Source organism: Sminthopsis crassicaudata, chromosome 2 (genome assembly GCF_048593235.1).
Source record: "Sminthopsis crassicaudata isolate SCR6 chromosome 2, ASM4859323v1, whole genome shotgun sequence".
NCBI lineage: Eukaryota > Metazoa > Chordata > Mammalia > Dasyuromorphia > Dasyuridae > Sminthopsis > Sminthopsis crassicaudata.
This window is the reverse complement of record NC_133618.1, coordinates 222,201,795-222,273,883: the sequence shown is the minus strand read 5'-3', so window position 1 is coordinate 222,273,883 and position 72,089 is coordinate 222,201,795. Positions and strand designations below refer to the sequence as shown.

At 38.9% G+C, this 72,089-nt stretch overlaps 1 protein-coding gene and 1 long non-coding RNA gene across 3 annotated transcripts; both read left to right on the top strand.

Annotated features, from left to right (window-relative positions):
- The first annotated feature begins 7,164 nt into the window (after window positions 1-7,164).
- LOC141555414 (uncharacterized) lies at window positions 7,165-12,726 on the top strand. Its single transcript, XR_012486184.1, has 3 exons — window positions 7,165-7,558; window positions 8,188-8,284; window positions 12,139-12,726. It is a non-coding gene; the product is annotated as an uncharacterized LOC141555414 (long non-coding RNA).
- Window positions 12,727-21,749: 9,023 nt separating this feature from the next.
- Window positions 21,750-53,716, top strand: LBH (LBH regulator of WNT signaling pathway). 2 transcript variants are annotated; one of them, XM_074288255.1, is made up of 3 exons: window positions 21,750-21,900; window positions 27,719-27,821; window positions 50,668-53,716. In XM_074288255.1, the coding sequence occupies exons 2-3, from the start codon at window positions 27,744-27,746 to the stop codon at window positions 50,854-50,856; spliced, it is 267 nt and encodes an 88-aa protein (XP_074144356.1). In that variant the 5' UTR covers window positions 21,750-21,900; window positions 27,719-27,743; the 3' UTR covers window positions 50,857-53,716. The 2 variants fall into 2 exon arrangements, with proteins under 2 accessions (XP_074144356.1, XP_074144355.1); XM_074288254.1 differs by lacking the exon at window positions 21,750-21,900 and adding an exon at window positions 23,446-23,742.
- The last annotated feature ends 18,373 nt before the right edge of the window (window positions 53,717-72,089 follow it).

Below are 72,089 nucleotides of genomic sequence, written 5' to 3'. Positions count from 1 at the left end.
TTGTGAGCATTTACATCTCAGAAATTTTCAAATGAGAAAAATCAGGGCTTTATTTATTGTTTTGTTGATTATCTAAACTTAAGAAAGTGATGGATAAAATATTAATAATGCTAGTTAAACTTTAAAATTTATAATGTGTACATTTTTCCCCCTGGAGTGGCACTATTAAACATTTACCATATATCCTATTCCTTAAACCTTTACTTGGCAAAAGAAAGGGGTGGGAAGGGGAAACCTTTCAGGTCATATAATTAATATGGAGGACTAGATAGTTTCCCCCCATCCTCATGAACTCTCAAACCTCTTTAAAATAGAAATTACGCTAAAGGTGAGACAAAGCAATTTCAGCAATCTTTGGGGTCTATAATACTAAGTACCCTAAAAAGGTAACAATATACCTAATTAACAGCAAAAAGACTAATCACTCATTCTATACCCCCTGACCCATTGACATAGGCTCTGGTAGAATGGCACAATTTGTGTGCCATAGACTTGTGTGGGTCATAGAACTCAATTCTGCTCCTTATACCCAATTCTGCTCCTTATACCCTGTGCCACAGAGATGAAAGGAGAGAAAATGGAAAATCTTGTTCTTCTTGGAACAAAAGCATGACAGTACACTATACTACAATGGTACTTAGCCAGAGATATAAGGAATAGAGGGAATTGGGCAGGACTCCAGTATTAAAAGGGGCTCTACCAGATCTGAAGGAAAGAGCACTGGCATCCAGTTGAGACCACTTCTGTTTACCTAGAAGCCATTTAAAGCAGAGAGATTGGTGAAAAATGAATTCCCCAGTGTGGGAGGAGAGTCATAAAACTTTAAAGTTCATTCCTTCCAGCGAAACCGCTTTAAAAGGGAAGGAGTAAGAAAGGAAACAATAGAGAAAATATAAGGAGAACAAGACTGAAATAACCAAAGATATTGAAAAAAAATCCAATTAAAGACCTTGAGCATAAGCAGATAAAGTAACAAGCTGAATATTAAAAAATAGAAAAATATACGCTCCAAATCAGCAAAATGCATCTAGATATTTATGAATAAATGTTTCAAGACAAAGGAAAATGAATCAATACTGATGAAGAAGAGGTGCCTCCCTGTGGATTCCCAAGAAAGGATGGACCCATAGGAAGGTGGCTCCAAATGGTTCAAGAGAGAAATAAGAATTATGAAAGCTGTTCTTAAGACCTGTATAGTAAGAATAATTAGCAAAATTGAAAAACTTGAATTCAAGATGGTGAATCTCACCAAAGAAACAAGAGAGAAGACAAATGATTGGGAATGAAAATACATAGAAATAAAAGACAATATAGAAGATGAGAAGCAAAAAAAGAAAACAAAAGAAAAAAGAGAAAAATTAATGATAAAAAAGCAACAACATATTATTTCTACAAGGCAAACTGAGACAACTAAAGGATTATTGTCTCCTAGAAAAACATAAGAATTTAAACCTGAACACCATAATTCAAGAAATAATACAAGAAAACTTCCTAGAACTTTTGAACACAGAAAACAAAATGTCAATTGATAGAATCTACAGATTATTTCTATTTAAAAAAGAGAGATCTTTATGTTGTAAACTTCCAGGCACCTAGTGATTGAATTTAGTAATTCCAGTGGTAAACAAACTCTGCAAGTGGCTAGGCAAAAGTCCTATAAAAGTTTATCTATAAGAAAATTCATTTGATTAACAGACTATTCTGTACCTATAAGAAAGTGCAGAGGAAATGGAGTAACATGTTCCAGAGAGCAAAAAGAAATCAAATTTAAACCAGTGTTATATTCCTCATAGACCTGTGCCTAATCATCCAAGAAAAAAGATGGATGTTCAATAAAAGAGAGGCATTTAAGCATTCCTCCAAAGAAAACCTGATGTTATCAGATTCTTTGCTTTGCAATCATCCCAAATAAGAAGAGCAGGAAAGTGATATTCTGTAGTCAAGTCAATGGTAGGGAAGGAAAGGAAGAAATATTTATTAAGCACCAGCCGTTGTACTAAGTACTGTATAAATATTCTCTCAATTGCTGGCAAACAACAAAGGAAAATAATTTGTAGTCTCTTGAAAGAATCTATAAGACAATGAAGCAGCAAAAGGAAATATTAAAACAAGGGGAAAAGAAAAAGAGAAATTACTATTCACTGATTTAAGGGACATTTCACTGAAGAATACTCCCATAGAAGCCAAAAAATATTCTATTACATGAAATGGGAACTTTACAATGGGTATAATCTGCAGGGATATTATGCTTTATAGACACCAATTCCATTGTTAGAATGTTGTGCCTCCATGGAGAGTGTACTCTCAGGAGAAAGAAAATCAGAGCTCATTGGGGGCAACTGAGGCCCAGAAAAGTGGACCCAGGGAGGTGATTTCATGCAAATGGGGGAAAAGAATCCTGGAGAGATTAGGGAGTAACCACGTGGAAAATTCCTACCATGGGGCAATAGTACTATCTTTTTTTTTCCTTCAGCAATTGCTTCTGTGAGGCCCAATAGAAACTTGGGGAGCAAGTTCTTTAGAATAACCATAAAAATCCATTTCTGTGTAGATAGCTTTTCTCCCCAGTCTCATTGATTCTGAGTTTTATCCTCTCAGACACTATTCTTACAACACTTTACTTCTGCTGTCCAGTGAAGTCTCTGTTTTGAGACGGGGCTTCCTTATTTTAGGATAATAGATCTTGAGCTAGAAAAGACTCTAGAGACCATCGAGTCCATCCCCCTTATTTTTTCAAGAAAGAAATTGAGGCTCAAAGAGGTTGTGATTCGTCAATTGTCTTATAATTAATAAACATTTAAAGCAAGATTTAACATCAGGTCTTTTTGACTCTGGATCTCATGTCTTGTCCACTGTTACCATCTATTTTCTTAATTCACTTTTCTTATTAACCTAAAATTTGAATATTTGTGTGTATAACTAAAGTCAGAGGTTACATTGCTAGCTTGGTTTTTATCTCCTATGAATCGCAGGACATCTGTACTACTATCTTTCCTACACTAAAATATATCTCTGCTGCTTCTAGGTTGGTAGATCTCTTTAGACACTTTCCTCCCTTTCTCATCCCATTTTCCTTTTCAATTTAAAACCCTTTTGATTAGATTTGTAAGCCTGATGTGTTTACCAACTCTTGTTAGGTGCATAACACATATACATTTTCATCATTCCTGGTCTTTAGGTCTCCCGAAGGCCCTGATTAAAAGATTCCAGGAAGCATAGTTGTAGGTGTCTCATTAGCATATTGGTAGCTTAATAGGGATCAGTTTATCAGTGATACAGCAATTAACCTGAGAGGACTACAGGTCATTTTCAGTTGAGGAAGCTCTGGAGGAAAGAACTAGACAGGAGTAAGAAATCAGCAAATATTCAGCCTCGAATAGTGCACAAAGCAGTCTGTAAGGAACTGAGGAGTTTGGATTCTAGACTCAATCACACCTGCCATTAAAGAGTTTGGCAAATCTCTGGGCTTAAATTTCTTCATCTATCTAGAAAAACTTGATAAATTTCTAACTAGATAAATTAGTTAATTAGATAAACTAGTTAACTAAGTAAACTAGAACTAGATAAACTCTTCTAACAAGAATATTTTGTGATTAAATAGGCATTGGGCACTAGGGTAAGGAGATCAGATTTGTGATGGTCCCACAAGGAAATGAAGGGAGTAGAGCTAGATCCTTCCACTCTTTGACCAAGGGTCAGCCCGATCCCTAGGATCTGCTATATGACTTTGAATGAGCTGTTTTACCTCCCGGGTCTTGTTTCCAAGGGGAATGCTCTGCTTCCCATAGCAACAGCTGTGAGGCATAAATGACCAGCGCCTGTAACTGAGCTGTCTAGTGCTGGATAGCAACACTTAGGCACTACTATCTGAGCCAGAAACTTTCAAAGGTAGTTTCTGTAGAAGGCATGTTTGCAGAATGATAAAATGGAGATAAGGCCCTTACATTTCATAGATCTAAAATCATGCATCTTTACAGTTAGCAAGGACTTTAGTTGTTATCTTCCTTCCTTCCTTCCTTCCTTCCTTCCTTCCTTCCTTCCTTCCTTCCTTCCTTCCTTCCTTCCTTCCTTCCTTCCTTCCTTCCTTCCTTCTTTCTTTCTTTCTTTCTTTCTTTCTTTCTTTCTTTCTTTCTTTCTTTCTTTCTTTCTTTCTTTCTTTCTTTCTTTCTTTCTTTCTTTCTTTCTTTCTTTCTTTCTTTTCTTTCTTTCTTTCTTTCTTTCTTTCTTTCTTTCTTTCTTTCTTTCTTTCTTTCTTTCTTTCTTTCTTTCTTTCTTTCTTTCTTTCTTTCTTTCTTTCTTTCTTTCTTTCTTTCTTTCTTTCTTTCTTTCTTTCTTTCTTTCTTTCTTTCTTTCTTTCTTTCTTTCTTTCTTTCTTTCTTTCTTTCTTTCTTGTGTTAAGTATCTGAGATCAAATTTGAACTCAGGTCCTCCTGACTTTAGGGCTGGTGCTTCATTCTCTTCGCCATCTAGCTACCCCTAGTTGTTATCTATTCATGAGACAATAAATCTAGAGCTGGAAAGAGGTTCCATTTTATAGATGAAGAAACTAAGGTCTACCGAGGTAAAGTGACTTGCTTAGGTTTACAAGGTAAAAGGCATGAGAAATAAGATATGAACCCAGATCCTCTGGCTCACTGGCTTTCCCCTCCATATCATATGGCCATACTCTTATTTTACAATTTAGCAAAATGACTTGAAATCAGAAACAGATATTAGAGTCCCAAGTCTGCAGCTAACTGGCTGTGTTACTTTAGGAAAGTCTGTTAACTTCTCCAATCTCATTTCCTTTTAGATAAGTAGGATAGTAAAAAAATCCTTGGTCTTAGTGGCAGGGGAGGAATGGATTCAAATTCTGCCTCTAACACTTTACTGGCTATGTGACTGTGAGCTAGTCAGTTGTCTTTTCTGTTATCTCATCTGCAAAACCAGAATAATACTTATAGCACTTACTTCTTAGGGTTCTTATATGAATCAAATGAAAACGTTAATCTCTTTGCAAACCTCAAAGTGCTATAAAAATAGCAGTTACAACTATTATAACCTGAGGATAGGAATACCTGCCTACTAGATTTGTTATTAATTAGTGCAGTGTTTGGCATGTGGTAGTGATTTAAATAGCTTTTTCCATTCATTTATTTCCATTCAATTAAATTTTCAGGAAGACCTGGGTTCAAGTATCCCATCTGTGCCACATACTGGCTATGTGACTCTGGGCAAATCACCCAACATCTTAATGTCCACAGGCAATTCTAAAACTTAAGTTGTAAAGTAAGTTTCAATCTGCATTGGTAGAGGGTATTTCCTCAGTTGAAGTTTGTAAGACAATGGAAGTTTTTAAAAAATAGCTTATTTTTTTTATTACTTTGAGACATAATAACTATTCAGGCAGTTCTCATGATGTAAATTCACATTATGTACACTCAATTTTATAGAAAGAATTCTGAGAGAAATTCATATTAAAAAAAAATAACCAGACTCCACTTATGTAATTTTACTATAAATACTATGCTCCCTCCCTTCTTCTTCTTCTTCTTCCTTCTTTTTTCCTCTTCTTCCTTCTCCTCTTTTCTTCTTTCTTCTTCTTCCTTCTGGTTCTTGCTCTTTTTCTTCTTCTTCTTTCTTCTTTTTCTTCTTCTTCCTTCTTTCTTCCTCTTCTTCTTTCTTCTCCTTTCTTTTTCTTCTTCTTCTTTCTTCCTCTTCTTCTTTCTTCTCCTTTCTTCTTCTTCTTCTTCTTCTTTTTCTTCTTCTTCTTCTTCTTCTTCTTCTTCTTCTTCTTCTTCTTCTTCTTCTTCTTCTCCTCTTTTCTTCTTTCTTCTTCTTCCTTCTGGTTCTTTTTCTTTTTCCTTCTTCTTCTTTTTCTTCCTCTTCTTCTTTCTTCTCCTTTCTTCTTCTTCTTCCTTCTTCTTCCTTATTTCCTTCTCCTCCTTCATCTCTTCCTCCTTGTTCTTCTTTCTCTCTCTTTGTCTCTGTCTTTTTCTCTCACTGTCTCTCTTTTTCTGTGTCTCTCTGTTTCTGTCTCTGAATCTGTCTTCTGCCTCCCTCACCTCTATTTCTCTATCTCGCTGTCTCTCTTTTTGTCTCTGTCTCTGTGGCTCTCTGTCTCTGTCTGTCTGTCTGTCTTTCTGTTTCTCTCTCCACATCTGTGTCTCAATTAGGTGCTCTTTGGTGTCTCCCCTCCACCCCCAAACAGTGTCTGTTCTGGAGCCCCACATGTTCTTCCTCCTGTGTCCCTGACTCCCATGTGTCCTTGAATTGCATGCCTCCCCCCTCCTTCTACAAGTGCCTGGACCTCTTCCTGCTTCTTTTTTTCCCTTCCCCGTGTCTATAGGCAAATATTCATATTGCTTTAAATAGAGGTCTGTGATCCACTTACAAAAAATGAGAACTCTGTAATAACAACTGATATTTGCAAAGTATTCTAAGATTTACAAAGAGCTTGACATGTATTACCTCCTTTGAGGTTCACAGCAATGTGAAGTAGACGTTATTGTTATTCCCATTTCACATATTAGTGGACTGAGGCTAAGAGAAATTAAATATCGTGGCTGATGTTACACAGCCAGTAAGCTTCTGAAATGAATTCTGAAATGAGTTCTTCTTAGCTACAAAACAAGACATAGATATAACCTATTATTATGCATCTAGGTGGCACAGTGGATAAGAGTGTTGGCGCTGGAGTCAGGATATGGATTTAGATGTGGTCTCAGATACTTACTAACTCTGTGGTCCTGCCCAAGTTGCTTACCTTGTTTGCCTCAGTTTCCTTATTTGTAAAATGAACTGGAGAAGGAAAAGGCAAACTATTCCAGTATCTTTGCCAAGAAAACCCCAATGAGGCCATGGAGAATTTGACACAACTAAGAAACAACAATTATTATTATTATGCAGTATGCCATCAAAGCACCTTGGGTTTCAGAGATTTGATTAGTTGATATTTTAGCTCATATAACTAATCAGAAAACTCTGTAAATGCATTGTCAATGCTACTCTACTATGCTTTGGGAAATGAGTGGTTGATAATCTGTATTCAAGACAAAACAGAAGTTCTTATGGGAGTGAGAGTCAAGTCCTTTCAATCTCGGATGAGAATTTCTGGAAGGATTCAGAAAGTGGGAGGTATCAAGTCCATGTCTGCAGCTTCTTTGGTTTAACATCCTTTATCCCTCAAATGCCTCAGTGTTTTCTGCATTCTGATTTCAGGCATCTCCCAGCTCAGCAAACAAGACATCCCTAGGGAACCACAACACAGAACACAGACAAAGAGGTAAAGCCACCCAGGAGCTCCAAACTCCTGGTACTTTGCTTCTAAAGAGATCTCACTGGTTCACCTGCTTCTTCGGCTGTGAAATGGCTATAATGCCACCTGTTCCTGTGGGGCAGCTGCCTATGCTGCATATTCTGAAAGCTCTAAGTCCTTGGACTGGCACATACCCTGGCTGGAGCAGGTGACCTGAGGATAAAGGACAAATACATTTTCATTAGTTCCTCAACTGTCCCCATCTGCAAAAGATTATGGGAATTTGAATATACAGAAGCATCAGCATAAATAAACAAGGAGGTACATAGTCCATATATCTTACCTTGGCATAAAAGAATGCTTTTTCAGAGGAGATATTACACGATCATTCACTGTATCAAAAAGATTGCAAACTAGTCTTTGCTGCTTATGGCCTAGGAACATGACCTGGAGCACTCCCACTCTGCACCTTCACTCCTCACTCCTTGGCTAAACTGTCCCTCTGCCGCTAAATCTGTTAATTGTTATTCTGCTGCCCCCGGGGCAGGAAGAGCAACTCATTTTTTACCAAATTCAGATAATTCAAAGGGACATCCCCACATGAAAGTGAAGAATCTCATTTCTGGCTCTCAAATCCTGAAAGGAGACTTTTCTCGATGCGGCCTAGGGCAGTGAAAGGCTGGCAAAATGGAGCCAGAAATTCTGGAGCAAGGGCAAGAAGTGGGGATTTGAAGAATTTGTCAAATAGCTAAAGTTTGTTTCTCATTCTTCTATGTGCTACATTTGGCATCTTCCCTCTTTCCTTTCTAGACATCTAACCTTACCCCCTTACTTGATTATTATTACTGTTTCACTGAGCAGGAAACTAAAGCACAAACAAGTCAAGTGATTTATCCAGAATCACATTGCTAGTAAGCATTTAAGGTAGGATTTGAACTTTTGTCTTCCAGGCTTCTTGTTCATGGCTTTATGCATTTTTCACCATCTAGCTGCCTCTGGATTCTGGTCTCCCAGTACAGTGTTGGACTCTTAAGTCACTTCTTTCTGGTGCGTAGTTTCTTTCACTGTAAAATAAAAGAATTTTATTAAATGATCTCTATGTAGTAGTGAGTGTAGAAAATTTATAGTTAGAAGGCCTGGGTTCAAGTTCTAATTCTAGCAAATAGTATTTTCCCTTGGACTTGCACTTTCCTCTCGGTCTCTATTTCCTCATCTCATAATAGAGATAATATTTATGAACATACAATCTATCTTTAACAGTATTATAAACATCAAATAGTGTGACATAGGCAGTAATAATAATCGATATATGTATATCATTTTAGTTCCATAAATATTACCTCATTTTTAATCTACTAACAATCCTATGACCTTGGTGCCACGGATGTTATTATCCCTATTTTATAGATAAGGAAACAGCTTTTGAGACAGTAAGTGACCTCACCCCAATTACTATGCATTTATTTTGCTTATATATTCTTATTGTCTTTCTCAAAAAAAAAAAAAAAAAAAGTAAACTCCTTGAGGGCAGGGACTGTTTTAGTTTTGTCTGTCTCTTTAGTGTCTAGCATAGTGCCTGACACACAGTAGGTGCTTAATCAATGCTTATTTATTAACTGCCTTTCTCAGTCACATAGTAAATAAGTGTCTGAGACAGAATTTAAATGCGTTTTCCTTATTCTAAGTCAGAGCTCTATCCCTAATACCATTTTTCTTCTCTTAAAGTGTAAACATATTGCATAAATGTGACTTCTCCCTTTCATTTGGCTCTAATATTCTATTACCCTATATTTCTGTAATGGGACCTTGTGGTCTTCTCTGTTCCTCCTCTTCTGATCAGAACTTCCAGGTCCAAAGTCCTCTTCCCTCAAAATCTGCCCCCTGCTAGGGGGTTGAAACTAATGCCATAAAATGAATTAATCTGTAGACCCAGAGGACTGATAATGACTTCCTAAGTGACTCAGTCCCAGATAACACATTTGCATTTTAATAGGGGTCCTCAAAGCCTGAAGATACTGCAGAGAATAATTGTAGACTTTTTTTTTTTTTTTTTTTTTTTTTTGCATCCCTGGAAAACTGGAAGGGGGTGGGTAGGAAAGGGGGATGGAGGATCCTTGAAGTGGAAAGTCTTTTATGCAATTTAAATTCCACTATAAGAAAGTGTCAGCCCTAACAGTGCATGTAGAGCCAGATTTGCTAAGTCTTGGAGCTCTGTAGTTTCCTTTTAGCTTCTTTGAAGGGACTCTTAAGGTTAAAGTCCAGACTTCATTTTAAGCCTGCTCCCATGAAATCTTGGAAGATCAAATGGAAATTGGCAGTGGTGAACACTCTTCAAGTCCATCAATGATTAGCCCTTGGAGCATATGGGTGGCAATGCTGAGCTCCTAAGGAGGCAGGAAAATAAGAAATTAACTGAATTAGCAAGATACAGTCTGTTGACTGAGCCAAGGTGGGTTTTTTCCTTCAGGAAGATGGTCTCATGTTTCACCTGCATTGTGTTCTGCAAGGTAGCTGCTTAATTACTAGACACCTGCTCAGGACAGAGAATCAGTTGAGTGAGAGAGTTGAATTATTCTTTGCAACTGGGTTGGGAACTATAAGAGTTGGGGCATGGTGGGCTAAGTGGATTGATAACCAAGAGAAGAGAAGGTCTGAGTTAAATAAAAGCAGAGTGAGGCAGAACAAAGGCTGCAAGATGTGGCACCATAAGGGGAAATTAAAACTAACTTTTCCTTGTCTGTCACAGCAGCTGAGTCACAGTCCTTCTGGCCCTGCCCCTCCAGTAACTAAAGAGGTCATCTCAACAAGTCCTGACACTTGGCTGGACTGTGACTGACAGCTTCTCCAGACCTGGTTTAATAAGCAAGACTTTTATTTGTTCCTTGAGAAATTTAACAAGATTATCCAGCTATTATAGCTTTTAGCTAGAGTTGGCAAAGACAAACAGCTGTTTTTTTCAGGATATCCCCAGCTCCTAGGATAACCCAGAATCATTGTTTCAGACTTACTTCTCCTCAACTACCTTCTACTCTTCATGCCCAAGGTAAATGTCTTCAAATATTAAAAGTCGGGTATAAGGATAGAGCTCTAGTCTTAGAGTAAGGAAAATGCATTTAAATCCTGTCTCACACATTTACTTGCTATGGGACTGAGAAAGGCAATCAATAAATAAACACTGATTAAGCAACTACTATGTGTCAGGTACTGGGCTAGTGAGACAGACAGAACTGAAACAGGTCCTGCTGTCAGGAACTTACTCTTTTTTTTTTTTTTTTTTTTTTTTTTTTGAGAAAGTCATAATAGTAGGAAATTTGGAAGTATGGAAGAAGGCACTAAGATCAAAAGAGAAATAGGAAATGAATAGGATCTAAAGTAATCCCCTCTTTTCCATCATGGGGTTTTTGTAGGGCCTTGGACATGTCAATTTGCCTTCCCCTTTTACCTCTATGTCTCTTGAGGGGGAAGTTCTCAAAAACTTAGGAACTTTTCTTAGGCTGTGGGAGCCTGAGGTCAGTGGTGGTAAAGAACTCTCCACTACTTGAGAGCATATTCAAAGATAAACCTAGCACCTGCCAGCCATTCCCATCAATAACTCCTGTTTTCCCAGCTGTAGTCTGCATCCCTTAGGCACGAAAAGAAACCTTTCCCACACTTCTTGGTTTCCAGAGTCCTCCCAAGGGCAGTCTGCAAAGACCTCAATGTGTCAAAACAGAAGAAGGAGCTATAGTTGCTAGAGGAGGGAGGAGGCGGTGGAGTGTGGGGAGCAGAGGAGTGGAGGTGATGGGAGAAGGAAGAGAAGCTGCCTCCTTCCCATTCTAGCCAAGGACTTGTTCTTTTCCGTGTACAGCCATGTAACCCAAGCAGGGCCTGGAAGTCACTGTGAAATGCAACACGTTCTAAGAAATTCTGTGGAAAGAATGACATCATGGCCAGCCCCTACAGTGCCCCCCCTCCTCTTTTTTTTTCCAGTGGGAGTGAGAAATAAATAGACTGACACATTTTCCAGTGAGGGAGTGATTCTAGGGAGAAAGTTTACCTTGGCACAGGCCTCCAGGTGGAGTGATGAGAAACCTTATCTGCCCTGGCTGAGTAAACAAGAAGCATTCATTCTTCTAGTTGTCTCAGTCACTGAACAGGTTAACGCCGGGATGGCAGCTGATAATAGTGGGCTGTGCATTGGCAGAAGGCAAAATAAATCTGGGTTGGTGCCCACTGGGGGATGGATGCATGTCACTTGGATGTGACTGACTGGCTGACCAAGATTGTGGCTGGCAAAGCCTTTTAACAGATCAAAGGTTAAAAAAAACACCAATAGAATCTCAAAGCCTAGAATGGAAGGACAATGGATATTTCAATGCTTTGTGGGAACTGTGTTCTGACTGCTACAGATATTCCCTCTGTACCAGGGGTTCTTAATCTTTCTTGGATCATAGACTCCTTTGTTGGTCTGGTGAAGCCTGTGTTCCCTTTTCAGGATCATATTTTTAAAGAAAAAAAAATGCACAGTATTGCAAAGGAAATAAATCATACTGAAATAGCTATCTATCAGATCTGTCATATCTTTATCCAAATATTTATCTGTTTTCTATCTATGTATTTAATCTACCCATTTCTATCCAACTATTTATCTATCATATCTGTCTTATCTCCATCATCTCATCCAACTATTTGTCTATTATCTATCCTTCCATCCATCTAATCTATCTCCCTATTCATTCATCAATCCGTCTATCCATCTATCTATCTATTTCACAAAGCCCAAATTAAGAAAGCTTGCTCTATGCTAATACCTTTTCATCCAGCATAACTCTTACCTATTTCTTTCTTTAGGCCCTCTAAGCAAGATCTACAGATTTGCTATGGATTTAAATAAATATTGCAATTTTCTCTAACTTTTTCAGATGGAGTGTAAACTTTTCTGGGGCTATTTTTGTTCTTGTCTTCATACCTCCAGTGATCAAGAAAGCAACCTTTGGGAAAAGCCAGCATAAGAGTCAGGAGCACTTGGATTCAAACTCTGACATAGTGCATTGTGGACTATGGACAAGTCATATAGTCTCTGAATGTCCTCTGTGACCTAAGATTATAGATATGATGAAGAGTAATAGAAAGATTAGAAAAGGAGGAAAAAAATCACTTCAGGGACCAGTGCCTTAAACTGTATCTAATACATGCTTACTGGACTGAACTGAATTTCATACACCTCTTAACTGAATTCCAAGAGTATCCTGAAAATAACTCTAAGTGTCATACCTAAAGAGGAGAAAGAGTTAAGTGGGGAATCAATGTAAAGAAGAAAGACATTTTGCAAATTATTTGGAAGTTAATGTAAATCATTTGTATTAACTGTCTTCATTACTACTCCTTCCAAAAATATGGATTGATTTGAGACTACAAATGAAAGGGAAGATTGTAGATCAACCAAAAGCCTTTGACTTTTTTTATGTTCTGAACTCTTAGCAGTGAACCCTTCTCAAAATAATGGTTAATTTCTGGAAGATAATTGAAAATAAAGATGATATTTTTCTCCATCCAAGTTTATGGAGGTTCCTGAAATCTATCCATGCATCCCTTGGAATAGTAATTGCAAATAAAGGATTTGGGTATCCATTCAATGAATTCTTGATCTAGTCCAACTTTGTCTAAATAAAGAAAAATAGGACTACCTTGCTTTTGCAATCCATTCAAAGATCTCCTTTAATAGATCAGGTTAGAATAAGTATCTCTGGAGTACTTCTCAGGGTTTCAGGGGCAAGACAGCCCAATCTAGAGAGCAGAGTCAGTTTGGAGATACCTAGAACCTGAAACTAAATCAACCCTGTGATACTGAAGTATTTTTAAATGTGTCCTTGCAAAGCCAGCTTCCACGAGGCAACTTCCAAATATATTATATACCTGTTGACATGGTGGACAAAGGAGTTACTCACCTAGCTTTATGTTGAGGCTGATTTTGGCCATGAAGAAAAAAACTAACAAATTGAGGGAACAATAGGACCTCTACACCATTAACTCACCAGCTTAGAGCTTTGGGTGCAACTGGCAGATGTTTAACAGCTTGATTACACTACACAATAGTAATAGCTCTCACTTACATAACATTTTAGAAGGAAAAAATGCTGACTTAAGTCTCATGACAACCTTTTGAGGCATGTACAGCAGGAATTATCATTTCCATTTTACAGATTAAGATTCTAAAGCTGTGAAAATATTAAAAGGCTTGACTATGCTTATGCAGCTAGTAAGTTGCTAGAGTTGGGAGCTGAATCCAGAAATGTTCCTGACTCTAGCTTTGGTCCTGAATCCTTTTTACCAGTCTACTTCTCTGAGAATTAAAGTATCTTACAGTTGAAAGATAGCTCAGAGCTCAACTAGTCCAAATTTTAAAAGAATAAGGAACTTCCTCAATAGCATAAAACAGTTAAAAGATTGTATAGTGATTACAGCATTCATCCTGGGGTCAGGAAGACCATTCAAATCTGGCTTCAGACCCTAACTATGTGACTCTTAAACAAGCCATTTTATTTAACCCATGTCTGTCTCAGTTAACTCTTTTGTAAAATTGAAATAATAAGAGCACCTATATCTTGGGATAGTTGTGAGGGTCAAATGAGATTTTTGTAAAGTACTTAAAAATATTAAATGAAGGGGGCAGCTAGGTGGCGAAGTGGATGGAGCACCAGCCCTGAATTCAGGAGGACCCTAGTTCAAATGTGTTCTCAGACACTTAACGCTGCCTAGCTGTGTGACCCTGGGCAAGTCACTTAACCCCAGCCTTAGGGGGGGGGAAATCTTAAATGATAACTTTTATTATTACTAATAACATATCCAATAAATGACTGTATTAATAAACATTTCCATCTACCTTTTGCCCGATGATATCAAGCAATAGAGAATCTTTTAGTTCTCAAGGTAATGCATCTCACTTTTGGAGAACTCTGAAGATTAGAAACTTCTCTCCACCCTCTTACTTCAAGTTGCCTTTCTTCAACTTGTCTGCTCCTTTGGAGAGGGTGAGAAGCAGGGCTGTGGACAATGGGACCTTAAGACCCCTGCTGCCATGGTTTGTCAAAACAAAAAGTTTTGGGCTACCCTGTCAAGAGTAACCACTATCTCTGAAAGCTGATGAACAATTTTGACCTGCACATAGTTTGATAAGGATTCTTGGCTGAATCATCACACTTGTAGATATACAGGACTGTCACTGCCAGTGGCAGAAGCAGCAATATACAGTTCACCAGAGCAACCATTCACACCTGATCCCCTGAAGTCAAAGGGAGTTGGCAAATGTGGCAAACGTGCAAATAACACCAACCATGAGTGCTAAAACAAACAAACAAAAAACCCATGAGAATTGTGAGGGAAACCCCCTCACAATTACCCCCCCCAAGAGTAAAAGAGGTTCAGATAACAATCCCAGAGAATATTAATGTAGTCTGATCACTGGAAATAGAAGCTAACTTATTTCAACCATACTTAAAGTCTTGTCCTGAGTTTCTCTGGACCAAGGAAGGATGTTTCTTCTACTTTATTTTTCTGCCAACAAGGAGCAGAGGTGGTTTCATCAAGTGAGTTTCATCTTCTTTTCTTCTCCCAATTCATCCACAGTGCAAGCCCTAATGATGTCACCATTTAACATAATATCCCATCAATCATCAGATTTAAATTTGGAAAGGCGTTTAGAAATCATCTACTACAACTCCCTCACTTTATGGGTGAGACAAGTAAGGACTCAAAGACATCAAATAATTAACCCAAGGCCACCCAAGTAATAAAAAACACAGCTGGGATTAAATCCCACATTTTTGGATTTTAGATATAGTGCTCTCTCTTTGCTTTAGCCAACTGTCCTTTTCAGAAAGTCACACTCACATTTTACAGGTGAATAAGCTCAGACACAGAGGAGGGAAATGATGGTTGCTATTTTATGTGGTGACTAAGAGGCAAAATCCAGGGAATTTCCTATTTGGCTTCACTGTCTCTGTCTTTTCGTAAGGAAAAAAGAAAAAAGTAAACAGCTAGGGGTTTTTGGCTCTGAAGATAAAGGAAGTACGCTATTGAAAAAAGGTTCTTGTCTGTGACTAAAAAAAATGTAGACTAGATTCTCTAATAATAGTTACTATTTATATGGTGCTTTAAGGTTTGCAAATATTATCTCATTCTATGCTAACAATAGCCCTGGTACTATTATTATTCCTATTTTGTAGATGAGGAAACTGAGGCAGTCAGAGGGGAAGTACTTGCCCAGATTTCCTAATTGATACGTATCTGAGACCAGATTTAAATCAAGGTGTTCCTGATTCTAAAATCAGGTCTCTCTTCTTGCCAGAGAATCAGTAGACAGGGTTCTCTATGCAGAAAGATTCTATCATTAACTAGCTATGGGACCTTTGGCCAATCATTTCCCCACTTGGAACTCCAGTTGTCTCTCCTTAAAGTGAAAAGTTTGGATCTTGATGAGCTTCTAGCTCTAAAGTTATAGAATCATAGATTTAGAGCTAAGAAGTCCAAGCCTCTCATTTTACAGATGAGGAATCAGATTTCAGAGGTATTCCTTAAGCAGAATTTGAACTCAGATCTTCCTAACTTTAAGTCCATTTCACTGTTCATTACATTATATTGCTTCTGTATAACTCTATGAAAAACTAGTGAACTAAGGGCTAAGCAGTGAAGTTCTGTGTCAAACCCTTCATTGTACAAGCAGGTGATGAGAAGTCCCTCCCATGTAAGGCTCATATTTTAACTTTTTTTTGGAGGGATATCTAACTCTATTCAATTCATACTGAATTGAAATAAGTATATACTAAATGCCTTCTTCAACACTGGGGATCCAAAGGCAAAAGCCAATAATCCATATCTTCTAGGAGCTTATAGTCTACTTGTAACCATTTGAACAAAATTCAGGGTTCGACTAAAGGAAATGCAGATTATAATTATCATTTTTGCCTTTTGATTTTTCCAAGAGATTATAAGGAGAGGTGGGGGGAAGAAAGAACAAGAAATTCAGGACTCAAACCAACAAAACAGAAGGGCTGCCCAGGACAAGTCCAGTGCTCAATTTTCAGTGACAGCTCCCTTTTCCTTCTGACCCCCAGCACTCCTAGAATGAAAATAGGGTTCAGAAGCAAGAGCTTGAGAAAGTGGGCCTGCCTCACTCATCTCCATTTCCTTTTTATTTCCCTCTCCAATTTCCCTAACATCAAGCAGAAAAACCTCAGAAGACTCTGTGCAGGCCCCAGAGATAGGTAGAACTAAACCCCTTTGGTTTTTAAAACCTTTGTTTTAAAACCTTGTCCTTTCCCTGTCCTGTCTCAAGGGTTTGCTTTACTGAGAACCATAGAAGATATTTGATCTTCTTTTCTTTCATCACTTTTCACCAATTTTCATCCAATCTCTCAAATGACTTCTGAGGTTTCATAGTTCTCCTTTCTCAGTGTTGTCAACATATCTTTTGTATGGATTGCTGATGCTCACCTGAGATGCTCTGCACCAGACCTTGTCCTAGAGCCAGTTGCTAAATTGGGGTGTAAAAATCAGCTCCAGGATTTAGATCTTTGTTCCTTCTCAATGAAAAATAATGGATGCAAATGCCCACTAGTTTACATCTTTTCTTCCTTCCACCTCAATTCAGTGTGACTGGTTCCCTAAAATGCTGCCCAAAATTCCATTTAAGACTCCAATCAGATAATGCTTCTGAAAGGATCATGAAGAAGAATACTGGACAGAGGGAAAAAAATCACTTTGTTTGCCAAGATTTAGAATCTGGGGATCCTTACATAGAGGTTTTGAAAGGCAAATTTGTCCCAAGACAAATAACTTTGACTTAAACCTCAAGTTTCTCATTTGTAAGGTATATTCCAGTTCTTGATGTTACAATTTTATGAATGTCTTCTTTAAAATATACCTTTATTTTCTGCGACCTTGGTCAAGTTGTTAATCTCCTTAGGGGTCAATTTCCTCATGTGTAAAATGTGTAGATCACCTTTGAGTTTCCTTCCAAATCTAAGTCGATGATTCTTTAACTACCTTGCATTATTTTCGCTCATGTCTTACTCTAGGATATGTACAGAGTTGTCTACTGGACATTCATCTATGTGATATGATTTGAAGGTCCCTTTGACCCCCAGAGCCACCCTCCCTGCAGCTTGGGGTAATTTTATGATTAGTAATGGACTCCTTTGGCTTAAGAACTTCCAAACTTGGAAATGCAAATAGACATATTAAATGAAGGAACTATTCACAAGTAAATTTAAAATAATTTATCATTCATTAAGTGCCTAATATGTGCCTAATATTGGGATACATATTGGAGATATTAGGAAAGGCAAAAACATAGTCCCTGGATTCAGGAAGCTCCCATACTCTTAGAAAGGGAGTGGGGAAGTAGCCATCCTCATCTCAGATCAAGCAAAAACAAAAATTGATCTAATTAAAAGAGATAAGGAAGGGCGTTATATCCTGCTAAAGGGCAGCATCAATAATGAAGCAGTATCAATATTAAACATATATGCACCAAGTGGTGCAGCATCTAAATTCTTAAAAGAGAAATTAAGAGGAAGGGAGTGGGGAAACAACATTCAAACAACTATGGACATACAAAATACATAATAAATGAGATATGTCAGCAGTGAGGAGAGTAAAGAAGCAGAATGGGACCCAGAAAGACCTTTTGAACAATCAGGTTGCATTTGAGCTAAGTCTTAAAAGAAGCCAGTAGATTGAGATGAAGAGGTAAAGCATACCAGGTATTTACCTAGGATCTTGATCCAAAGGATTTTTGTTGCAGAAAATGGAGGAATAATTTGGCCATAAAAAATAGCCCTAGTATAATGAGGAGCAATAGGGCATTTAGGATCAGGTAGGGAACTGATTTTAGTTTTGCCTTTATCTCCCCAGTGTCTAACTTAGAGCTTGACATATTGTAATGTTTGTAGATTAATAAAGAATTACAATCATATAATGTGTTAAGGTTTACAGAGTATTTTGCATATAGTCTTATGAAGAAAATATTTACTCAATTACTATCCCCATTTTTCAGATAAGGAGAGAAAATCTCAGAGACATTAAGTGATTTTTTCCATGGCCACACAGGTATTGTGTCAGAGGCTGGACTTGAGTCTAGGTCTGCTTAGCTCAAGGCTAGCCATCTCTCCATTGTGTCATTACTTAGAAAGATGCATGATATCAGGATTACAAAAAGGATCACAGAATAATAGAAGTTTATAACCAGAAGAGACCTTAGTGATTATTTAGTTAAATTTTCATTTGACAGGTGAGGAAACTAAGATTCAAGTTGGGGAAAACACATATTCCAGGTCACATCTAGTGACTATGAGAGCCAGAATTAGAACCCAGGATTCCTGGCTTCTGATGTGTTGCTTATTATTCTGCATCTTACTGAAAGGGGAGTCTTAGTGGTAGGATAAAGTTGACTTATGAAGATTGATTCAAGGGGCAAGAGGGCTAGATTGGGAGACAGAGGATCTGGGTTTTGTTCTTGCTTTTCTTTACCTGTATCGCCTTAGCCATCCTAACCTTTCTAAGACTCACTTTCCTCCTATACATTAGGAGGGAGTTGAACTAGGCAACCTTTAAGGTCCCTTTCATATCTAACTCTAGGATCCTACCTAATCATTATGCCTAGGACTACTTTAATAGAAGAGAAATACCAATCATAACTCCATATGTTAGAAGGAAGTTAACTATGCAACAATCACCTGAATTATTCTAGCACTTTAAATAATGCTAGTTTCTTGCAAATTCTATAATGTAGTAAAGTTACACACAATCTAGTGATTGTACTTGGATATTTATTCCTATTTATGAATGCATTTCTACTTTAGTGCATAGGCAGAAGTAAATAAATGCCTTCAAGATCCCCAAAATGTAGTATGGTATAATATGGACTCAAGCTATCAGATCCTGAGACCAGGCACCCATGTGGGTGTGAAAATACATTGGAGATGAAAGTGAGCCTCTGTTAGCTAGGGTTACCCAGCTGGCAGAAGTGTACAGGTGGAATCAGTCCCCATGCATAACTTACTTTTTAATGACTTAGAGGAGTAGTGGGTGTGAAATCAACCATCAAGAAGACAGCTGCCCACAGAGAGAGCTCCCCAGCATCCTAAACATTTCAAAGGAAAACCAAAAGTGCTTTGGCTGCCCAAGAGAAACTTGTGTAAGTGTCTTCCTATTTTTATAGCTGTCTGAGACCACAGAGTTTGGCTAGTCAGAGCTGTGAGTAAAAATGAAAGCTAGGGTATGTAGAGATCTTGTGTGGATTGATCTGTATTCTGAAGCTTCTCTCATACTAATCCAAGAAAAAAAGGGAACAGCTTGCTGGCTCCCACTCTACAGAGCATCTTATTATATAATATGAATCTAGAGGCTATGCAATTCTCTTTCTGTCAAAGTGTGTGTATGTTTGTGTATGTGGGTGTGTGTATGTGTGTTGAAAGGGAGGGAGGGAGGGGGGAGAAGGAAAAGAAAAGAGGGAAAGGGAGAGGGAGAGGAAATGGACATTCTTGAATCTCTCTCTCTCTCTCTCTCTCTCTCTCTCTCTCTCTCTCTCTCTCTCTCTCTCTCTCTCTCTCTCCTTAATATTTCCTTAATTGGACATGAGTGTTTTGGATGGTTTCCAGTTATGTGTTTTACTTTCAGTCCTAGATATGAAAGATCTCGTTGAGGTCCCTGCTTATAAATCTCCCTTTGATTCAAAGGCCTCTCAGTATGAATAAAAGAGAAAAAAATAATAAAGGGCCCAACAGCTTCAAAGTTGCTGAAGGCAAATAGTTATAGACTCAAAGCTTAAAGACTCTTCATGCTAGGGGAGGGAAGGGAGCCAGGAAACATATCTCTGAGTGAAATGAAGTGTGAAAAAAATTCAATTCTCAATTAGTTTCAGCAAATGTTTAGTAGGTGAACCTACTGTGTGCCCTGCTCCATAATACCTGTTAGATCAAAGCCAGGTCTTAGCTAAGTATCCTGAACTCTCTCTTGGTTCAATGTTTTTTCCATCAGCAACAGCTGCCTCCCAAATGGTAAATAAGGAACTCGAGAAAGAAGAGGGAGGTCTATTTGTTTCAGAATGAGTTGAGAATTGAACTAGATGAGATAATCTTTGTTTTTCTTTCCTTCTCCATCCCCCCACCTTCTACCAATCCTTTCGATTATTAAATGAGTTTCACATATAAAATTGACTTGGAAACATCCTCCCTTCCCACACATCACTTTATTTTTTAAACCGTGTCATTGATTCAGATATTTTAAGAAGCTCACAGGTTCCCAACGTGGTGTTTGCTTACTCCTGCTGGACTGGCTCTGCTGGGCACCAGAATATCCAGTCTTTGCCAATGGAATTATCACTTTTAAGTTGAGTTTATTGCTTGGTTATAAAAAATCAACTAGGGTCCCTGCCAAGCAGACACCATATGAGGCAATGAGTTGTAGCTATAAGAGCATAGAAGTAGAGTGGGAAGGGACCTCAAGAGACCAGCCTCATTTTTATACATAAAGGAAACTGAGAGGTTAAGTAAGTGCTCAGGGTCACATGGCCAGGGAGTATCAGAGACAGGATTTGGATAATAATGGTAGGTATATTTTATAAAACTGTTGAAGATTTGCAAAGCATTTTACAAATGTCATCTTATTTTATTTAGCCACAGGACAACCCTAGAAGGCAGGTACTGTTATTATCCCCATTTTACAGATGAAAAAACTAAAACAGACAGGGCCTAATAAATGTTTATTGAATTGAATTGAATCCATAAGACAATATATATGGGACAACTAGATTGCATCAAGGGAAAACCCCATCAGATAGATCCCAACATCCTGATACAGGGGAATTCTGTTTGAAATGGACATCAATTGGAAAATTCAGGACTTGGAAAGTCACTGGCCACATAAACTTTAGCATACTTCACTCCTAACCAAAGAGAACTTCTTAGGAACATTGATCTAATTTTTCTCTAAAGTTTTGAAAGCTCCCAAAAGGCAGATGACATAGAAAAAGCAAAGTGTGGCTTTTGTAATGCAGAAGTGGTGGAACATTCTTTTCCTCCAGGAAAGCATTCTGTGAATGGGTGTGGGTCTGTGATTTATATATCTGGGAGGAAAAGGAGAAAAGCTGGTTATTGCCAGGCCTTCCTCAACCTCAATCTCCAGAATCTGCTCTCTCTCTCTCTAAACACTCCATTATCTCCTGCCAGGGAATTCTCTCTCCCTTCCTTGGTAAAAATCATAGATCACAGACTTTTCTCTAGTTTACATTCTCATTTTACTAAATAAGATTACAACATCCTTCACCCCAGACAGCAACTTTGGGCAGTTTCCCCACCCCCTCTGGAAAAAAAAAAAGTCCAAACAATTTCCCTTTGTTTGGTGTTACTGAGACACACTTTGAGGATTATGTTAGTAGTCTGTCCATAGAAACGTTGCCCCTTATCAAACTACTATTCCTGTGCATCTCCATGGGGAACTTTTTTGTGTTGTTTCCTCCCCCCTTTAAACCACTGGTTGCTGGAGGATGAGTGGAAGAACTGGAAGTGAAGAGAGACAGAGGGTAGTCTTTTCCTATTTAATATAAAGAAGGAAAGAAGATTCTGTACACAGATTCTGGCATATACAGCACATTCCTCAGCCTTCCTTTTACCCGTTTGCCTAAGGTATGCATACCGTCCGCGTTTTGTGTATGCTTATTGCCTTTCATAGAGATCTAACTGACTTAAAAACAGGTGGGTCTTTCCCCTTCACTCTATTGCTTTTCGCACCTCCCCCTCCCCCAAGCCAACCAACCCATCTTTGCTGGAATAGATGTTACTATCTCCATTTTTCTCCAGATAGAACAACTCAGATTTTAATTAAAGAAAGCAAAAAAGCATCCTTCTCAAGCCACCTCAACTCCGAGCTTCTGGCTCCCAGACTGGCTTCTGGGTAAGGGGTTGGGGGAGGGGAGTAGAGTGTGCACAAGGACTGTGGCCAAACAAACAAGACCGTCATGGCTATTCCAAGACCCCAAACGGAGGAGTGAGATTAAGAGGAGTTGTCGGGTCTTAGCTTCTCCCGTGTAAAACCAGACTTCCTCTGAGCTTGGTCTGGGAGCTAGGGCTGTGGGTGATATGTCCCCTCCCTGCCCGCCTCTCTGCCTCCCTCCCCAGCCGTTGCCACGGAGTGTGTGTATGTATATGTCTCATGGAAAAAACCCAGGAAGAGGCTACATCCTCTCTGGCACACTCACGCATACATACATATATGCACATATATGTATACTGCGACATACAGTTGTAAATATGCATTTGTTTATACACAGTTAAATGCATGTAGACAGACTAGAAGGCATAGATGTGTGCATAGACGTTCCGCGAACAGCAGGGGCTCCAACCGACCCCTTTCGAAATCACACAACTCCGAGTCTCCCTCCCTTAATATTCCGCTAGGAGCTCATAGCCAGGGTCGCTCTTCCGAAAAAGAACGGAGCAGCTCCGGGCTCGGGAGGCCGGGGGGCGAGGAAGGCGCGGGGAAAGGAAGGGATTCTGGTCAAGAGGAGGCTTCCAGAGAGGGCGCGGGATAGGGGTGGGCGGCAATGGGCTAGGCGAAGGCGTTGGTGCAGATGCGACTCCCGGGGATGAGCTTCCATGAATGGACGCCGAATTGGGATGGGAAGGGGCTAGGAGAGGTGGGAAGGCACGGCTCATTTGCATTGAAATGCATGCCCATATGTACGAGGATTCCAGGGACTCGGATTCCACTCACGTACAATCTTCGCACTCCCACCCCATCTTTCTTCACGTTCAGAGATCTCCCACCCCTTCTCCAGGAACCCAGATGAGACCGTTTACTTTGGATGGGGGAGAAATGGAGCGGATTGGGTTTGAGATGGGGGTACATGCACCCGCAGAATCAGCGAGAGATTTGCAGGATGTATTTGTGCGTGTGCGCGCGCGTGTGTATGTTTGTCTGTCTGCCTCTCTGTGTGTGTACGCGCGCGCTCGCGCACGGGAATGGGTTGGGGGAACGAGGAGGGGAAAAGGGGGGAGCTGCAGCAAACCAGGGCCCTTCTGTGGAGCTTGGCGGAGCCGCAGGCACTAGCTCGCAGCTACGAAACCATTCATGATTTTGGTGACGTTATTCCAGTTGTGGGGGGAGGATAGGCGGGGCCTCCGGGATTCAAGGCCCGCCTCCCCCTTCTCCTATAAATACGGCTTCTTAGGCTCTTTGTGGGGCCGAGAGCTCATTGGGAAGGGAATCGCCATCTCTGCTTGCTTGCTAGCCTTTCCTCCGGGTGGTGGTTGAAAGAGGTGGGAGCCTGGGAGCCTGAGATCTTTTCCTCCGAAGGGGGTGTCCCGGGACGGTGAATCGCTCCGTTCCCCCTAAAAGCTAGAGAAAACAGCTGGGCACTGGCACACTGCAGTCCCTCTTTCCTCTGGCCGGGGACCGTTTTTTAAATATCCAAGGGCGTGGGTCAGCCTCCCTTAGGACTTCATGTCTGTATATTTCCCCATTCACTGGTGAGTATTCATTCTTTACCCTTGACGCTGTTGCACGGTGGGGTCTAGCCAGCAGCCCCAGTCTCCTCATCCCGGGCTCCGTCCCTTTAGGGCACTGTGACTCTGACTGCTCTGACTTAATGAGGAGGGGCAGCTCTCCTTTCTAGGTGATCAGCCGCTAAATGCCGAAGTCGCACCTAAGACGTGTGCGTGTTTCTGTGTCTGTCTGTTGGGTGGAGGTCAAAGGGGAGAGGAATAAGGGGACTTAAGTGCCCGGGGAGGTATTGAAAGAACCCAGACAAAGACAGTGAACTTGGAGGTTTTGCATAAGTGCTTGAAAACTAGGGGTGCTAACGGGGGAGAGACTGTAGCAACCGGGACCGAAATCCTTCCACTCCGCCCAGTGCTCCAAATGCCCCCTCCTCAAATAAGGATTGACGATAGAATCTTTTGAGTGCTGCTTGATTTTGGGAAGAAACATTGTCTTCTTTCCCCTTCTTCCTCTCTTCTTTTCCTCCCCTTGTCCCCCCTCCCACCTCATTTTTTGCTTTGATTTGCATGCAAGTCGTGATGTAGAGTGCGGGAGATGGGCTTGAGAGGGTAGTGTGACGGCTGGTGTGGTACCGAGTGTTAGAGGAGAAGACCTCCTATGGATGAGCTGGGGGGGGGGGGAAGTGGTGATACAATATATGTATGTGTGCGCGCGAGTGTGCGCGTGTATGCGCGCGTGCCTTCTTCCCGCACTCACTGCGAGGAACGCTGCATCCTTTTGACCCCATGCTTTCATTCTCCCCCTTTCTAAGAGAAATGCCTTTGAAAACAAGGAGTCGGGGAGGGAGGTGGCCGATCAAGACCCAGCAGCTAGAAAAGAGAGTCGGGAGAATATAAACCAACCACCTGGGATGGATTCAGGGGCTGCTGGGGCTGGGAGTGGTGGGGGAGAAGAGTGGACGAAGGGGAAGGGCTGTACTAATCAGGGCGTGTTTGGAGATCCTTAGGAGCTGGTGACTGAACCGGTGGGGGTATGCTGAGGTCCTTAGGGTAGTGGGGCTGGATTGTTGGGAGTCTGTTAAGATCCCCAAGGGCAGGGGGGAGTGTGAAAAGATCTCGGAGTTCTGGGGCTTCACCAGTGCAGGGGCTGTGGAAATTGTGAGGGGAGGAGGAAGAGCAGTGTGGTTTGCAGAGCCGGGCCTCAGAGTCGACCTCCTGCAGGAGCTCAGAGCTTGCTTCCTTCCTGCTGGAGGGGAAGGGATGCGAGCAAACATTTAGCATCTCCTTCCCCTACATTGGGGAGGGGGTGCAAGGAAAGTGAGCTTAGTGCCTGCAGAACCTATTCCCACGTGTGAGAAATAGAAGCTTCTAGAGGAACCCTGGGCCCCAACCCAGGGTGTTTGTTTCCTGGCAAGGCAGGCTTGCATGTACCAAGCCAGCGGGGTGAAGGTGGCAGTTTGCAGCTAGCCTGAAGCTGCTAAGCTGAGATGGAGCCGGAAAGTTTGCAGCTTTTTGCTCTCCACTTTTCACAGTTGTAGCCCCAGACCCTAGTGAGAAGGAAGGAAAGGCCCAGCTAATGGGCTGCAAATGTAGGGCAGCTAAGGCCTTCTCCCACACCTTCACCCCTTCTTCCCTTAGCTGAGGATCAGCTCATTGGGAGGAGTTGGGGGAAGGGTTCTGACATGGGGCAAGCAAGGGCTCAGGATGGCTGCATGCTGCGTGTTCCTCATCCCTGCTGTCTCTCTAGAGAGAGAATTGATCAACCTGAAGCCCCTGGAGAAAAGGGGTGTGGCTGTTGGACTCAGGAGACAAATAACTGCTGGGGATCCTCAAGCCCCCATCTCCCTTTCCTCAAACTTATCCAGCTGCCTTTACCAACTTCAGCAAGTGAGCATCCAGGCAGGCTGGCAAGCCAGTCTTGACTAATCTACCTCATCTTCTGTGGAGAGAAGCATTAATTTTTGGAAAACTGTGCCTACATCTTAGTAGCTATAGCAAGAAGGAGATGGCTTTTGTTTCCTTTCAAGCTCTGCCTGCCTTGTATTTAGTGTTATTTTGTGTGTACAAGTGTGAGATAGTGAAGATAAGAGGAATGTGTGGAAGGCAAGTACCCTAGGATATATGGGAATGGACATCGTGTCCTAGGGTCCTGTGCCCTTGACCACCCTGCCTGTGTCCTAACTACACATTTGGGGTATAGAAATATTTCTCTGGCTGCTTTTCCTATAGAAAATGCTTCGTGCAGGCAAAGACAGTCATTTAGAGATTGAGTATACTTGGTGCTTCACCAGCATAGAGCTGGCCAGGTTTGTATTTGGTGTTAGAAAAGTGAATATTGGCCAATGTGACATGTAGGAATGTACAGATTCACCTAGGATGTAGATAGGACATGCTTTAATTTAGAGGCACCAGGGATTGTGGGGGAATTCTGAAAACCTCCATATTTGGAACTTTTCTCTACACATATGGTAGGGAGATACAGACACTACTCTCTGTGTTGAATCTTTCAATAAAGTGACAGTTTTGTACTTTTGTCATTATCCTCATCATTGTTATTAACAACGGAAACATTTCAAGGAAACAATTTATCTAAGATAATTGAGAGAAAGAGAGAGAGAGAGACAGAGAGAGACAGAGAGACAGAGACAGAGAGACACAGAGAGAGAGAGAGAGAGAGAGAGAGAGAGAGAGAGAGAGAGAGAGAGAGAGAGAGAAGAAAGAGAGAGACACAGAGAAAGAGAGAGAGAGAAGAGAGAGAGACACAGAGAGAGAGAGAGAGAGAGAGAAGAAAGAGAGAGAGAGAGAGAGAGAAGAAAGAGAGAGACACAGAGAAAGAGAGAGAGAGAAGAAAGAGAGAGAGACACAGAGAGAGAGAGAGAGAGAGAGAGAGAAGAAAGAGAGAGAGAGAGAGAGAGAGAGAGAGAGAGAGAGAGAGAGAGAGAGAGAGATATGAAATAACTCCTCGTGCCTTCCATTCCTGAGATATAAAGGAAGCAGACTAGGAACAAGGATATAAATGATTTAGTGGGGGGTGGGGGGGAAGGGATGAATTTGGAGTCTGGTTTCTGATCTGAGGTCTTTCCTCTATTACCACCTCTGTGACTTCTGGTAAATTATATATATTTTTGGTTTCACTTTCTTCATTGGCAAATGAAAGGGGTTGAGTTAAATTACTTTTAGGATATTTTATGATCTGAAATTCATCAAGACTCAGAACTTTTAAAAAGAAGGGCAAAAAAGAAATTTATCTTTGAGTACCTTTTCTCCAGTAAGTTTAAGATCAGTGGTCAATGGCTAAGAGATCAGTTATTCAAGGGCTTCAACATTTCCCCCTCTGCCTTCCCTCTTTCTCAAAAGTTTTGTGATTACCAGAACTTCAAATGCTGCTAGATTCATAATCAAGACTTAGCACTTACTGAATTAAGATAATTAAGTAACTTAACCTCTCTGATGAGTCTTCATTTAGATGAAAAAGTTGTTCTTGCAAAGTTCCTTCCAGCTCTAAATCCTAAATCTAGAATTAGAAGGAACCTTAGAATAAGAAGAGGAAGTAAGTTTTAAGCCCCTACCATGTATCTGATACTGTCCTAAGCTCTTTACAATTATTATATCATTTAATTCTTGCAACAGTGCTGAGAAGTTGGAGGAATTATTCAAGGAAACTGAGGCAGAGATTAAGTGACTTGTCCAGAATTGACAGAATAGGCCCAGCTCTTATTGTGCTACTTACTTACTTGCCTTCCAGAAGACATTACAGCTTCCTCATTTGAGATGTTAGAAAATTGAGACATGGAAAAATGCCTTGCCCAGAAACACACAGCTCGTAAAGTCCTTGTGATCTGAATTCATTTTCCTGACTCCTAGTCTACTGCCCTGCCTCTATACTATGCTGCCTCAGTCCATGATCCTTTGACCTCTTATCCCATTTCCTTGTGATAGAACAGTGTGACCTGAAGAATAGGATCAATCACTTTCACTTCATTTTGCATCTCTGCTCTCTTGGCAGCCCTGATTATCTGAGATCAGCTGACATGACTGAGGTGATGATGAGCACCCCATCTATGGATGAGATTGGGCTGAATACCCGGAAGGATGGCATTTCCTACCAGGTGAGTGAATCTTAGTGCCATTTCACTTGGTGAATGTAGCTGGGAAAGCTGGACAGGAATGGACCACCCTTGCATTTCACTATTGTCTAATCTAGTGAATGCTTATTTATCACCCAACTGGAAAACAAGAGAGAAAAGTGAGAGAGTGGCTCACAAGGGGAGCTCCATGACTCCAACAATAAAGGTTTTTCCTCTGAAAAAATGTTTTGTAAAGACAAAGTGTTGTAAGTGAAGCCTTTCGGGGAAGAAATTTATGGATGTAATGAACTTAAATCAGTTTTACTTTTCAAGAAAAAAAACAATTCTATCTCTTAAGAGAGTGCCCTATAGCAGAGTAATATTCTTAAAGTCAGAAAGACACAATGTCAAATACTCATTCTACTTAGTAGAATTAATTTGGGCAAACCATTTAATTCTGAAGCATTAATTTCCTCAATTTCCTTCTCTGAGTATAATAGTACACCTCATATTGGTGATATAGGATTATTGTGAGACATTCTATTTTATTATGTTAAATCACTTTAAAGCATTATATAAATGGCAAATAAAAAATTATATATTGAAATACCTTTTGTTTATTTTTGGCACATGAAATTTGTGTTAGACTTTATATCACTGATTATTTTTCTTAATTCAAATGATAAAGTTATTAAAAGACTCCTTAGCTTATAGGCTCTTGAAAAATCTTTCTTGTAAGGTAGCTCATTGCTAGGAAGATGAAGGTTATGTTTTGGATTGTGGCTAAGGATAAGGACTCTTCAATACTTCTAACTTAATCAATGTCCTATCTTCAAGTTAGAAATGACTTAAGATCATTTAGTCCCTCCTTTAATTGAGAAGAAATACCATCTCTCACATCTCATGGTGTGACTTCAGCAAGTCACTTAACTTTGAACCTCTTTTTTCATCAGCTTAGTGAAGAAAGAGTTCGACAAGGTAACTTCTAAAGCCTCTCTCCAGCTCTAAACCAGTGATCCCTAGTCTTTATTTATAGATTTCCAGTTGACCAAAGCAGCCCATTCTACTTTGAGACAGCTTTGATTTGTAAGGTATCTTTTCCCCCAAGCTGAGGCAAAAAAAAAAAAAAAAAAAAAAAAAAAAAAAAAAAAAAAATTCTTTCTTGAAAGTACTGGCCCTAGTTCTTCCTTACATGGCTTAACAGAACATATCCAATCTCTCTCCTATGCCTTTCAAATACCTAAAGACTGCTTTCATTCCTTATAACCCAACATCTTCAGATCATTTCTTCTGCAGGCTAAACATAGTTATTCCTCATGACTACTTCCAAAAGGCATTTTGCCAAGTAGAGAAAAGGAGAGAGGGAGGAGAGAAATGAACAGTTCCAGACCTACAACAAACTAGAAGTTAGACAAAAACCAAGAGTTAATGGGATAACTAGAGATGAGGGGATGTGGGCCATCTCAATTCACTTCTACCTTCTTTTTGCCACTGACACTCTTTTTTTACATAATAGCTTTTTATTTTCAAAATACATACAAAGATAGTTTTCAACATTCACCTTTGTAAAATCTTGTGTTCCAAATTTTTCTCCCTCTTTTCATCTTACTCCCTTCCCTAGACAGCAAATAAGCTACTATGTTAAACATGTACAAATCTTCTATACACATTTCTACATTTATTATGCTCCACAAGAACAATCAGATCAAAAAGGGAAAAAAATGAGAAAAAAAGTAAGCAAACAAGAACCAAAAATTGAAAATACCATGTTGTGATCCATATTCAGAGTCTATAATCCTCTTTTTGGATGCAGATGGCTCTCTTCATCTTAAGTCTATTAGAACTGGCTTCAATCACCTCATTGTTGAAAAGAGCCACTCCCATCACAGTTAATCATCATATTATCTTGTTGCTGTGTACAATGTTCTCTTGATTCTATTCACTTCACTCAGCATCAGTTCATGTAAGTCTCTCCAGGCCTCTCTGAAATCATCCTCCTAGTCATTTCTTACAGAACTTTAATATTCCATAACATTCATGTACCATAACTTATTCAGCCTTTCCCCAACTGATGGGCATCCACTCAGTTTCTAGTTCTTTGGCACTCTCTTATATTCATAAAATTTCAGGTATAGAAGGAACCTTCAAGATCCTTGCTCTCAGTCAATATCATCAGTCCTACTTTGTAATTTTTTATTTAATTAATATGAATAGAGGTGGAATGGGCTTTATCTATGGTTCAATTCTATTAGCCAGGCTTTCAGGATTCTGGGCAAGGGGCCAGGTTCAGGCAGGAGAGTTCTTGATATAAGATCCAGTTACTCTCTCAAGACTTGCTAAGAAGGGGACCCAGAATCAGAAAAACATGAGTTCAGATATAACTTCAGACACATACTAACTGTGGGCACTGGGTGAGTCATTTAACTCTATTTGCCTCTATTTCCTCATTTGTAAAATGAGCTGCAGAAGGAAATGGCAAACTACTTCAGTATCTACCAAGAAAATCCCAAATAGGGAGCACAGAGTCATACATGAGTGAAAACAACTGAAGAGCAATAATACTCTCTTAAGTTATATCTGTTTTGGGTTGCAAGTTTCTTAGCCAATGAGTCATACTGAATATTTTTTGTGGTCAACAGTGAGGTTTTCTTTTAACTTTGTTTTCTCTTAGATTGTATCACAAAATCTTTCAATGGAATTTATGTAGGATTATATAATTTCAAAAGTATTTATTAAGTAGCTACAATGTGCCTGTCTTCAAGGAACTTACATTCCATTGGGGGAAAATGAACTCACACATATATAAACAAAGTATATAAAAATAATTTAGGGATAGAGGAAGAATTCCAGAGGCCTGGAGGAATTGGGAAAAGCTTTTTGTTGGAGAAGGCACAGATGCTAAGCTTTAAAGGGTGATAGAGATTCCAGGAGGCTTAGATGAGAAAGAAGGACATAGGTGAGAACATGTGCCAAGTCAAGGCAATGAATATTGAATATTGTGTATGTAGGAACAACCAGGAGACCAATGATCAATCTAGAGAGATAGTCCTGTGTCAGATTGTGAAGGGCTTAAAATATCAGTCAATAAAGTCTGTATTTAATCCTAGAGACAATTAAGACCCATGGAAGCTTTTGAGCAGGACAATAGCATAGATCTGTGCTTGAGAGTTATTAATTTGACAGTCATATGGAAGATGACCTGAGGCAGGGAGACCAAATAAGAGACTATTGTAATTGTTCAGAAGACAGGTATTAGAAGCCTAAACTAACATAGTGGCCGTGTAAGTGGAGAGAGAGAATTTTAGAATTGTAAAAATCATTTGATCCTACCACCTCATTTGGACAGATGAAGAAAATGAGGTCTAGAGGGGAAATGACTTGCATACATTCTCTCAGCTGGTTAGTAGTATGATTTTTCCTCCCTTTCCACTTCTTGTTGTTCATTCATATATGACTTTAGTCCATGGAGTTTTCTACAAAAGGATAGTGGAGTAGTTTTCATTTCCTTCTCCAGTGTGTTGCCATTTTACAGATGAATAATTGAAGCAAATAAGAGTTAAGTGACTTGCCCTGAATCACACAGCTTAGTAAGAGTCTAGAGGCCAGATTTGAACTCAGATATTCCTGATTTAAGGTCTCATATTCTTATTTATTGTACAACCTAACTGCTTCTACCTTTTCACTACTACTTTTGCATTTTGGTAGCCACAGATGGCTTCTAACTCTCCCTTACTCAGTGCTTCCAAGTGCAATTTCAAACACTCTTATCAGGTTTAAAACCTTTATTTTTGTGATTTTTGGAAAGACCACCTTTAACTAGCTGGTTTGGAGAAAAAAAGAGATAGAAAATGACCCTCCTGAGTTTCTGACCTGTTCCTGGTTTTTCTTTCGCCTCCTCCAAGAGTGTTTTTATAAATGTTGTATGACCAATTTCCTCAAAACCTGTTCAAAGCATATGCTGATTAAATAAAAGTAATTCCACCAGAGTTATCGTGATTGGCCAAAAATGACACTTTGCTAAAGGCTCTCCTTCATTTGCATTCCTGGTCTCTTTTCTGGAGGATGAAGGGGTAGGGAAGAGGGGGGTTAGTCTCATAGCTAACTCTCCACTTGGCATTCCTCCTAAGGATAATAATAGTATGTAGGACTTATCTTGTGCCTCTTTTCCAAGGAACTAAAAGAGTTTGAGAGCCATTGTCATTCATCTGCAGTATCCCATGAGCTTTCTGGAAGCCAGGCATTAATTCCTTTTTGACAGATGGAGAAATGGAGTCTTGACACTGTGGTACAACCTTGCTTCAAGATCATATGTAAGGGACTAGAATCCATGCCTTCTGATTTCCAGAGCTAACACTACTCTGGATTTCTGGTCACTAGTTCCTGCTGAGAGGAGGATATCTTAGCCCCTCAGTGGAAAAGATTCCAGAGATTTACCTTTTATTGTCTAGTATTATTTGGGTAAGAAATATTTACTGTAGTTTTTGATTCAACAAGCATTTTATTTAAAGCCTACTATATGGCAGTTACTGCTATAGCTGCTGGAGATACAAAGACAAAAAACAAAAAACAAAAAAAAACAAAGAAAGAAAAAAATGAAATAGCCTCTGTCCTCAATCAGCTTCCATTCCACAGGGGTGAGGGCAAATTAAGTGATAAGTAATTCAAAATAAAGGCTATCCCAAAAGTCTTCATGCATTTTTGAGCTCTTAAAACTTAAAATTTCATGAAGACTTTTGAGACATCTTCTAGGGACAGAGGGAATGCTAACAACTAGCAAATAGGAAAACAACTTTTATAGGAAGAGATAGTTAAACTTTATGATGCAATTAGGTGGCACAATGGAATACTGGACCTAGAGTTAGGAAGATTTTTGTTCATGAGTCCAGATCTGACCTTAGACACTTAATGATTGTATGACCCTGGGCAAGCCACTTAACCCTGTTTGCCTCAGTTTCCCCATCTGTAAAACAGAAGTAAATGACAAACCACTTCAGTATCTCTGCCAAAAAGACTGCTTAGTGGGGTCATGAAGAGTCTGAAACAATTCAACCACAACAATTTGATTATTTATCTTGAAGGGAACTAGAGATTCCTATGGGGAAATTAAGGAAAACATTCTAAGTGGAGTAAGGATAGGGAAGTGTCAGTTATAAGAAGATAGGTTGGTGTTTTGTGCCTTTAAAAAAATAAGATCAAATGAAATTTTTCCTGTACATTAATTTAGTGTGAATCATTCTCCCCCTGGAGTGAGTGAACAAATTGTTAATATTGAAATAAGAGCATCAGGACTTATGGAATGAGTTAAAGGACACAGAAAGTATATCCTGGATCTATAGGTCTCTGTACCCTGCTTTTTCCTACCAGTATATTTTCCATACTTTAGGAATTCAGACAGTGTTCTTCCTTTTTAAAAATTGAATAAAAATCAATTTTCTCTCTTTCCTACATAGTTAGATTTCTTTTCCTGAACCAGAGGGCTAAGAATAATCACTCCTCCATAGCCCTGTGCTTAAGGTGCATTTATGAAATAAATAAAGCTTAATTAAAAAGGATGCTTTGTGACAAGTTTTCCTTCCATATTAAAAGCATATTGGGGTGAATAAGACAGGAAATCCCTAAATAGAAGTTTTCCCCTTAGCTGGTTCTTGTCTTTTCTGCTGCTGCTATTGAAGGATTCAGAGGTTTGGTTTTCCTTAGCCATCAATATCAAGACTTTAGTCTTCCCTTTTGGACTTTCCTTTTCTTTGTCCATAGTGGCAGTGGCAGCACACCTATCTATGGATTGCAAGATTACCTGAACTATATTGTGAGAGAATTCCTTGACTTGTGGTCTAAAATGATGAGGTTTACTCTCTGCTTAACCCCCTACATTGTCACCAATGCTTGGGAAAACTGGTTTTTTTTGCTAGCCTCCTCTGAGATGAGTGAATTCTGAGGGAAGACTGATGGTTCTAGCTGTAAACTTTAGGTTTCAGTTTGACACTTCTTTCTCCCCAAATTGTCTGTATTCTGATCTAGTACTTGCTTCCCTGCTCCCCTGGGTTGGACTTGATCTTTCTCTCTTAAGTGAGAAATCTCTCCTTTCCCTAGGATCACCGGCTTGGGATAGAGGAATTTCCTCTTGGTTAGCTGATGCTTTTCAAGTCCACCAGTGTAGCCCCTCCTGCAGCCAGATAAAAATCAATCTTTAATCAACTTCCTTTTTTCTCACCATCTCCTTCCTTGGCTCCAGGACACCAGCTGTCTTGTTATCCTCTATTTTTCCCTGTTGCTTAGTTGTGATTAGCATTTCTATAGCCCCCTTCTCCATTGGATAACCTTTTCCTCTCCAGAGGGGCAGAGGTTCTAATATAAACTATAAATAGCCAAGAGTGATAATTCTCCACACATCCTTCTGCTAATGCATTGCATGACTGAGAGATGGAGAGCCCAACACGAGGAATGAGCTTTGGACCCACAATCAAAGAACTTCAGTGCTCCTCTTGCCCCAATTACTTCCTACCGATATTAACCTTGGGAAAAATCACTTAACCTCTTCCAAGTATGACTTACCTCATCTATTAAATGATGAGATTAGACTCATGGGTTTTGAGGTTCTTTTCACTTCAAAATTGGTCATCCTATGGCTATGATATTTCTTTGCTGTCTTTTTCTGATCACTCTGAGACACCAAAAGTAAATCTTCCCCTGTCATTTATGGCTCACATTCAGAAATTCTTTTTTTTTGAGGTTATCTTTTAGAGGAAGAAGTGATGTGTCCTTAATGAGGTATATATCAGTGAGTAGGACTATTGGATTTTGAGAGATCTTATCTCAGACATAATACTAGTTGAGTGGCTTCAGTTTCTCTATCTGTAATATGGAGATTGTAATAGCATCAGAGATAATACATATGGTATGCTTTACAGAATTTAAGATACTATATAAATCCTTGCTATTTTTACTGATAAATGTGTTTTTAAGGAAGGACATTCCTTATTTGATGGTTAAGTAATTTTTCAAAAAGCATTTCTTAAGAGCTTACTATGTACAAAGCCCTGTAGTAGGGGAAAACAGATGGTCCCTGCCTTCAAGGAACTCACATTCTAATGGAGGATCCAACACATAGTAATTGGACCTGTTGGACAAACATTGCTTCCCCTGTCAGAGACACAGTCAGGACATTCCTTCATGTTTTTTCAGTCGGGTCCTGTGCTTCATGATCCTATTTGGGGTTTTCTTTTACTGCAGTAGTTGGCCATTTCCTTCTCTAGCACGTTTTACAGTTGAGGGAACTGAGGCAATTAGGGTTAAGGGCCTTGTCCATGGTCACACAGTTAGTAAGTGACTAAGACCAGATTTGAATTCAGGAAGATTCATCTTCCTGAATCCAGATTCAGTACTCCATCCATTGTGCCACCTAATTGCTCTCTTTATCCCTTACTTAAAGAAAATTTTGATGACACTAAAGAATGGGCATGATTTAATCCTTCCAAATGGATCATGGAAGAAAAAGTTCTTTTTTCTTCCTTTCCTTCCTTCCTCCCTTTCTCTCTCTTCCTCTCCCCCTTTCTCTTCCCCTTCCTTCTTTCTTTTTTTTTTTTTTTTTTTTTTTTTCCTACTAAGAAAACTTCTCTAATCAGGGTCTGTTTTTCCCCCCAAGTGGGTATCCTAGCTTCTAGAAGAGAGAGAGAAGGAAAGAAGGGGGAGGTAAAGACATCTCTTGCTTCTGTCTTTTGACTTAAAAGGGCTTCTTGAGTGACAGATCACTGTTTTCTCACACTGTGTATGGGATGGCCCATGATTGTTGGGTGGATGAATAAAGGATGAGGTTATCATGATCTTTGGTGTCCCTGGTTAGCTCCCAGTGCTACACACATAACTGAGTCTTCCAAAGACCTCAACAAATCATTGCTCAATGACATTGTAGAGGAAACAATCCTCTGGCCATTAGAAAATAATCTACTACAATTAACATCTAAAAGGCTCTGTGCCATTAGTTTCTAAGGGAACATGTAAATGCTTTAGTAAAGTTCTTGCAGTATAGGCATGAAAAGTTCATCCAGGGACCTGCATTTCAGTAGAATATCAACATTTTTTGATTCCTCCTACTCTTTACCTCTTCCTCTTTACTCTATTTCTACCACCAGATGTTATGTTTGATGAAAATGACTAGCACAGAATTTTTTCTTCTACTACTACTAAATGACCAAAAAAGGTAATTCAGTCTGAGTGTATATTTGAGGAAGAAGAGAATGAATTCTCAAGAGAGAAGTTAGGTATTAGTCTATATGCATAAGCTCTTTTTATGTTAATCTCCCCTTCACTTTGAAAAATGAACATTCCTTTGTGGCTAATATCTAGTGTTTGTCTTCCTTGAGATTCTTAGCAACTGATTCAGTGGGGAAGCCTTGAATCATAGGTTCATAAATTTAGAGATAGAAGCCACTAAGTCAGCCCCCATGTTTCATTGATAAGAAAACTGAGGCTGAGAAGTTAAATGACCTGCCAACCAGCATCACACAACAAGTGATTCAAAATTTGAATCTAGGCCATCCTTATTCCAAATTCAGTAATCTATCACTATGCTATGCTGCTTTTCCTAGTCAAGAGCAGTAGTATTATAGTCATCAAATCGTAATTTATCAACCAACAAGCAATTACTAAATACCTGCTTTGTTCTAGGCACTGTGCTAGGCTCTGGAGATGAAAAAAAAGTGAAATAATCCTCAAATACTGGATAACTGAAAAGGAGTTTAGAAATTTTTGAATTTTTTTCTGTACCATTTTGAACAAGAGACCATCTAATTAATAAGACTAGTTTTGAATCTTGCTGCTGCTAACTGTGTGGTCCTGGCCAAGTCATTTAGCTTTAGTGAATCTCAGTTCCTGATCCATAAAATAATAATGATAATTAATTATTATAATAAATTACAAAATAAAATTATAATGATGCTTACAATATCTATCTCAGCAGGACTCTTGAGAAGAAGGCACTTTGTAAATTGAAATGTGATAAAATCATGTATTACGGTTGGAAAGTTAATAAACATTTATTAATGATCAAAATGAAATTTCTAACTATTAATAATTTATACATAATAAATTAATTTAAAATGAACAATTTATTATCATTAGACCCTACAAACATTACAACATTACCACAACATTAGACCCTATTCTTGTCAAGGAAACTGGGCCACCAAGAGGGAAAGTCGCTTATCTATAATAGCACTAATGAGTTTTGGATGGAATCAGGGAAAATTTTTATTTCTTACCTTTTACTTTGTCAATATTTTATCCATTAGAAATTTATGTGAAAACCACTTAGAGTCTACAACTTCATCCTCCTTTAGAAGACCAGCTGACTAGAAAGATAGTGTATTCTCATCATGGTACTGACTCTAGCTGGCTCTCTCCCCAAACTCTCTCTTTGGCTGAAGCTGACTTGCTTACTGTACTTGCACCCCATTTGGCAGAACAAATCATTTCCCAAAGGTACACCTACATAGCTCCCAATGACTTTCAGAATTGTAAAGATAACCGTATTGTGGAAGAGTGCATTCTCACTAGCATGCTTCTACCATGTAGAAGCTATAACTTTATTATGACTTTCAAATACCAACTGACTAGAATGCTAGTAAAAACATGAATTTAAACATTTTAAATAATTATCTGTGTTTTTCTTTAGATCCCTATCTTTTCCCAGTAACTACTGAACCTTTTCAAGAAAGCCTTTTCTTATAATAAAAAGAAGTACAATTCAGCAGAATCCCCCAACACGTTAACCATATATGACAGCCCATATCCCATTCCATATAAATATTGTATCCCCTCTTTACCCAGAGAAGGGTGATCTGGTTTATTTTCAATTCTGTCAATCAAGGTTCAGAACTTAATTTTTTCCAAGATATGTCTGTGCTGTTACTTAGGTTTTGACTGATGTTGTTCTTCATGTCCCCCAAAATACCTAGTACAGTGTCCTGCCTATAGTGAGTAGATACTGATTAATTCTACTCTAACTAGTTTGCTAGTACTGAAAATATTGGTGTACCTTTGTAAGCTCCCATAAGAATAAACAATCTGAATAAACTTCCTGGCTCCAGAGTAAGAATTATATAGAACTGAGTGTTTATAACCATATTTTTTCCAGTCGTTGACCCAGTCTTCCAACTTGAATAAGAGGGAAGGAGGATTGCAGGGAAAGGGAGGAGGAATGTGTTTGGGTGATAGATCTTGTGATTGTAGCCAAGAGCTATTCTTGGGTGTCTAATGAATGTCCTGGAATGATCTCTCAGGAATATGTCCTGAAATCATTTCTTGTGGATCTGAAGACAGCCACTCATTCCCATGGGACTGATGGTTTCAGATGCTTCTTATGTCAGAGGAAGATGTTCTCCAGGGGGAAAAGGTTCATTCTTCTCTAGCTCTGGCAGCCTAGGGCACTTTTATCTGGATGCACAGCTGGCTCTCTTGTCTCCCCATCTGTCCTTTCCTCAACCCCAAGACCACCAAAAAGAGAAACAGATTTTTTTTAATCAGAAAACTCAATCATATCTTTGCTAGTTCACTGAGAGCTCATGACATTCTCCTAGAGACCAATTTTAAAGAATTTTAAGGTTTACTTTGGGTTCAAAATAGTGCTTTTTCTACCCAAAATGAGTATTTTAATCAGAATTAGGAATATTCTGGTAAATGTCTTATGTATAAAACATTTTAGTGACAATGGCTTGGTGATTATGGCTGGCAATCAAAAAGGAAACCCCAGATATTTTCATCCAAACTTTTTATTCCTCCACTTCAACATTGGGATGTTGACAGTTGCATTTTGGTTGTTCTAATAGGGAAGATGATGATGTTCCAGGATGTAGGTGGAGCAATCTGAACTGGTAATTCACTATCAAAAAGATTCTTAGAAGTCTCTGTCCCTTTAGTATAGATTCTGAGACACTCAGGGCATCCTTTCCTGTGATCTTTTGTGTGGAATGTAGCCAGAAATGTAGCTATTACTGTAGCTAGTGTTATTGTTGGATCTTTGCTTCAAAGGCCTTAAAATGCTTTCTTTCCTTCTTACCACCCCTAATATACTACTTTATTAGGGCTCCTACCAAGGCTGACCAGCTTAAAGGTCCTAACTGGATTTGGGGAAGGTCAAAGTTTTCATGGCTTCTTGTTTGAGAGGATGACCATATTATAATGAAAGCTTACAGCACTGGAAGCACTGGAAGCACTGGAAGCACTGGCTATTAGGCTCAAAAAAGCATTTTTGATTATATATTGTTTCAGTAAAGTCCATGGAAACAGTGATAGTAGAAAAGTTTTGTGAATAGTGATCTTAAAAAAGGAAAAAAAACACATATATACACACAACCAAAAAATTAAAAACCTAAAATAGTTTTATTTGATTTTATTTTTAGATATTTCACATTAACTCAGATTTATCAGTTTTTATATAATAATGATAAAAGTAGTAAAAACATTTAATTTTTCTCATTAGGAAAACATATTTATATAGCTTTTTATCTATAGCATTTTCTTTTTTGAAGAAATATTTGCATTGTAATTTAGTAGAATGAATGCTGGATTTGGTGCCAAAGGCTCTCAATTCAATTGCCAGTTCTTCTCCCTTGCTACCAGTCACTTCATCAGAATAGCCCTCAGTTTCTCCATCTATAAAATGAGAGGGATAAACTAGATAACCTATAACTGCCCTTCCAGTTACAAATCTGACCTTGTTGGTCTATTTGGCTTTATTGAGGATGCTTATTATGTGTGTGTGCAATAAATATGTCTCCATCATCTATCGGTTTTTCTGTCTATCAATCTAAGTATCTTTTTGCCTCATCATTGCCTATCGGTGACCCTGGGTTCTTCAAGGCTATACTTGTGATAACAGAAGTTCTAGTTACTCTTAGAAAGATTTTGAATATAGGTCTTGCAATAAAGAACTGCTATCCAAGGACCAACCCAGCTAAGTTTAGAGAGGCTAATTCCTAATGATGAATTATTTTGACCACAGAAACTTATATAGCCATCTATCAAGACATGGTAGAGATTAATATCTTATCAGTGAATAAAGAATTCACACTGGTGATATCATGGTAGATTGAAATGGCCAGATATATTTCTATCTTTTTTTAAAAATTTTTTTATTGTGCTTGAAGATGGCATAGTAGCTACGATCAATGTAGAAGAACCAATTTCATCATTTCAGTATATCTGCTAATAGTAAATGGATGCAATATAATTTAATATGGCCATCTGTTGGTCTTAATCCTCTGTACCATCTTGGTTTTCCTTATGCTATAGAACTGGCTCAGGGGACTACAAATGAGACCAGAAATTATGCTCCCTTGGGTTCTAGATAGTAAAGTTGCAGTCCTAGGAGAACACAAACCAAGAATCATGTCTCTTCTGTTCTCATTTTAGGAGTACTAAATTAAAAAACAAAACCAAAAACACCTTTGGCTCCAGTCTCCCAGTTGGCCCTTGGGAAGAATAGTGTTGTGGGCATTTTGGTTTTTGGCATTAAAAGCTAGCTTATAGCTCTTGGCTGCACTGCAATAGGCAAATAGCCTAGTGATACTATGTAAATATGGAATACTACAGAATTTATTTTTAAAAGGATACTGCTGCTTGTTAACATGAAAAAAATGTCCTGGAATTGAACCGTGCCTATTATATTCATAAATATAGCAAATGCTAAGTCATGAATACTGCATTTACTTTTATAATTTTTCCTACCACATGTGTATCTTTTAAAAAAAATTTATACTTTTATTACAAAATGGAGGTTAGAGGAAAGGATAATTCCAATATCTACAACCTAGTCTTTTAATCTTGGCAGTTTTTATTAATTTTCAAGACTGTGTCCATTTAAAAAACAAAAAGAATAATGGAATTTTAGATTTGGAAGGGATTTTGGAGTCATTTAATCAAACCTCCAATTTAATACATAATTTCCTTCTTCATCATCTTTGACATGTGAAATACTTCCAGTGACAAGGAAATCACTATGCAACAGGTTATCTATCCTATTTGTGGGGCAATCTAATTATTCTAATTAAATTTTGTAAAAGTCCTCCTCCTAGTAATTTTGACCCATTGATTCTAGTTTTGCCCTTTGGGAGTAACACATTAAAGTCTATGCTCTTATCTACATTGAGGTGGAGTGGAATAAACACTGAATTTGGAGTCTAGGCCAAAATAACATCTGTACTTCAATATATATGTTTCCATCAAATGTAAGTTATTTGACAGTGGGGACTATTTGATTTTTATCTTCTGATTCTAGGATCTACTACAATTACTGATATATATATAGTAAGCATTTTAAATGCTTGTTAAAATAGTGACAGTATTACTTCTTTTAACATAGCCTAAGTTTGCATCAGTTTTTAAAAGAGCCAGGTTATTGACTTATGTTGAACTCATGGTAACCAAAATTGCTGGATCTTTTTTGCATAAATTGGGGCATGACCAGGCCTCCTCTGTCTTACATTTTGATTTCAATTGAATCATTGAACCCAATGGAAAATCTTGCATTTAGATAATGAGTCTGATTTTAGTTATGAGTGAGAGGGTTCTTTCAAGAGAAAATGTCTCTATTGGCAGGTAGAAAATGAGAGCTGCATTCAAGTAAAAAGTGAAGACTTGGGACAAAAATCGGAGTTCTTAACATCGGAATTAAAGTTGATATGAAAATTGTCATGAAAAATGGCAGAACCTGATCTTTTTCAAGGAATAAAGTGAAGGGAGAAGAATAGTGGGCTAAAGAAGAACTTTTTTGGACACATCCATAGTTGAGGGTTTGGGAGAATAAGTAGAAGGTAGCAAAGGAAATGAATAGAAACTAGAGAAACAGGAAGAGAACTAGGAAGGTGCAATATCTGAAGTCAAGAGAGAAAAAGCCCTTCCAGAAAAAATAAGGGCAGTTAGATATCACCAAAGATGGGGTTTAATGGGGAAAGGGGAGAAGCTAGGTGGAACCATGGCCTGAATTCAAATTTATCCTCAGACACAAGACACTTAACCTTGTTTACCTCAGTTTCCTTATCTGTAAGATAAACTGGAGAAGGAAATGGCAAACCACTCTAGTACCTATGCCAAGAAAACCTCAAGTGGTGCATTAAGAGACATTAAGACCACTAAACACCAACAGCCACAGTGGAAAGATTAAGAAGATTTGGCTAAAAGAAAATTATTAGGAGAATTTAAAGAGTAATTTCAGCAAAGAATAGCGTATATCTGACCTGCACAAAAGAGCGCTGCTTATTGAGCAGTAGTCCTCAATGAGTACCTTTTACCTCTAGAATTAAATACAAATTTCTTTGTTTGACATTTAAGCTCTGTAATTTGGCTCCAACATATATTTCTGTACTTATTTCATATTCCTCCCCCTTGCTTTTTCTACATCCCTGCCAAACTAGCCAATTTACTGTTCATGACAACAGTAGACAATATTCCACCTTAAGTCACTGTCCTCATTTCCTCTGCCTTTTTGCATCCCAAGATTCCTTTGGGGATCACTTTAAAAGCCACCTTTAAGCAAGGTTTTTCCTGATCTGCTCTCTACCTCATTTTTTCATACTCTAACCTACCCTCTGCTCCCTATTATTTTGTGTCTACTTTATATTTGATTTTGCTATTGTGTGGATTTCTCCCAAAAGAGCTCAGGGATTGTTTCACTTTTGTCTTTATAATGCCTGGTACAAAATAGATGCTTAATAAATGCTTCTTGATTTGGATTGAATTGATGGGAACCAGATTTTAGGGGTTAAGAAGGGATGGAAGGTGAAAAAGTGTGGACCACAGACTTGAAGAGTTAAGCATCAAAAGGGAAGAGAGAAATTAGCTACTATCTAAAAGTGATCACAGGGTCAAGTGAAAGTTTTTAATAAAGTAAGGGAGACCTAAAATAAAATAAAATAATATTTCAAAAGTAAAAATAAACTAAACAAAATAAGACATCAGGGAAAAGGAACTAAAGTAGAAAGCCTGATGCAATAATCTTGGTTAGGACTTTCCAGAAAAGGCCCCGAGGAATTGGATCTGGCCTCTATGAGGGGAGGCCAATGACAAGGCTGATGTAAAGCAATTCATTATAGAGGCCTCCATCTTTTCCCACAGACCTGGGAACTTGGAAGAAGAATTCCTATGAGTATTTCAACGCTCTCATGCCCTCACTGATCCTTTAGTTACATGGTGAACACATTTTGTTGGAGTTTAGCTCTCCTAATGATTTTCTGTGGGGTAGCAGAGCTTTGAGTGGAGAGACCACAGGATGGGTGTGTGCTTGAAAGGTGCTTTGCAAAGTCATTGAAAAGTGAAGTTAACACAAAGCATTTCCTTTCCCTTGATTTTTGAGGCTGAAACACCTTAAGTCTTAGCAGAAGGACCAGGAAGTTGCTAGCATCCAACTTTAATGGAGAGGGGGCAAATATCCTTTCATCTAAAGCCCAGGAAACTGGAAGAGAAAAGGGAGAGGGAATAAAGGAAAAGGAAAAGGAATAGCTGTTGACTGGATCTCCCTTCCCCTACCCTCTAGTTTTTAAATTTAACTCTTTGATCTGCCAAAGACAAAACACATTCAACCCTCTGATGGTTCCATTGCAAAATGCAGTCATTATTCCAAAGGAGAGAAGAAGGGAGGGTTTGGGGAAAACATTTTTCTGGATTTCTCAAAATTTGCATTCATGAGTGGGAGAGGGGTGGTGGGATGGAGGAGTAAGCAGTACACAAAAGAGGAAAATTTGGAGCCTGGTTTTTTTGAATGACTAATTTAACTCTAAGCTGCAGCTATGTTTCTAGCTATTGTCATAAATCAGCTCCATCTAGGAAGAAGTAGATAAACAAAGATTGTTACTTTTTTTATTTTTTTTTATAATGGAAAAAGCAGTGGAAGTCAGTGGTGAGGGGGTGAAACAAATTTCTATCATTATTAATGGCTGTCAAGAATACTCTAAGTGTTGTGTTCCAGTGCTGTGTACAATTCTAGTGTTTCTCTTGGTGTAAGTATCCTCCTCATCAAGTGAAGTGGTGGCAGCTTTATTCATATCAATGCTTTTTTATTGTAGACAAAAATGAAAAGCTACATAATAAGCTTCAAGGCCAGATATAGCAGTGAGGGATGGACAGACATGAACCAGCAAGCTCTGGTGGAGCACTTTAGGCTCTCATTAATTAAAAGCTGCCAGAATTCTCTTTGGGGATCAATAGCAAGAGTAAAGAAAGCATCATGTTGATTCAGGAAAAGGGTACTTGTTTAGAAATCAAAAGACCCCTGGGCCTTTGCATCTTAATTAGTGGGCAAATTTTGGGGCAAATTACTATCCCTCTTTTTTTTCTCTCATTTCCACATCTGTAAAGTGAGGAGATTGGACAAGACTTCCAAAGTTCCTTCTGATTCTATGATTATTTGGATAACCTGTTTCTCTAACATTCTCAAATCATGACTAAGTCAGCAGAGCTCTCTTGACCTTTCTTTGGGGGAACTGAGACACAGACAGGTGTGAAGTAAAGCTATCAGAGCCAACCTCTTGGGGTTTTCAGAAGGTAGTTGAGCCACACTTTCCCTGAGTTAGATCTGCCTACTTAGGGACAAAACCTGGTCTCCTCAGGGGAGTTCAACTTTGTCTGTGGGACCCTTTGTCTTTCATGGAAAATTTCTTTTTTATCCTCTGGCTTGGTGAAAGGAAGTCACTCCTTCTGGTGTTCTGGTTGCCAAAACCCTTCGGGATTCAGACTAGTTACTTATTATGAGGCTTTGGCCCTCCCTGTTGCCTCCATTCCTCTCCCTTTGCCTCTACCCCCAGCAAGGAGAGCAGAATGTGCAGGCCACTGCTGTCTCAGCTTGCAGAGCTGGTAATTAGCCCTTTGTGTCCAGTTAACTACCTTTCATCTCTTCATCAGCTGGTGTCTGCTTTCCCTATTCGAATCTCTCAGCTCCTTGCAGACCACTCCTTTCCCATTGTAGTGGGCCAGCTCATATGTTTGTCAGGGTGATGAAGATGCTGTACACAAACACAAAATGTACACACAAGCTGAGGGCTGGTCTTACCAGAATCACTAACATTTTCCATTCGAGATGCCAAATATCTTTCTCTTCTCCCCACCTCAGAGTAAGTCAGGTTTAGGTCACCTGGCTCAGAGAGAGACAGATGATAGCCAGGCCCCCAATTTTGGGCCCTTTAGAACCATAATATCACCTTTCACTTCCCCTCTGTGGGTGAAATGGGAGATGGCAAACTTGCTACTTTTACACCTAAGTAAAGTGACCTGGTGACTAACTCTTAATTCCCAAACTCTTTTTCTTAGCTCCACCAAATTCCTTTCTCTAGAGGTCTCTAATCTCTAGGGATTGTAGAAATGGTTGTGAACCCAGTGCCTTAACTGGCCATTTTGGTACCTGGGGCAGGTCATTCTCTGTGTGTGTATGTGTCCACATGTGTGCGTTTTTTTGCATGAAAACTTAAGTGCTAGTTTTGGATCTCTTGTTTCTACATTAAAAAAGGAGTACAAATGCTGTCAGGGGCTCTCTAAATTCTGTCACCTTGGGACAAAGTACTGATCATCTCACCCTAGTTTCAGTTCTGCTTGGGGTAGAAGATAGATTTGCAAATGTCTTTCTGAATTGGGTATCTCAGCTGTAAAATTTCCATTCAACAGATATTTGAGATATTGAAATGTCCTCTACTGTGTTAAGTGCTTATAATCTCATTGGTCTCCCCTTCAACTTAGCTTATGAAAGAGGAAACACCAAAACTGCTTTCTATCTGGGGCTGTCTTGAGTTTTCTTTGTTGTTTTTTACAAATTATCTTTATTTATTTTGTTAAGTATTTCCCAGGACATGTAAAAAGCCTTCACTTTTTATCCAGAATTTCAGAATCCTGAAAAATCCCCTCTCCCTTATGTAACATGAAATAGCTTTGTCTCTCTAGGGTCTTACCTTGGACTTTAGTGTTGAGTGTTTGGAAAAATGGGGACATTGTAACTTGTTGGTGAGCCAGAGTTAGGCATTAATCACCACCTTTGAGCACACCTTGTGAGGCAGAATAGTATCGGGTTAGGGGAAAGGGGAAATAATCCTGGACTTGGAGCCAGAGATCCTGGAATCAAATCTTGGCTTTGTTATTAATTAAGTACATGACCTTGGGTACCCAGCTAACCCTAAGATTCTTCATCTTTTGGGGGAAAGGTGGCTAGGACAGGGAAGGCCTCAGACTCTATGATCCCATGAATTGATTTAACCAGTCTGTACCCCTGGAGCTGGTATTGTCCTGGAATTGGATTTGAAACAGACTTATCACCCCTGTATATGCCTTGTGGTGCTGGAAGTTACTTAGTTCCTTAATCTCTCTGAATTTGTTTCCTCATCTATAAAATGGGGATAGCAATGCCTTTGAGTTGTTTTTGTCTAGAGGAGGAAGTTTAACTAGAAATGGATTCTTTCTAGGGGTGTAGGGATAGCTAAGTATTTACTTCCCTCTTGTTTTTGTTCCCCAGTATTTAACAGAGAGTCTGGGTGGCTTAATGGTCCCTCTCCCATCCCCCAGCCCCAATGCACCCACCCTTAGTCCCTACCTATCACATGTCATGTGAAATCCAATTTGAATCTTTTTATATATTTGTTCCACACCCCTTAAGACTGCAGTTGCAATCTCTCATTTTTCTGCTGCCTTGATGATTAAAAAGCATGACTTAGTGGAAAAATCTCGACCTCCTTGGGGTCAGCCTCTCTCACAGCAGCTGTGAGAGATAAGATTGTGCTGGCAGCCAACAGCTCAGTGGCTTGTTAGGAGTGTTTCTGTTTGTTTGGAAGGAAATGTTGAGCTCTTTGGTTTGAGGATTGTTCCTTCTCCCTCCCCTTTTTAGGGTAGAGCCCCTCTTTTTTCAGAAGAATACATTGGCACAATCTGATGATAAGATCTCTTCTGGGAGACTCTGGCCAAGAAGCAGTTCAATTATTACACAATCTCAACCCCTGAAAAAAAAATAGAATTAGCAAGTTTTCGAACCTTTCTTAAAAAAGAAAGAAAAAAAAAAAAAAGCCCGAAGTCTCCTTTGAACAACCCAGGGAGCAAAGTTCTCTGGCAAGGAAGCAGTGCAGAGTCTTTTAAGTCCCTGGAGACAGCTTTCCCATGCAGTAGGGCCCAACTCCTGGGATAAATGTTATTGTTCAGTTATTTTAATTACAGTATATTAGTGTCATTGCCTCTCGCTTAGAGATCGGAAATGAGCTGTTGCCTTAGCTCAGCTGCCATCAAGAAGGAGGCCGTTTTGTGGACTCCATGGAAGTCTTCCTTTGGGGTTCACTGGAAGGGATGACTCCAGGCTCTTGAGAGACCACTAGAACTTGGGCAGGGCCTGCTGCCCTGGGGTTTTCCATACAGGCTTAGCAATAACCTGTATGAGTCTCTGCCCTCCATAGCCCAGCCAGAAGGTTGACCACCAGAGCAAGTCATGATGTGAAAGTAAAAAAAAATTTAAACCCATCCACAATTCACAGACGTTGGACATGTTCAAGTTTATTTCAAGCTTGGCATTTTTCATTCAAGTTACTAAAAGGTAAATTTTGCTCACTGATTTCATTAATAGGGGCAATCATTTCACCAGGCATTTATTAAGTGCCTAGGAGATGGGTTTCCAGAGAAAAAATTAGACAATCCTTTCCTTCGGGGATCTTATATCTTTTTTCTCCTTTTCTCTCTTTTCTTTTTGCTACTATTACTACTACTGCTGCTATTACTACTACTACTACTAATAATAATAATACAACTAGTACCTGACATTTTATTTAAATGTTTAATTCATTTCCAGCTAAGAGTTAAATGTACTGTTTCATAGAATATAAATTCAAATTTAAAAATAATAGAAATGCATTGTAGGAAGCCCCATCTTTTAATCAGATGGCTACATATTATTTTTCTGAATTTAATTAACTCTCACATATATCTATTACTTAAAGCTCACAATCAATTTTGAGATTTGCAAAGTACTTTATACACATTATACCAACAGCTTGACTCAGTGTGGGGAAAAGGCAGGAGGAAGTGAGAAACCATAGGGAAGTTGCCATAACTTGTTCGTTCGTTTTTTTATTTGTTTTTTGTTTTTATTTGGTTTTTTTCCAGGAGAAAGTGACATTGGACTATTTGGGAAGTGGTCTGTCCTGATTGCATTTTCCTTCTCCATTATGCCCTCTTCTTCTGCTTGCTCACTACCCAATTTTGTGCTCAGTGTAACTTAGCTCAGTATGACTGGAGACAAGAAAAGAGTCCTGATGGATCTTGCATAGAGAAATAAGTGATGTGGTCAAGATCATTCCATCTGAGTTTTCAGGGAGGGGCTCAGCTTTCAGGTTTCCTGATTGTCCATTATATTATCTCTTAGGTTCTCTTCACCTTTTATCTGATTTTAGCTGGCACAGGCTTGAAACCAAATCAGATGCACTAGATGGCCTTTATTCCTCCCTCTTTTTCTTTTATACTTCATACCCTGGAAGGTAGGGGTGGGGGATGGTGTAAGTCATAATTCATAGAACCCCAGAAGATGAGCAAAAGGAAATGAAAGTCTCTTCTGCCTCTCCCTCTTGGGCAATGAATGTGTCCTGGGATTTATCTGAATCTTTGATACTTCTGCTGAGGATGAGGAGCATAAAGCACTGTGGTCTAGATTGGCTTGCAGAGGTCTAGCTAGGAGATATTCCTAGTCCCCTGCAACCTTTCCTAGATGTGAGTGATACCCTTTATTGCCTGAAGGTTTGATGGCAACTTTTTTTGTTTGTTTAAAGTGTTTTCAACTAACCCAAATCTTGGACATCTATGGAAACTGCTAGTCTTAACTGAAAGCCAGTGAGACCATTAGCTGGGGCCAAATATCTTAACTAGATATTTTCTTTCCTTCTGTGCCATCTATGAAATGGGTTTGTTTATAAAGGGATCAAGTAATAGAATTTCTTTTGTCCTCCTTCTTTGACTTCCTTATTCTCCCACCTTGTGGATTCTATTACCTTCCCTGTTGCTCTTTTCCTCACTTCCCACTCTAGAGAAGGCTGTACTTCAGCATGAAGGGATTCTAGAAGGAGAAAAGGCACAATTCCCTTTGCGTTGTCCCCAATGCAATGATTTTTACTTTGCTTATTAAGTACTGCTGAGTTCTAAATAATTTCAGCAATTTGAGATAATTCTGAAAACAGAGAAATCACTTTTGGGGACCCTCATGTAACACATAAATTCTTTGCTGCTTTTCCCTGAATGTTCCCTCTCCTCTCCCCCTCCATAATGCTGCTACACTGCCTTTTTATGAGGCTTGTTAAATCTTTAATGTTGACAAGTTGTGCAGCTGGATTAAGATTTAATCCTTGTCTATAGGACTTTATGGGATAAATAGTTAATCATTCATCCAGTGGTGTGGAAAGGATTCCCTGAGGTTGATAGTTCATAAAATCCTCAGTAGAAAAGGGGGTGTTCATAGAGACGGGGATTGTAACCCATTGCTAATTAGTAAATTATTTTTACTAAGTAGTAATTAGTAAAAGTAAACTTCAACTATAGTTGTTAGGTAGAAAAGATTTCTCCTCCATGGGACAATAGGGAAAGGTGATATGATATGAATAGCACAAATTTGAAGATGGTGAAGTCCTCCAGATTCTCCTATTAGCAAAGCATTAGGCCTCCAAATGTTGCAGTCTCCCCTCAATGAACTATCTAGGACTGCTCAGAAAAGTTTGGTTTAACTATCTATATGGGAAAAACCAAGTGGATGAAGAATGTCTATAGGTCAAGACTATGACATGCAGTCAGACCAACAATCTGTAGAACTTTTTCATCAGTATGTAGCAAATGGATATTGAAATGAGCCCAGAATTTAAAAGGAGACTTTTGGGAAATTGCAAAAGTCCTTTAATGATCCTAAGCTTCTTTCTGAAATAAATAGATTCTGTTGACAAGAAACACCATTTTCTACATTTCAAAAAGTTTATGATTTGACTCTGGAAAGAGTTTGGAGAGGAATAGGCTATCTATGAAGACCTCAAGCCCTTTTATTTTTCTGGAATTTCTTTTTTAAAAATAAATTTTGTTGATATCTTTTGTTTTCCTACATTTTCCTATGTATCTTTTCCCCTTCTTCCCACAGAGTCATCCCTTATAGCAAAGAATAAAAAAAGAAAGAAAGCCGAAGCCGAATCAAAATATATTAACTAAGCAAAACTGGCTAACATATGTACTATTTTACAGCTAAAGTCTTCCCACTTCTGCAAAGAAGGGGGGAAGGCTGCTTTTCAAATCTTTTCTATGGAACCAAGTTTGGTCAGTTCCAAAGTACTCAGTTTCAGTTGTTTTATTCAAGTTCTTTCCACTTGACATTTTAGTGGTCATCTTGAGTATAGTTTCTTAGCTTTGCTTACTTTGTATTTTTGTCAGTTCAGTCTTCCCATGCTTCTATATTCATCATATTCACCATTTCTTATAGCACAGTAAAATTTCATAACATTCCAGGGCCACAGCTTGTTGAGCCAAACTTTAATAGTGATAGGAATTCAATGGTCAAACCTTGGAGGCTACCACAGAGTAAAAATGGAGATTTGGATTTCATTCCCACCTTTGCTTGTTCCTCAAATCCAGATCCTTGGCCATCTATAAATCTGCTTTGATTTTCTGGTCTATAGTTTGCAGTATGAGGGTGGAATGCCTATGGAATGATATGACCTTGAACTCATTTGTTTAAAGAATGCAGGTGAAAATACTCTGGGCAAATACTCCCTCCCAAATGGTGGCCCATCCCAAATGAATATTTCACCATAGGGTGGAAAGCACCTTCCTTCATCCTTCTCTGATAGCACCCCTATAATTTCCCCAATACATTCAGTTCTCCCTTACATTTCATCCCCTGTTTTTCTCATTTCAGATCTTCCCTGATCCTTCAGACTTTGATCGCTACTGCAAGCTGAAGGACCGCCTGCCTTCCATTGTGGTGGAGCCCACAGAGGGAGAGGTGGAGAGTGGGGAGCTAAGATGGCCCCCAGAGGAGTTCTTGGTCCAAGAAGATGAGCAAGAAACCAGTAAAGGAACAGAGAACGAGAAGAAGGAGCAGTAAATCTCTTGAGAGCACCCAAAGGGGGCAAAAAAAAAAATACATCTGAACTGTATTTTTTTCCCATCATGGTGGAAAATGAGTGAGCCACAGTAGTTCTGAAAATGTCCAATGACAGCTTCAATTTTGCACCGGCGAGATCACTGGGTTGGTTTTTTCTTTTTTTTCTTTTTTTTTTTTTTTTTGATATGTATATATATTTTTTTTTTTCTGAAAGAAATGTGTCCAGCAGCTGAGTCCTCAATGCAAAAATTAGCAAGGCCTTCTGAGAAAGGAAGTCACTTAACTGGGGTTGGGGAAGTGTCTGCTGCTTTGAGATCACTATCTGAACTCTGTGTAGTCTTGAGGAGTTGTGATATTCCAGGGAGAGGGGGTTGGTAAAAGGCAAAGCAAGTAAGGACTGTTCTGAGGCAAGAAAACAAATGACAGAAATAAGAGAAAATAAAGGTTTTAAGAAGTCACAGAAGACTGTAGCAAAGACCTATGCCAGAAAGCAATCAGAGGGGACTAGTGCTGGCTTAAAAGTACATCCGTAGATAGAGTCATCATCTCTCTCATTTTTTCTCTTTCCCCCTTTTGTTTCTGTTCGGAGTGTGTTTGAGTGAATTAACAAGATAGGAGGCAAGGGCAAAAAGAGCTGTGAGACAAGCATATATATACACGGGCAAGCCTTTTGATGGCCTCCTCTCTCCTTTTTATTCCCCTCTGTTACCCCTGATCTCCATGTTCCTCTGACAGAGGACCTTTCCCAGTGTGTATCTGTTTTTTTGTTTTGTAGGTGGGGAGGGCAAGACTTTCTGGGTCCATTTCCCAAAGTATCCGTCCCTTTTTGTTCCTGGTATCCCATGTCCCTTTGAGGAGCATGGGGAGGATAAGAGGGCTACTGCATGGGTCCCTTGCCTTTCTCAGGATGAAAGGCACAGGATAGAGTTCCTCTTTCTTCTTGTCATTCTCAAGTCCAAGAGGGAGGTTTGGGAATAGCTAGGTTCTCTTTCTTTAATTAACTCTTTCTTCCAAAGCCTCTGTAGCAGTCTCTGAGCTGAATCTTTTGCCTCCTCCCACCTGTATAATTCTAGCCAGTCTGACTAGCTAGGTCACTTACTATTGGCCTTCAGCCTACTTTTCACCTTGAATATTCTCTCTCCTTTTTATGAGCAGAGGAGGAATGAGGGGAAGAGAGTTCTTTATCTCCTGGCATTGTTTTTAAGTGGGAGCTGAGTCTTCTCATCATGAGGGCTGAGATGACCTGGGACTTGAAAGGAGGATAAGGTGGGGAAGGAGGGAAGGAGGGGGAGTGCGTGGGGTGACACGTGGTAGGTTGAGTGCCAGCAGTACTGTGACCAAGTTGGAAATTAGAGGGTGTCATGAGATACCTTGCAGCCTTCCAAGTTCTGGAGAGGTAGGTATTGTGTGGTGGAGAGGGGGGAGCTTATCCTGGATTGCTCTGCTCTGAGGAGGCTCCAGAAGGGAAAGAATATTGTATTCAGACCTGAGTTCTCCCCTCAAGAATGCTCTTACTCCCTCCTTCTTCCTTTCACTCTCCTTGGCCCTTCGTGTGGAAGGATACAGGACAAGGGAACATTAGGAGCTTACCTAGGAGTTGGCTATGGCAAGGCTCTCCACTTTGGAACCCAGGGTACAAAGAACAAAGTATCAAAACATTTCCACCTTGTTGCCAGATCCTCTGTGGCTTCCACAGAAGCACAGAGAGGCAACAAGTGATAAGGAATCTGGCTTTGAAGCTTTCCTTGGGCATAACAAGGGAACCCAAGGCACCTGACTATTGCCTCCCTATTTCCAATCAGTCCTATTTTCGCCCCTAGTCTTGGACTTAGTGTAATATATTTGTAATTAATACCTCATGGGTAGTATGGCGCTGGGGAAGGGTGTTGCTTTTGTATATCAGCAGGACCAGGTTTGAGGGGTCTCTCTCCCCTCTTCTTCCCTCCCATCTCATCCGCTTGTATTATAAACATTGATGGCAATAACTTTAGGTCCATATAGTGGCAGCAGGCCAGCAGGTAGGGGGAGGGGGAGATGACCCATTCCCTGCACTTTCTGCTGATGACCCATGATAGGTCTGCCTCTCTCTCTCTCTCTCTCTCTCTCTCTCTCTCTCTCTCTCTCTCTCTCTCTCTCTCTCTCTCTCTTTCTCTCTCTCTCTCTCTGTAGTTTTGTGGCAAAGAGCCAGTCATCTCTGTTGTGTATCCCCTGTAGTTTTGAACATCATTCAGCTTCTGTGGAGGGGAGAGTGAGGGACTCATCTAATGACTCCTTATTTTTTCAAATCCCTCTACGGGGTGGGTATCCAACCCCCTCCTCCTCCCCATCTGCAACTTGTTATCATCCGTCCCAGTCTTGCTGTGTGATGAAATGTGCTTTTGTACACTGCATAACAAACTTACTTTGTGTATGTGTGTTTGTTTATGGCTGGTGGGTTATTATCTTTCTGGTCCTTAGATCACTCTCTACCACCATTTGTAATCCTGAGCAGGCAAGGGGCCAACAGCCAGCATAGGCCAGGATCTTCAGAAGGCTCAGGCCCATTGGGTTGATCCCATCTACCCTTGGAGAGACTATGCTCTTTATCTGGCTTCTGTGTTGTTGTGGGGTTTCGTTTGTTGTTATTGTTGTTATTGTTGTTGTTGTGCCCCCCTCCCCTTTTAGAAGTAATTGTGTGTATTTCTAACTGAATGTATCAAAAAAAAAAAAACTTCAGTAAAAATATCTGTTGTTTGATGAACTTTCTGTAACTTCTGTCTGTTCTTTTTTGAGGCTCAGGGAGAAACTAGCATTTTTTTTTTTTCCAAAACTACTTTTTGTCACTGTGACAGTTGTAAATAAAGTTTGAAAATGCTTTCCACTTTGGCCTGGTTTCCTTCTTTCCTTAATGAGAAGGAACAAAATAAATGATACAGGAACAAGGATATGACATCCTCAAGTGGTTGGGCAAAAGTAGATCTTTGGGTCTTCAGGGAAACAAATTTGTTTGTGGTTTTTTCCTCCAAGTTTCAAGAGTGCCAAACTAACTCACCATCAAGTATTCATTAAGTACCTCCTATAGATCAGATACTGTGCTAGGTTCTGGGGTTATAGAATCAAAACTGAAAGAATCCTTATCCTCAAAGAGCTTTTCACATTCTGTAGAAAGAATCAACACGTACACAAATAATTCTGTGCAGAAGAAATAGAAGATAAAGACTTTTTGGGGGGAGGGCACTGGTAGCAGGCATGGGGAAGACCGGAAAGGCTTCATGGATGTTGGAGTGCATTCTGCTCCCTTATTTTAAACACAACTTAAGATAGAAGAAATGTGTTAAAGAAACCCACTTGGGACACATAAACTTGACTATGGTCCTCACAGCTCAGAGGTACTCTATTTATTTTAGTGGTGGAGGAGGAGGAAAAGTATAAGGGCTGCAGTAAAAAAAAAAAAATCTTAATTTAAAGTAAATGATTTCACATCTTTAATGATGGCTTGTTTATCTTTTCACTTGGTCAGAAAATTTTAGTCATGAAACACTGTCTTGAAGAGACCTTACAGATGTCTAATGCCTTGTGGCTCAATTTTTTTTTGTATCTTGGAGCTCCGCTTTGGCAGTTCTTCTAATGAGGGTTATGGACTCCTCAGAATGTCTTTCAGTGTATAAAATAAAATACACAGCATTACAAAGGAAATCAATTATGTTAGAAGAGTGACCAAAATATTAAAAATATACAATACAAATATATAGATCCTTGATCAAAATAAGAATCTATGATCTAATCCAAGAAACTTATTTTATGAGACCCCAGAACTTGAAGTGACTTAGTTATTGGCAAATTAGATTTCTGTTTCAGGACAATTTCTACCACACCAGGCTGCTCTGTTCTCCCTTACCCCATCACTGGCAGTCAAAGATATGTGCTCAGAATATAACAGAACATTATTTGAAATGCAATTCATTTTCCTATCTAAGTGAAACATAATTAGAAATAGGAATCTGCTGCCCAGAAAGTCATGATCTGTTCCAAAGCCATTAGGAATGATTAGGTGATGGTTCTCTATTTTGGACATTTTGGATCACTTCCTTCCATCAGCACTAGTGATGAAAATTAATTAAACACAATGAAAAGAACTGCTGGAGATGTCAATTTCTGTTCACTAAATCCAGGCGCTCTTCTAACCTCAATGTATTGGTCATCACTTTAGTCTGTGAATTATCTGCCTAAAAAAATTAAGTTCAAATATTTACTAAGTGCCTATATTTATCAAGTATCTGTTAGGCAATAGAGATTTAAAAAAAAAAAAAAAACTGCCCTTAAAGAATCTAGATGCTACTGAGGGGAAATGACATGTACATAAAAATTGGACTTCAAAGGAATAAATCATAGAATCATCAGTTTGGATATAAGAAGTTCAGTCATTTTATAGGTAAGGAAACTGAGGTCTGGAAGTGAAGTGGTTGGCCCAAAGTATAAAGGTAATAAGAGATATAGCATGTGAACTCACATCTACTGAACCCAAAGCCAATGTGTTTCCACTGGGTCATGCTGCTACTCCATGAAGCATCTTGATAAGCAAACGCAATTGGATAACAACTTCTTTAGAGGATTATGAAACTATTTTTGACGTCTGAGACTTCTCATTTTGAAGGACTGTATGTGCCAAACAAGTCATTTAATCTCATATTTTCAGACATGTTTAAGAGTACAATGTTGCAGAACTCATAATAAAGGAAATTATCTACTAGGAGTTCCCCACAACAATCAAATCAAATGTCCAGTAAAAGAAGCAAATGACCTAAAAGTTATTGAAAGGAACACTGATTTCATCTTGGATAAAGTGGTCTAGTGGATAGAGTGCCAGGTCTGAAGTCAGGAAGATCTGAACCCAAATCTAGCTTCAGACACTAGCTGTTTGATCTTGGACAAGCCATTTAGCCATTGTTTATCTCTACTTCTTGAATTATAAAATGGAAATAACCACAGTATCTAGATCCTAGAGTTGTTTCAAGGCTCAAATGAGATATTTGTCAAGTGTCTGGCACATAGTGGATGCTATATATAGATGTTAACCAAGATTTTTATGATCCATGGCCCAATTCTATGTCTATGTATCATTTCTCCTACATTAAGTAGTGATTATCATCCTTTATAAAAACTTAAGTAATCACACCTCGGGGTAGGAATATTTCTTCTCTCTTACCCATATAGTTCAAAACACCTCCATACCTAATAATTATGTTGTAGAAAAATAAATCGTCATCTTGTGGCCAACATGGTGATGAGCCTCTTTGATGATTATTTAGCCAGGCAGGTTCTCAGATAATACCCATTCTCTTGGTGGTTATTAGTTGAAGCCTTCCCAGATATGTAGAGTCATCCATAACTTTTTCCTCATGATCATGGAGGTCAGGACCCCAGGATCACATCCATGGTAACCTGAGGTACCAGAATAGGATGTGGAATCATTTCCACATCTTAGATATCAGATTACCAAGGCACATACCTCCAACCTGGTACAACCATGGAATTTCACAAAATTTCTCATAAGGCAAGTTCCTGTCCTTTTTATCTATTCATGTAATAGAGGCCCAGAAAGACAAGTGACTTGAGATCAATCAGGTAGCCAGGATGAATTCAAATCTGGCTCCAGACACTTGCTGCTGTATGACCCTGAGCAAGTCATTTAGCCCTGTGTGCCTCAGTTTCTTCATCTGTAAAATGAGCCCAAGAAGGAAATAACAAACTATTCCAGTATCTTTGTCAAGAGTACTCCAAATGGGGTCATGATGAGTCAAGCCTGACTGAATGCCAACCAATAGTGAGAGAGGCACATGGCTCACTGAAGGATACCCTCTAGCATCTGCTCAAGATCACAAATACTAAATGTCCAAGTCAGCATTTGAACCTGGGTTTTCTGATCCCAACCCCAGAGTTCATTATTATCTCATATATCTCTCCTTGATTCTATGAAGTACTATTCTGAGAAAAGGAAATTTCTTTTTGCTAAACTGAGAAATATATAAATTTTCTACCATACTTCTATTAATCACTGCTTCCAAACTTCTCCATATGAAGATAAGTGATGGCCATAATGGTGACCCTCATTAGAAATGGCAAAATTTTAAAGAGATTTCTGAATTGAAAAAGAAAAATTAAGTTAGACACATTAAAATTTCATAGAGTCGGGGAATATTAAATTCAGAAGAGCCCTTAGCTATCCTCTAGTTTGGTCCCTTTTTCCCCCGATGAGGAAACAGAGCTTCAGAGAAAAGTGATTTATACAAGGCCATACAGAGATTAGAGCAAGAACAATGAATTGTATCTGAAATTTCTAACTTATCAGCTATTCCCAACCTCCTATGTGCTACAACTTTTATTGGTATCTGTATTATATTGCCTGTTCTTTAAATATTGTCATTTATTTCCCGCATTAATGAGACCACGGCTCCATTTGTGCATTTGAATAATTATTTCGAGACTAGTGATCCTCAATACTTCAGAAGACTGAAAGGAAAGTATCTCTTTAGCTTCTTGGCAGAAAGGTGGCAGATCACAGTTATACAATGTAAAATATATTTTCAAACAGGGATGATGGGGTGTGAGTGGGGAGGAGAGTCACTAAGGAGTATCAACAATGTTTTAGAAAAAATTGGCTCTTCACAAATGATGTATACAATAACTTTATTCATGAAAATATATGAATAACCAGAATACCTCATTCCCTGATCATGCCAGATGAATGATTTTATGATATGTGGATCAAAGTTCCTACTTTGAACTGCAATTTGTCTGCTCCTGTGATATTTGCATTTTTATTCCCCTGGAAAGAAAAATGTTAAGTTTGCCCTTTCCTACAGACCTTGTTTGAACCTTACTTTCCAGAGCACCTAGCCTAATTAACTTTCCCACTTTTTTCTGGCTTTCAAGAGCTCTCCAGAGGTAGAGCACCAGTTTGTCACCCTATGGCAGCTGTGTCTGACAGGGTCTAGGAGCAGGAGACACTCTTTCCAGATCATTTCCTGTATGAGTTGAATCAGTATTCAGGGCAAGTAGATGATGGGTGGAACAGGAGACGAGAGAACTAGCCTTTCTCCCATTCTGATTTCCAACCCAGCTTCCTGCTAAAAATCATCACAGAGTTTAGTAATCAGTGCCTACCTGGGCCTAAAGTTGCCTCTCCTCCTCCCCTGTTTTTATTTGTACATAGACATTTGCCTGCTCTCCCAGCTAAAAGTCTTTTTTTGAAAACATCTCCATTGGACATCACAGGGTTATAGATTTAAAACAAGAAAAGACTATCTAGCTAATAATCTTCTTTTGACAAATAAGGAAACTGAGGTTCAGAAAGGTTAATTACCTTGCATAAAGTCAGATAGCTAATAAGTGGGAGAAGTGAAATTTGAACCCAGATCTCAGACACCATAGTTAGAGTTTTCCCACTGTGACACGCTGTGCCCCACAATTCTAGGACATATCTATTATAGGTATAGATATGTGATATCTATTAGGGTACATAGTACATACACATATCTTTTTATATACATATATATGTATATGGTATTTATATAGTATACCATACCTATGGTATGGTAGGAGAAGGTGCTGGACTTGAACTCAGATCTGGGTTCAAATCTTACTCTCAACACTAATTGGCTATATGATTTCAGGGTAATTACTTTACCTTATTCTGAGTCACTTTCTTCAACTATAAAATGAGAAGGATCAATCTAGCCCACACGGGATTGCTATGAGGAAAGCTCTATGAGTTATATAGACCTGTGGGCTCTTACTATCTTCTCTGTGGATAGAGAGTGAAGAGGACAGGCTGGTCTATGTGAAAATACTTATTATAGACGAGCTCTGGCAAGTTAAGGATTGCCTGTGTCTAGGGCCTCTCTAAACTGCAAAAAGCCTTAGGCCTGCTCTGCTTCAATTCAACTCAACTCAACTGAATTTAAAAAAAAAAAAAAAAAAAAAAAAAAAAAAACATTTATTAAGTTTCCATGCTGCCTTTTCCCAAGACATTTTAACAATCCTACACGGGTAAAGGAATTTTCAAAGAATTTTTTTTAAAGTAGGTATCTGGAGGAGGCAGAAAGTACACTGAATTTTGAGTCAAAGAAGGCAGGAATTTAAGTCTGGATTTGGCTACTTACTACCTGTGTGATCTTGGACTTCTCTGAGCTCATTCCCTTTGACTGTAAACTGAAAGGATTGGACTAGCTGGCCTCTGAGGTTTGTTTTTTTTTTTTTTTTTGTAGGCTGGGGTTAAGTGACTTGCCCAGGGTCACACAGCCAGGAAGTGTTAAGTGTCTGAGACCAGAGTTGAACTCGGGTCCTCCTGAATTCAAGGCTGGCGCTCTAGCCACTGTGCCATCTAGCTGCCCCTGGCCTCTGAGGTTTTATGTTAATTAAGCCCAAGCCCAAGTCCAAGATAGCAAATTCTGTCCCATGAACCTGGCTCCCCTGAGCCATCATGGCTAGAGAACTTGAGGGCTTTGGGGCTACCAGAGAGTTGTAAGCAGTTGCTTTATCCCTCTAGGAGCAATGCATTCTCAGGATACTAGGAAAGAAATCATAACTCTTTAAGGTCTGTGAAGCACTTTCATATATACATTAAATCATGTGATATTTACAACAACTTTGTGAGATAGTTGCTATTATTATCCCTAATTTGAAGGTGAAGATATTGAGGTGACGTGATTTGCCATATGGGACAAGGAAGTGTCTAAGGAGAGATTCAGACCTACATTTTCCTTACTCCAAATATAGAACTCTAGCCACTATTCTTGAAGAGATCTCAGGGAAAAACTAGATTCACAATCTCATTTTACAGATGAGAAGACTGAGGTCCATTTTCTGTACCAGGAAATTTCAATGTGTAAGCACTGCATAGTGGCCTAATTTCCCAAATACTGATTGTGAGAAAAGGAAAAACAGGTCCAGAGTGGGGTTAAAAGTTTATCATGTGTGCATTTCCCCCCAGCGAGCTGGTTTTTAAACATTTACCAGCATACAATTGGACTTGGAGTCAAAAAGTCTTGAATTCATATCCCACTTCAGACACTTGCTAACTATGTGACTCTGAGTATGGCATTTAACCTTTCAGCAAGTTTAGCCCTTAAAGTTACTGTTATTTTTCCAGCTTAGGCAGGAGATGACTAGAGAAAGAAATTTAATAGATTAAATAAAAGATTCTTTGCATAAGAAATCAAGTTGGAAAACCTTGCAGATGCAAAAAGATGGAAGGCTAGGCTAAGTCTAAAACTTAGCTTAGGGAGACAGTTGGTTCCCTTCTCCTACTTTTTCACTCTTTGTTCCAGTTGAGGAAAGTTATCAGGAGTTTGATCTTCTGAGCTTCTTAGTTAGACTTTGGTGAAGCATTAGATTAGCACAACTCATAATAGAGAAGGTCTCAAACCATGCATGAGGAAGAAGGAAGAAGCCACACAGGAAATTCATGCTTTCTGCCTGCAAGCTGTCTACAGCAACCACACGGTGCCTGTAAGGACCAACAAAGGCACCATCGAATAAAAATAACTGGCGATGTGACTGCAGGAAGGAGGCTAGATGGGGGAAGAGGAATATAGCCTAGGGAGCGGGATGTAGAATTTTTATTCTTTCTTTGCCATTACAGAGAGGGCTTTGCCACTGCCACAAGGCATATAGGTATGAGACAAGGGGATGGAAGTGAAGATGGTATCATCAATTGCTCTCCTAATTTTGCTTTCTTGGCTCTGCATCAGTTCATACAAGTCTTTCCAACTATCACTGTAATTCCTCATATTCATACTTTCTTATAGTATTATAATATTTGATTATTTTCACATAACATAATTTATCTTGCCATTCCCTACCATTGAAAGGTACTCAACGGATCATGGATTTAGAGCTGGAAAGGACCTTAAATGTTAACTGATCCAACACTATTTTTATAGGTGTAGCCCACAGAGTTTAGGGAACAAATGGCAAAGTCAGAATTTGAATTGATATCATCTGATTCCAAAACTCATACTCTTTTCATGCTCTATTCTATAGTGGCAGGAAATGGGAATAGCACACCTTTCGGGGGAGTGAAATAGTAGTAGTAGCAGCAGCGGCAGCAAAAACCTGGAAGAAAAATTAATAGAATGTTATAGTAAAAATAAAACACTGACTCTAAACTCTGAGGAATATGGATTTAAACCCCAATTTATTTCCTCTGTGATTTTGGCCAAATAATTTCACCCATTTGGATCTCAGTTTCTTCATCTGTAAAAGAAGGGTTGGGTTAAAACACTGAAGTCACTTCTAGTTTTAAATCTATCATTACCTTTGACTTGTGATTGGCTGAACAAATCACATTACTGAATATAATGAAATATGCCATATTTTAAAAATTATGAAAGTGAGGAATTCAGAGAAAGTCAGAAAAACTTTTATGAACTGATGCAGAACAGTCAGATGAACAATTTACATGATGGCTACAATAGTATAAAGGGAGGAACCATTTATTAAGTATCTACTATATTTCAGGTATAATGCAAATGCTCTATAAATATTACCTTAACTGATACTCACAATAACCCTGGGAGGTGGTATAATTATTATCATCTTAATGTTAAGGAAGTTAAGGAGTTAAGGAAACTGAAGCAGACAGAGGTTAAGTGACGTGGCCAAGCTAAGTATCTGAGATTGGATTTGAAGTTAGGTTTTCTTGACTCCAGGACTTTATTCATCTTGCCATCTAGCATGGGGAAATAAAATAACAATAAAAGACTTCCTGACTTGGAGCCATGCAAGTGACCAATAATGATTTTAGAGGACTGGTAGCTAAATATTCATGTTTGGTTCCTGCCTCCTGGCAGAAGGGTCCCAGACTATACTTTTTTCAGACCTCAGGGCAGCTGGGTGGCGCAGTGGATAGAGCACCAGTCCTGAAGTCAGGAGGACCCGGGCTCAAATCTGGCCTCAGACCTTAGCATTTCCTAGCTGTGTGACCCTGGGCAAGTCATTTAACCCCAATTGCCTCAGGGGAAAAAAAAGTAAAATAAAATGAAGTGAAAAAATTTAAAAAATTAATTTTCAGAGTTTTGATTTGTTTTCCTTAACTATAACTATTTGTTATACATTGTAATCATTTGTTAGAAGGGCAGGTTCCATGGTAGTGAGTAGTCAGTGGGATAGTTGACATGTACAAGGTTTACAAAGCACTGCTCTTGCAACATTTCATTTAACCCTCATGACAACCTTGAGCAGGTGCTATGGATGAGAAAACTGAGGCTGAAAAGTTAAGTGCCATGCCCGGGGTCACACAGTCAGCAAGTGTCTGAAGTGAGATATGAATTCAAGTTTTCTGACCCTGAGTCCAACTGTCTGCTGGTAACTGTTTAACAACCAGCTCACTGGGGAAAAACGCACTCAGGACATACTTTTAATCTGTATTACTAATCTTTTCTTCTTCACTTTCTTGAGTCTAGACAATCCACACAATAACAAATCCAGCCCTGATTTGCCTCTCCAGAGCCAGTTCAAGCTGGTTTCAGCACAGCCCTAGCTGCATGACCTCAGCAAAGTCAGTGTAACCTTTTTTGAACCTCAATTTCTTCATCATTACCATGAACCTGACAGTACTTCCTTTGCTTACTTCACGGAGTTGTTGTGAGGCTCCCATGTGAAAGTATTCTATAACTTCAAAACATCACATAAATATAAGAAACAATTCTACATGGCATTACCCACAGGAAGCACGGAGGGGAGGGCGGGGGGAGTGATGGTCCTCCTGGGGGGGGGTCAGCTCCGCTCCTTAGCTTCTAAAGCTTCCAGGGGTCAGCAGTTTTGTTCGGGAAAGTCTTCACCTCTTCTCCCTTCTCCCCGTGGAAGCACTTGGTCCTGTCCTTGGGTCGCCCTTGAAGCCCCTCCCCCAAGATGCTTAGGAGCCAAGACCTGCCTGCCCTTGCCTTGGGATGAGGTCACCCCCCTGGAATTAGGGTGGGGCTGGACCTGCCAGCACTCTCTCTCTCAGTTTTTAGCAACTCTGGGCTAACCTCCCAAGTTCTTTCTTGCCCCCAGGTTTCCCACTCTTGGGGCCTACGAAGCAGTTTTCCCTACTATAATCTGTTAATGGACCAGCTGAGGGTTTGCAAAGTCTCCCAAGAGTGGGTGGATATTAGGGTGGTGTAAGGCAAGATTCAGTGTAAGCAGGATTAGAATTCTCCGAGGATTTAGCTTGCGAAAGACTGAGCTGGGGAAGTCACAGTACCATAGCATTTTAGAACTGGAGGAGAATTTAGAGATTATCCAGGGCAAACTACCTCACTTGACATATGAGGAATGGGGCTCAAGGAGGTAAGGGATCACTGTTGTTAAGCGGGACTTAGGTGCTACCAGCAGCGCCAGACACCCACAAATATCACTTCTGGGCTAGCCATGCTTGCAGAGACAGTCCCAAAAATGGCAGTGGTCCCCCAAGGGCCCATCCCTGACCCTCTCCAGATACTGATCACAGACTCTTAGAACTGACACAGGCCTTAGCCATAGTTTGTATCCCAAAGCCCATCAATGTGGGACTCTCCCTTACAGGATCAAAGCACTCTACTTTCAACTCTCACAGTCTTTCTCAAGGTCAGACAGCTTTCAAATAAGTGGGACAAGCTGCAACTAGGACCCACTTCCCTGATCAACTGAGTCTTGTTCAGATATTCTGCAGGAGAGATTTTTGCTGAGGGGTAGGATAGATTAGTCAGTCACTCAGTGAAAAAGCATTTATTGAGTGCCTATTATGTACCAGACACCGTTCTAAATGCTGGACTGCTAAGACAATAAACAGTTCTTGTTCTCAAGAAGTCTCACAAGGGAGACAGCACACAAACAATTATGTATTGACAAGTCCTATAAAATGGTGATAATCAACAGAGAGAAGGTACTGGAATTAAGACATTCAGGATAAGCTTACTGTAGATTTTTAAGGAGTACTTGAAGAATGGCAGGAAGCAAAGATGAGGAGGGAAAGCCTTCCATGAATGACGGACAATCAGTGAATGTCTAAATTGGGTCAGAGAATCATGCAGTAAGTGGGGAGTAATGAGGAAGAAGAGGCTCGATTTCTAAGGGCTTTTATCTGATGCTGGAGGGGAGTGGTGAGATGCAGACGGGACTCAAACTTCTATCTTATTTTCAGGCTTGATATCCCAGAACAACATTTCTAGGGAAAAGTCCTCCTGCCTCAAGTCCTAACTGGCTGCCTTTTTTTTTTAAATGGAAATATTTTAAAGCTTTTTAAATTTCAAAATACATGTATCTTCCTCTCCCCTAGACAGCAAGTAATCCAATATATGTTAAACATGTATAGTTCTTCTATACATACTTTCACAATTATATGCTACACAAGAAAAATCAGATCAAAAAGGGAAAAAATGAGAAAGAAAACAAAAAGGAAGCAAACAATAGCAAAAAAAAGGTGAAAACACTATGTTGTGATACACCTTTAGTCCCAACAGTTCTCTTTCTGGATGCAGATGGCTCTCTCCATTACAAGTCCATTGGAACTTTCTTGAATGATCTCATTGTTGAAAAGAGCTCCACCTGTCAGAATTGATCATCATATAGTCTTCTTGGTGTGTACAATGTTCTCTTGGTTCTACACACTTTACTTAGCATCATGTTCATGTAAGTCTCTCCAGGACTTTCTGAAATCATCTGCTGGTCGTCTCTTCCAGAACAATACTATTCTATAACATTCATATATCACAATTTATTCAGCCATTTCCCAATTGATGAGCATCCACTTAGTTTCCAGTTTCTGGCCACTACCAAAAGGGCCGCCACAAACATTCTTGCACATACAGGTCCCTTTCCCTCCTTTAAGATCTCTTTGGGATATAAGCCCAATAGAAACACTGCTGGATCAAAGGGTATGCTCAGTTTGATAGTTCTTTGGCCATAGGTCTAAATTGCTCTCCAGAATGGTTGAATTAGTTCAGAACTCCCTCAATAATATATTAGTGTCCCAGTTTTGCCATGTCTGCTCTATTCATCATTATCTTTTTCTGTCACTTTAGCCAATCTGAGAGATGTGTAGTGGTACCTCAGAGTTGTCTTAATTTGCATTTCTCTAACCAATAAGTGATTTAGAGCATTTTTATATGACTATAAATAGTTTTAATTTCCTCATCTGAAAATTGTCTATTTACATCCTTTGACCATTTATCAAATGGAGAATGGCTTGTATTCTTATAAATTTGAGTCCATTCTCTATATATTTTAGAAATGAGACCTTTATCAGTCAGAATCCTTGGATATAATTTTTTTTTCAGTTTTCTGCTTCCCTTCTAATTTTATCTGCATTGCTTTTGTTTGTATGAAAACTCTCTAACTTAATATAATCAAAATTATCCATTTTGCATTTCAAAATGTACTCCAGTTCTTCTTTGGTCACAAATTCCTTCCCTCTCCACAAATCTGAGAGGTAAACTATCCTATGATCTTCTGATTTGCTTATAATATCATTCTTTATAATTAAATCATGAACCCATTTTGACCTTATCTTGGTATAGGGTGTTAGGTGTAGGTCAATGCCTAATTTCTGCCATACTAATTTTCAATTTTCCCAGCGATTTTTGTCAAATAGTAACTAACTGGTTGTCTTTAAAATAGCCTGGGGATTGGAAGAAAGCAAAGTTGTGCAATGTGGATGGGTTAGGGATGGTCTCTGATCTCAAGCTGATAATTACTGCTTATAAAATCAAAAGTCATCAGAAAAAATGACTAAAATTATATTTCACACATCAACAAAAAAGGGAAAAATAAAAGCGAGCCTGGAATGTCTGAGTCATCCTCCAGAGCTCTTTAAATTACATGTTCTTTAGGGAACCTTTCCTTATGCCTGCCTCCTGTTGCCTGGGAGAGTGTGGGGCCATTAGGGAGCTCACTTGTGCCAGATGCCTTTTGGTTGGGTTTGAGGACTCTGGGCAGCCCAAGATTGTTTGTTTTGGGCTCAAAGTCAACCATAAACAAATATTAAAAGAACCAACGGAGCTTGGAGTGTCATGCTTTTACTCACAACTTCTCAGCTCTTTGACTCTAGTTTGGAGTTTGAATAAAGCTATTAAAATCATTGATCTTTTTTGTTTTTGCATCAACAAGAGGCAATGTGGTATATTAGAGAGCCATCCTTAATTCTAGAAAGACTTCAATTCCTTCTGGTACAAACTAGCCTTGTGACCTTAGGCAGGCAAATCCTTTCACTTTTCAAGATTCTCAGAAACTTTCCAAGACCATACATCTCAGAAAAGATACTAACCCACATTAGCAGAGGGAATTTTTTTGTCTATGAATCCCCTATATCAATGAAATCACTTATTGTTGTTCAGCCGTTTTGAGTCTTGTTTGACTGTGACTCTGTTTGGCATTTTCTTAGCAAAGATACCATTTCCTTCTTCAGCTCATTTTACAGATATAGAAACTCAGCATGTTCACACCTGGACATCATTAAGTGTGTAGATTTGAACTCTGGGAGATGAGCCTTCCTCCCTGCAGGTCTGACCATCTATCTATCTATTGTACCACATAACAGCTAGTCTAAAACCTACCACTCTCATTTCTCTACAAATACTTCCCCTCCTCTTTAAGCCAATCCTTATAACATACTGAGGAAAAAATGAAATAAGAACAGATAAGCAAAATCAAACATCCTATCTATAACTAAGAGTAAGGCAATATGCAATACAGCAACCTCGCATGCCCTGCAGCCACTCACTTCTGTAAAGAGAGGGTTTTCTTAACTCTTCTAGGACCCAGCTCTGCCAGTACAGTCAAACAGCATTTCTTTCCTTCCTTTTTCTTACTTTCTTTCCTTCCTTCTTTCCCTCTATATTGTTATAGTCATTGAGCATGTTGTTTTCCTGGTTCTGATCATTTCATTCTGTATCACTGCATGTCTTCTCATGCTTCTCTGAGTATACTTTTAACACATACACATATGTTCAATATATATATGTGATATATGCCTTGAAAAAATATGCATATACACAAATATTTTCAACACATGGACTATATATACATATACATACCTATATATGTACATACATACATACATACATATATATTCAAGAGCATGACCATTTTCATCACTTTTTGAAAGTACAGTTCCATATTACTTTTTAGGATAGTTGAACCAATTCAAGGCTCCACCAACAGTAAATTACTATTGTCATTTTTCCACTGCCTGATGGCAGTTTATATATAAATATACAAGGCAGTATGGATAAGACAGAGGCAGATCCATAATCCATACTCTTCCACTTCTCAATTGATCAAGTTGATACATTTTTGGGGGGGAAAGAGGGCTGTTTTAGGGTTTTGTATGTCTTTTGTTTAAATCAGGACTAATAAAAAAGTACCTAATATCAGCCTGTAGCAAAGCTTCTCTTCTTAGGCTTTTTCATGAAATGGAAGTGATCCTGGATTGTTATAGGGTGTGCCAGGTGAACATCAGTTCTAATAGATCTTATAAAATCAGAACAACTTTGAGTACAAACTCAAAGATGGACTGTTTATTTGTCTTCTGAGGATGAGCCTAGCTAGGTTTAAAAAAGCTCATCCCCAGAGGGTTGGCCACTAGGCAATGAATTTTTTTCAGCCACAGCAACTCAAGATTATATTCACAGAAGGGTTGCTATAAGCACTGATAGAGAGACATCCTACACCAGAAATAGCAAGGATTCTTATTTCCATTTAAGATGAGCTTTGGAGAGATGAAAAAGACCTTAATGTATTCTGGTCCATACTTTCATGTTAGAAAATTATTAGAATATTAGAAAACTGAGGAACAAGGAAATTAAGTTGATCAAGGTCATACAAAGTGCAATTGTATTAAATAGGCTTGGAATCCAGATCTTCTGACTCTGGAGACAGCATTCTTTCCACTATACCATGCTTATTCAAACATAGCTACCAGATCCTCTTACTGGTTATTATTAACTCCACATCTAGCATCACACATTATTCAGGAATAAGATTGTTCCATCCACTGGTCAGTCAGAATCAGATTATATCAGCCCATAGAACCCACCATTGTGAGCCAGAGAAAGCAAAATTCATTGAGGAGTAGAAGGTAAGAAAGCCTCAGGAGGACAGCCCCTCACTTTTGCTTATCAAAGAAAGGACTTTCCTATGCCTTCAAACCAAGCTCAGAAGAAGAGCTATAAATAATCTATGATTACCCAGAGGATATGCTATTAGAAGGAAAAGCATGACATGCTTCCAGGATGGAAGCGCACGTGCTGGGAAGGCTTGTGCTCAAGAATCTTGGATATCTTCCATTCATTCATTTGACTTCGGTAATCAAATCTGTGGGCTGCAGTGTGCTGTGAGTAAGAGGTCTTGTGAGTTAAAACAATAGTAGGATGAAGGCTGCCGTGTTTGCTTACATAGCACATCTTCTGCAGGGAACACCATGGTCCTTAAGAACACTGGAAGTAGGCAGGTGAGGACAAGAAAAGACTGGTGGATTTAGGAGCATTTGAAATATGACTGTCCTGGACAACAAAATCATAGATTCAAAGGAATTGGCAGATAATACAGAGACCCAACTCATGCTTTAGTAAAAAATTCTCTACAGCATCACAGACAAGTGACCATTCAATTATGCCTTGGGGGCTTAAGGCAAGGAGAAACTCATTAGCATCCCTTTCTACTGCCAAAGGAGCTGGACAAAGTCCCATGATTCCAAATCATGAGATGGATTTTCTCAAAGATGAATCTTTCTTTTCTTTTTAATAATAGCTTTTTATTTTCAAAATACATGCAAAAATAGTTTTCAACATTCATCCCTGCAAAACCTTGCATCCCAAATTTTTCTCCCTCCCTTCTCCCCACTCCTCCCCTAAATAGCAAGTAATCCAATATGTTAAACATGTGCAATTCTTCTATGCATTTATCATGTTACACAAGAAAAATCAGATCAAAAAGGAAAAAAATGAGAAACCAAAAAGCAAGTAAAAAACAACAAAAAAGTGAAAGTATTATGTTGTAAACCTCATTCAATGCCCCTAATTCTCTCTCTGGATGCAGATGATTTTCTCCATCACAAGTCTATTGAAAATGGCTTGAATCATCTTATTATTGAAAAGAGCCAAATCAATCAGAGTTGTTCATCACATAATCGTATTATTGGTATGTATAATGATCTCCTAGTTCTGCTCATTTTACTCAGCATCAGTTCATATAAGTCTAGGCCTCTCTGAGATCATCCTGCTGGTCATTTCTTATAGAACAATAATATTCCATAACATTCATATATCATAACTTTTCAGCCATTTTCCAACTGATGAACAAATGATGAATCTTTGAAGGGATACAACTTTTGTGAATGTTTTGTAAGATGGGAAATATTCCAAAACAAAAGCAATACAAACAAATACAATAATTTGTATTTAAATACAAATTATTTAAAAAATAAAAATATTTTAGAATAAGCAATAACACTTCACCAAGCATCAGTAAAGGCTATTAAAGGTATATGCTATTGAATCTGACTGATGTAATAGAAAATGATTTGCCTCAGGATATAAAGCCTATGAAAAAACTAAGATCCAAGATCCAAGAATGACACCAAAGGGTCCTCCATGGGCAACGTCATTATGAATTCAACCAATAGTATGTCAATAAAGAAATGCCCCCAAATCATGCAGATTTGTTTGTGGAAGCAGAGAGACTTATTATGGCAGTTTGGGTTCAGGTTATAGTCAAGAGAAATTATAGAAGAATTAACCTCAAGGAGAGTGAGCTTAGTAATCAATACAGATTATGCATGAAAATGGTAAAAATTATTTTATATATTACAGTGGACTGAAAAAATTTAGCACTTCCTAAATACCTGGAAAGATGTAGCTTGCTTGGCAGATAGAATTATAGCTTATTAATAGTAGCTTGCTACCTGTCATCGCCTTTTAAATGACAAATCTTTATACTACAAATATAGACCTCAAAATATCTTTAAGAATCCAATCAATAAATGATACAAGAACTGGATTATTATCACAGACAAAATTTCCTGGACAGAATATTGATCCATAAAAATTTAAGAACAATATTTTTAGTAGATGTTACCAGTTTAGATATTCACCATCTCCAAGCTACATAGAATGAAAAACCTTTAAAATATTGAGATCTAGCAGAGTGGACCAAAATCATAGATTAAGGTATGTATCATTCCATGGATCTTGTCTGCTTTTGGAGCTGTACTAAGGGTGCTTTCAGAGAATAGATTTATAATCCTGTTCTGGTCTAAGCCTGATTCAGTTTAGGATTGATTTTGGAATAAAGTGGAACATTCATAAGTTTTTAACAAATTAGCAAAAGGAGATTGATTTAGCCGTAACAGGAGGATATTCCACAAGGATGAGCTTTGATGACACCTTGACGTGATTTAGCTGAGGAAAGCAACCTTGTCTGTATTCCCCATCTTTATCCACCAATCAAATCTCTGTTAATATCTTTTAAGGAAAAAAACAACAACCCTCAACTGCCTGCGAGGATGAGTTAAAATATTGCCTTTGCCACAAACCTAATACTTTTATTCAACTATAAAAAGCAATTATTCCTTCTACTTGTGTCATATTTAATAAGCTATTAAATATGAATGAAAATAACAAGGTAACTTGTTTCATAACCATTTCTAACTGAACTGTCAAAAAAGAAGAGAAAAATCAGATGATTATAATAATAATAATAACAATCCCATACATTTATAAAATGCTTTACAAAAGACTTTCACATCTGTCCATTAAGGTAGGTAGGGCAGATAATACTATTTCTATTTCCATAGAAGTTGAGAAATATAGTGACTTGCTCACAGAACTAGAAAGTACAAAACTTAAACCAGATCCTTGTGCTTTGCAATTTCCACTATGCTTTGTTGTTATTTCTAAGGGATTTGGATTTGTACAGGAATCAGATATCCTTGGAAATTATGTAGTTGACTATTCATATGGTTTGATATGAGAAGCTAGAGTAACATGAACTTCCCATTCCTTTCCCACCTTCATTGTAGGTTCCTGTAGGTTCTATCTTATCTTACTTTCTTCTATTATTGTTGTTGTTGAGTTACTCCATTTATGTCTGATTCTTTGCGACTCAATTTAGGGTTTTCTTCACATTGATACTGGAATAGTCTGTCATTTCCTTTTTCAGCTCATTTTACAGATGAGGAAAGTGAGGCAAATAGGATTAAGTGATTTGTCCAGAGTCACATAGTTAGATACCTACTAGCTGAGGTCAGATTTGAACTCAGGAAGAGGAGCCTACAGATTCCAAGCCCTGGATTCTATCCACTATGTCACAAGGATGCCCTCTTCTTTTCCTACTTGGGGACAAAAGAAGGGAAATTTATTTTCCAAAAACCTTTACCTGTATTAATAGGCTTTCCTGGCTGCTTCTTCTTCAATAGTATCTCTTTCCCATGATGTCTACCACATTTCTGCTTTCACAACTGGTTATAGTATAGAATTATATTATAACCACATTGCGAGGAAATTTCAGATTATGGGCTATGTACTCATAAAAATGTTTACATGATATTCTTTTAAAAACTACTGTCACTCTTTAATAATTTTGCTCCTCTCCATATGTCTCCCACTATAGAGTTCAATCTTGTAACAAAAAAGGGTAATTGAGCAAAACAAATCAATACATTGGTTATATAGGAGAATGGACACCTTATTCTGTACAGTCAGAAAACTGCTTCAAACTCAGGCCTTCTTGACTTTGGTTAAATGCTCTATGCACTACCCATCTACATCAACATTACCTAGATGATGGGTACCTCCTTTCCTCCCCATTCTTTGCTACTATGAAAAGTGCTGCTATAGATATTTTTGTAGATGTGAGACCTTTCTGTCTATCCTTTTCCTTTTTGGGGAATGATGTTCAAAAGCTTAATTTTGGACTCGATGTCAGGAAAAACTTCTAAACAATTAGAGCTGTCCCAAAAGTGGATTGAGTTGCTTCAAATGTTATTCTTTGAGGCGTTCAACTTTTGTTATTTTTGTTCAGTCACTTCAGTTATACTTGAGTCTTCATGATGCCATTTGGAGTTTTCTTAACAAAAATAATAGAGTGGTTTGCCATTTCCTTTCTCAGAAAATTTTACAGATGAGGAAACTGAGGCAAACAGGATTTTAAAACTCCTTAAGGATAAATTATTTGCAAAGACTGGATGACCACTTGTGGGGGATTTTATAGTGAGGATTCCTTCAAAAGATTGCCTA

What these genes read in the sequence shown, in the direction of transcription:
- LBH (XM_074288254.1), top strand. Translation starts at nt 23,717, where the DNA reads ATGTCTGTATATTTCCCCATTCACTG. An exon ending in GTATATTTCCCCATTCACTG is followed by an intron (nt 23,743 to 27,718) that starts GTGAGTATTCAT and finishes CTCTCTTGGCAG; the next exon opens with CCCTGATTATCTGAGATCAG. An exon ending in AGGATGGCATTTCCTACCAG is followed by an intron (nt 27,822 to 50,667) that starts GTGAGTGAATCT and finishes TTCTCATTTCAG; the next exon opens with ATCTTCCCTGATCCTTCAGA.